Source organism: Drosophila persimilis, unplaced genomic scaffold, assembly GCF_003286085.1.
Source record: "Drosophila persimilis strain 14011-0111.01,24,50 unplaced genomic scaffold, DperRS2 tig00000606-arrow-arrow-pilon, whole genome shotgun sequence".
NCBI lineage: Eukaryota > Metazoa > Arthropoda > Insecta > Diptera > Drosophilidae > Drosophila > Drosophila persimilis.
In genome coordinates this window covers 517,418-574,738 of record NW_020825324.1, presented here as the reverse complement: position 1 = coordinate 574,738, position 57,321 = coordinate 517,418, and the positions used below count along the sequence as shown (strand labels likewise).

Sequence of the window (57,321 nt, the reverse complement as noted above, 5' to 3'; positions counted from 1 at the left end):
TACCCTCTATTCCCATCTCATACCATCCATTTTCCGTTCTTGTTCATTCGATATTCCTTCCACGTCCTGCTCGTGCTCCTTCTATGACCTTTCAGTGTCCGTTTCCTGCTCCTGTTCCCGAATGCTTTTTATTATTTGCTGACATGCTACTTCATAGTCCCAACAATGATTCAGGGATTCATCGAATTAAAGTATCGATTTGGGCTGGCTCCAAACGCAATCCTTAAAGTACGCAAAATACATCATTTGATGTCTCGTGTTGGCTCCTATCGAATCCTGGTATCATTCTAAGATTCTATATTGTTTTTGGATATATGTATGTACATATATTTATACACCTTTCGTTGGACACAATCCTACAAGCGACAGGGAGTTGGTGAAAACATTTATTCAACAAAAATAATTATTCAATTCAGACTCAGGAAAAATGCTTTGAGTTCTCAGAACTTAATTCTCTTGGCTCAAGAGTTTCCACCACAGTTTCCCGCAATTCCCGAGTAGTGCTTTGAAGGACCCCAGCATCATGCAACAAGTCTGGGATTGGACGCTATACAGTCCGTACTGCTGAGATCACATCCAAAATCCGACACACGGATCATAGTGTGTTCTCCCAAGTGTTTTCTCTGCGGGTACAGGATATATGTAGCCTCTCCATTACAGCTAATATTCTCTGCAATAAACGGTACACGATTTACTAACGAGTTTGGATTTTGGGTCAATATATCTTCAGGAAAACCCCTTGTATCGGCACTTATAAAAAATCTTACGAAAAGGTCATATAATTCTCTTTTCAACCTATTAATTGTTTTGGATATCGACGGTGCAAAATGCGGAGCAAAAATTATGAAAGTGCGAAGAGTCACCAAATTGCGGTTTTTAATTAAAAAAAATGTTTCGGGGATATATTGGAAGTTCCAAGTATGAGGACGTGATCTACTCCTCCAGGAATACAACCTAATTTTTGTAGATCTTTGGGTAGTGAAAGAATTATGAAAGATCTCTGATAATTTTATTTGCATTTCCTTGGGGATTTCTTGGACTTTTCCCTCCCCTCTGTTCCCTGTTCCCCTCCGACGACTCCCTTCCAAACCATATCGAATACAAAGTGACAGTTGAGCGCAAGTTGCCATCGTTTTGTTTCGGTTAGGGCCCCCCGCCACCCCCTGCTGGCCACTCTGCAACTGCCACTTCCTCTCGCGCCGCACACCGATTTACTGCCTGCAAAGGAGAGGAGAGGAAAGGAAAGGAAAGGCGAAAGGTGTCAAAGTGACACGGGGCCTTAATACTTTTTCGTAACAATTTTCCAGCGTTCGGTTTTGGGTGTCATTTCAGTGTTCGTGGCCATCAGGGGTATGTGGGCTATGTGGGGTATGTGGGGATGTGGGGTGGGGGTCAGTGCGAGTGGGGTGCATGCCACACGCAAGCCAGCAAGCAAGCTCTGCTCCGCCCTCCCGATCCCCAGTTGCAGCGACCACATATTGAGCTTATCAAATATTAACACATTTTCAAGCGCTGACATATGCGGGTCCCCGTTGCTGCCCATGCCACATGCCCCATGCCAGCCACGCATGCGCTGGCTTCCGCTGTTACGTGGCATGTCCTTCCAATCCCCTTCGAATCCCAATTTTCCTCCTCCTCCTGCTCCCATCATCAGTCAGACGTGGACACATGTCCATGTCCATGTCCATGTCCATGTCCCTTCTGTGCGTCGCGGAGCTTAGCGTGAAATGACATTGCGTGCTTGAATCCAAATCGCGGCCAAAAGTAACACTGAGCACAAGAAAGAGATACCAATAGAGTGCAAGAAAGAGGCAGAGACTGGGACAGGAACAGGGGCAGGGAGATATGGCTAAGAAATACAGAACAGTAGCATTGCATGTGTGGATCTGTGTGGAGTGGCTGTGGATGCCAAACGGTGAACGGAATGGCTACGGGACATGCTCGCATACATCATTCCCAGAAGCTCTATGGGGTCTACGAGGTGTGCTACCAAAGAAATTGGAAATTCACTGGATCAAAATCGAGGAATCACTTGGTATAGGCATGGAATAAAGAGGATAGATGGGATTTCTGAATTGAAATTCAGAATAGAACTTGTGAATTATAGCCGAAGAAACCTTATGGAGCATATGGATTGTAGGGATTGTACGATAAATGGAAATGGCACTTTGTACAAAAGAGAAATGCATCATATTCTCAAGGCTCACCATTTTACAGACCTCTAATGGCATACTTTTGCAGTCCGGATATGTGCAAGACGCTTGCCATTTCGCTTTGTGCTTTATATATGACATATTCCCAAAGTTTACGGTCGAACCTGCTTGGGCAATCGACCACTTAACTGAACTAATAAGCCTCGAAACAATTGCTCTACTGATGTCTCCTGCTTTTGCTGGTCCCTGCCTTTGTTTGGCATTTGCAGTTGCATCGTTTTAATGACAAAACACGGAGCATGCCACAGACCAGACCCTAGACCTCAGAGCCTCTTTCCTCTGTTTTTCGTTTTCTGTTTTCTGTCCAGAGTAGTACCGGAACAAGGCACAGGCCCAGGCACAAGCACAGGGTCTCAGGTCTCAGGTCTCAGGTCTCGGGTCGCATTTTGCAGCCGGCAAAGTGTCAGCGCTGTGTCGAAGTGAAATCCTTTTCTGCCCGTCCTGACACTTGCCAGACAGACAGACAGACACACGGCGCCCTGGAAATTGGAGTAGGTTTGCGTGTCAGCAGCCACGGACACGGCACACGGACACGGGACACGGGACACGGCAGAGACGGTGGCAACAGTAGCACTCTCTGGCTCTGGCTCTCGACTCCCCTCCGGACATGGACATGGGACGATGGACAGACACTGGTCGATGTTACCCATTCGATGTTCCGTTACGCTACGTTCTTTGATCCTGGGCCAGGGTACGGTCCCTCGACTCCTGTCCTATCCTCTGTCTCCTGTCTACATTGCCTGTCTGTTTTCACAACTTGAACTTTTCACTTTGCCCCCCTGAGTTGCTTCATTCTTTCCGTTTTTGTTTGGGGTTTTTCGGGCTAGAATATACCCTGGAATATCTAATTGATTCCTACAGATATAGGTACATATCCGTGTAGTTTTCAAAGGGATATCCATCCAAGAAATGACCGTTTTTGTTGCTCCATCTTTCGACACTTTTTCAAAGTTATTCTTTAGGGTATTCGCACATCGATCATGCCCCGAGGTGCACCTTTTTATAAATTCAATTTCTAACTCGTTTTTGTTGCTGTTGAGCTGCTTTTCGACAGCTTCAAATCAAACATCGTTGCTTTGGCTGTCATTGCGTGGCACGCACATGCCCGCCCACGGCACAGGTGCCCACCATTCCCCTCCACTCTCCTCAGTCGATGTGACTCACATGTTGATAATTGTGGACTGGTAATTGTCTCGGTTTTTGAGTCAAAATTGAGTCATTAGCCATCGAGCAAACAGAGACTGCTCGGAGGCGGAGGTTCCCATTAAGCGATCAAGAGCCTCTTTAAGATATCTCTCTTGAAGGTAATTTTGTGGTTTCAATATTTCCTAGTATCTGTTTTATGTTTGCCTCTTTTATAAATGATCTTCTGCCGTCCGCCTGTACGTTTCTGGATGCCCCTCAGGAGTGGATGGTTGCTGGGATGCTGCTGATGATGGTAGCCGTAGCCGTAGCCGTAGCCGTAGCGCGTGTCTAAGCCAAAGCCCAGAAGCATTTATCACAACTACAGTTACAATTACAGTTACTGCTGCCATTGCCACTGCCACTGCTGCCTGCCCCTTCTTCTTGTGCAACCTACTGGACAGGCGGCCAACATGAGTGATGATGAATGAAGGCCTGCCCTGTCCCTGTCCCTGTCCCTGTCCCTGCCAGCAGCCATGAATGAGGTGTGAGTGGAGGAGGGGCAGAAGGCCGGGGGGAAGGGGGAATGACTCTGGGATTGCCATTTCGAACCGATTCCGTTCCCATCCCAGAGCCATGCTCTCCCTGTCTCTCTCTCTCACCGGTCTAAATGCCATTTAATGTTAACAAATTCATTTTTGGCGACAAACGGAAACGGAAGCAACGCAAAGAGCAAATTCTCACACACATCCTGGGCACAGTGGAGCAGACTAAATATTTTTGATCATCCCTTCTTTGTTTCCGAAATTCCAAGAGTAAGTATACGACGACTTTCATTCCCCCAAAAGTGGATGGGAAAAGTAGTGTTTTCCCCTTGCTCATTCCACAGTGCGAGTGAATGGATAGATGGATGGATGCATATGGTCTCTGGTCTCTGGTCTCTCTGGTCTCCGGTCTCCTCACGTACCGTCCATCATTCGGACGGTGTCCTCCCTTTGGCCGTGCGGCGGCTGCCAACTGATAAACGAACGTCACACGTCAGGACTTTGGGCCGAGAGTCCACTGGCCAGTGTCCAGTGTCCAGGGCCAGCAGAGTCAACTCTCGTCCTGGGTCGACGCTTTTGTGGATTGATGGCCCTGGATAGATTGAACGTTGCAGACACACACACACACACGCACACGCATGGAGGCACGGAGGCCTGGCTACTGCTGGCTGATGGACATTTAATATGCGTTTTAGATTGCAGCTGTGGATGTTACGTGTGTGTGTGTGTGTGTGTGTGTGTGTGGATCTGTGTGAAGTGCAACACACATACATACACACAAAGGCGGGGGGCATCCATGTTCATGTTGCAGTGAGTGCGTGCCGCCTCGTTTTGCAACGCCTGCAAATGTACGAGTATGCGTTTGCGTTCGTCATGGCTACAGTTGTTGCTGTTCCTCCCCCCATCCCTGTTGTGTGTGGCATGCCTCTCCTTGCAGCAGCATTGTTTTGCATTAAATGCTATCTACAGTGCCGTGTCCACTCCCCTCTCAGCCACAGCCACAGCCACAGCCACAGCCTGAGTATGGGTCCACTGTCCACTGTCCACTGTAGTCGGTCCTCGGTCCACGTCCATTCCGTTCATTGTTCGCTGTCGTGTTTTGGGTCGTAGGTGTGAATGCGCGCACATGTGTCGAACAAAAGGCACTGACTTCCTCCCCCTTCCAGCCGCCGCCCCCATGCACAACACCCCACCTTGTAACACCCTCTCCTGTGCACCTTCCCCCCGCGCCGCCGCCGTCTGTCCTGGTTTACAGACACGCATGTGCATGTCCTCCACATTAATAATGTGTTGTCCCGATATTAGCCACGCATATTAACTTGCCCCCCCCCCCCCCCTCCCCCACTGTGTGTGTGTGTGTGTGTGTGTGTGTGTGCGTGCGAGAACGATTAAAGACGCTGCCGCAACACACAGATGATGTTGTTGCACCGCTACAAGAACGCTTAGATACTCGGTTCATCGGTCATCTATGGTCAGAGCTTAGGGTCGTAATTCTGCCTTGGCTTCAACTTTAAGCATTCCAGATACTTGACTACTTCTCCTGAGATCCATTTGTATCTTGGATGCTCTCTTTCTGGATGAGAAGAAACCATTACTTATAGATTAATGTTGTTTATAGAAGGCCCTCGATTAAATATATATTTCTGTTGGCGTAAGATACATTTGTATCTGTACTCTACTTCTACTCCAGAATCCCCTGGCACTTTTAGGTCTTTGATCGATTTACCACTGGAGATCTGGAGATATACCCACCGATTCCCACTGGACTCTGCCGAAAATCCACTCCGTCCCATCATTACAAATGACAAACACAAAGTTTGTTAATTTTTTTTTATTTTATATATATTTTTTCTCATCAAATTTTTCGTTCATTTCCATTTTTGTTTGTTGCTCTTCTCTGCCGTTTTTTTGTTTGTTTGTTTGATTTAGTTTTTTTGTTTTTGTTTTTGTTTTTTTTTTTTTTGTTAACAATTTGTGTTTATTCATTATTGATTCGCTTTGCCCCCCTCCATCGATCTTCGTTTTTCGTCCTTTTCCCAAGAGGATCTACCAAGAGAATCGTATCTTTGCAGAGCTACATACGTATCGCACGAGTAAGTATCTTTTCTTTCACACTCCACTACGCGTATTTATCGCTTGATGAATATAGGGATATAGTCTGTGTGTGTGTGTGTGTGTGTTGGGTTTTTTTTGGGGGCTTCTTGTGTCTTGTGGGGTGTTGGGGGTCGGGCTGTTCTTTGACTTACGCATTATGCTAACACTAAGTACTTTTTACAATAATAATAATCATATAATAATTCCCAATCATAGTAATCATATATCAATTGAAAACGCAAATTGTTAGCTGGGTTCCTTCCGGTCTCCTTCTTTCCTCCTCTCGATTTTTAGCTTGCTATATCTTTATAATTGGAAATTCATATATTTATTAATATATATTTGCATATACATATATATACTATATATATTTCGTTTAGTTTTTCTTTTGCTCCTTTTCTAGGTTTTACATTTAGGTTTTTAGCATTTCTTGCCAGAGATTTCCTTTATAATAAATTACGTTTTTCCTTACATCCTAAGACCACAAAAAAAAAAAAAAAATAGGTTTAGTTGCGCTATATGTCCGTCTGTCTGTCGTTCCGTCCTTCCGTCTATCTGTCTGTTGGGCTGTCGCTTAAACTTCCTGTCAAACGGTGTGGTGTGTGGTGTGTGGTGTGTGTCCAAGTGTCTAAGTGGTGCCTGTCGTTTATAGATCCGGTTGTATGTATATATATTCGTGTATATAGACTTAGATCTAGGGTGAACTACACAAGTACATGCCTAGTTACGTTTATGTTGTTAGACAACGATTATAATATATTGTATTTATATATATATATATATATGTATATATATATTATATTCATATAATAATATTCAAAAAAAGGTTCGTTTAAAAAAAAATGCAGCAAGAACTAAACGGTTTGTAGTAGTTTATGAATAAAATGTGCTAATTTACAAAAACATCTTTCATTTTCCTTTCATTATTTTTGCCTCGCTTTCTTTCGTTTTCCTTTCTGTTTTTCCTTTTTTAAACTACATATTTGCATTTTTTTTGTTTTGTTTTTACACAGATACACATAAATAGTTTTTTTGTATTTTGTTTATAAATTACAGACAAGACGTTTAGTGGTTGTATTTTTTGTGTGTTTTTTTTTTAATTTTTTGTTTTTTCTTTAATATTTTTTAGCGTTTTGGGATTTGTTGTTCTTTGTTAAAAAAATTTCCTTTCTATGTGCAGCGCCCATTTTTTTTTTTTTTTTTTACATTTAGAGAGATTTTTCTTTGTCAATTTTTATAATTATCTTTAATTCATTAATTTATTTATTTCTTAGTTGTGTTTTTGTTTTTTTCCTTTTTTGCGTTTTGCTTTTAATAATTTACAAATATTTTGGCGCAGAAATACACGAAAAAAAATACATATTGGAATAATAATAAAAATAATAATAATAAAATATAACAAAAACAAAACCAAAAGCAGCTGAATGGCAGAGTGCGCGGGTGGGGGAGAGTAGAGGTGCTTTTTATTTTTGGGCAGAATTTCGACTCCAAATATTCGACTGAGAGCAAGAGAGCGCGAATGGCACGACGACGAGCTCTCTCTTCTCAATAGTGTCTTCTCTTTCACCCTCCCTCTCTTTCTCTCTCTCTCTCTCGGCTGCTGCTCGTTCGTTCGTGTTTCTGGCCAGAGGTCCATGCGCCAGAGCGAGATGTCAATAGTGTGTGCCTCGGCTGTGGGCGGCGGCTGTTGTTGCTGCTGCTGACTGCTGGCTGCTATTCCTCTCACTGCTCTTCGCGCTCTCGCTGTCGCTGTCGCTGTCGCTGCCGCAGCCGCTCCACCTCCCTCTCCCTCTCGCGCTCCCGCTCCCGGTCCCTCTCCTGCGTGTAGGTCTGGAGGAACAGCAGGCGCGTTGCCAACTGTTTCGTATATTACCAAACGAGCCCTTCATTTTGCATATTCTGCGGTTCGCTGAAGTTCGCGGAGCTCAAGAACTCGGGCGATGCGGTGCGGGGGCCATTTTGTTGCTGCTGCTGCTGCTGCTGCTGCGTTTGGCTTGCTTGTTGCGCATTCTGTGCCGCCTGCTGCTGCGCCTGCTGCTGCGCTGCCGCCTGTTGCTGCGCGGCGGCCATCAAGTGCTCGGCGCTCGGTGGCGGCGGCGGCGGCGGTGGCCCCACGGCCGTCTGCAGCTGCATCGGCGGTGCTCCCGCCTGACTCAGAAAGGTCGACTCCGGCGTCAGTCCGAACTCGTTCACCATCGGAATGGGTCCGCTGTGGTCCATGGGTCCGCCTGTGGAGGACGAGACGAAGAGAGACGGACGACAGTTTTAGTTGGGGATTACTCTTGCGGGGACTATATCTATGGGGTGTACAGATCCTTGATCTGGGAATAATACTACTGAGGGAAGTATTTGGTGGCGAGAGTTCTATGATTGCTTGATCTATCAACTTTGGGTTATCCTGAGAGCACGATTTGAGATTTATATATGTATAACCCATAAAACACAAGGAATTTGTGTTTCATAATAGACCTCTATCATCCAAATCTTTCTACCTACCTATCTTTTATCATTTGATACATTTGATACAAATCCTCTAGTTCCAAGGCTTTATTTTCACCAACTCTTTCCCCCTAGTACGAGTATCCAAATATTACCTAGAATGAACCTCATTTACACATTATACCAAATGATTCCAAGATTTAGGCACTGCTGAGCAATAGGAACACTTCCTATTGTAGAATTTTCCAAATATTTCATCTTCTCAAAAAATACCCATAATCTTCCTAAATAGTCCTATATTTCAAGCTAAAGCCATGGAAATCGGTTCAAAGGGACCTTCTTGCAATGTTTTAGGTTATTTGATTCCTCTTTGGGCATTACTTTAGGGGGGTATAGGGGATATCCTCACCTGGCGCATTGAACGGCATCGGCCCGCCGGGATGTCCTGGGAAATAGGGTCCGTCGTGCGGATGGAACGGACCGCCGTAGCCAAACTCGAACTTAGCGTCTGCTGCAAAATAGGGAAATCCGGGCCCGTCGTCTAGGCCGCCCGGCGAGAGATTCATGGGAAAGCCGCGCATTTTGCGTGCACCGCCAAAGAACGGGGGACGACCCATGCTGGTGATCTGCTTCATGCGTCTCTCCTTCGAGCGCTTGTTCTGGAACCAGACCTGCAAAAACACACACAAAGAGAGGAGAGCATTTAGTAACCGATCTCTGGGTACATATATATATCGTATATTGTATATTGTATCTTCCTATACTGTCTATACTGTCTACTGGTATCGCGGTTTATGGATTTCGCTGCTGCTGCTGCTGCTGCTGCTGCTGTGGCGGCGCATGTCTAATTGTTGTTCTTGTGGCTTTTGCTTTTGCTTTTGGCTTTGGCTTTGCCTTTGCGTTTGCATTGATGCTACCGCCGCACCGGGCGGCCGTTGCAAAATTAGCCCCCATTCCCCATTCCACCAGCAGCCAAAGGAGAAGAAGGCCCAGAAGAAACCAGAAAGCGAGTGCAGTACCCAACCGATCCCCATTCCCCATTCCCCATTCCCCCATTCACCGTTCAACGTTCACCATCTCCAGTGCCCATTTCTGGGCAGTTTCTGTTTCAGTTTTCATTTTTACGACGTTCTGCATCGGATCGGGAGATCCGCCGATCAGGGCACTGGGCATCGTATCTCGGATCCGAGAGTGCGTCCGTCGGGTGCTCCAGAAGCACCGTGCCCAGCATGCAAAGTTATAAAATAAAAACATATTTCAAAAGTTTTTAGTGGCACCTTCTTTCCCTGGGTTGGGGTTGGGGTTCGGGTTCGGGCTCGTTCTCTGGGGTCCTCCAACGTACATACGTTGTGTCCTTCTTCTTGTTTTTTTTTTCCTGCTCTTTTGCTTTTTTAATATTCATATATTTTGGGATGCGCGCTTTTTTAATGATCTCTTCTGCTGCGCTGCTCTGCGGTCAACGAAACATTTTGATTTTCTTTATTTTTCGGTGCTTTTTCGATTTCTCAAAGTTTTCTCAATGAAATTTTTGTGATTTATGTCTTTGCCCGTTCCGTTCCACACGGCCGCCCCCGGAACGGACAGACTGGCTCGCTGGCTCGCTGGCTCGTTTGTTTTTTTGGCAAATAGTTTCCAATGAATTTTGCTTAGATTTTGGGCATTCAGACTGATTTTGCTGCAGCTGTTGTTGCCCCCCTGCACCGGCTATCCCGTACCCTCTTAGGAGGCAATTTAAGCGTGAATTTTAATGACGAGCGCCGTTCTGCAGTTCATTTGAATTCGGTTGGACAGGATAGCAGAGCAGAGCAGAGCGTTTTATGAACTTGAACTGAGGCCAGAGCCAAAGGGATTGCTGTGGGTCGTCTGCCTAAAACTCTGGCGGCTAGACATGCATATAGGATCCAATCCGATCCAATCCAATCGCTGGGGCTGCGGCTGGGGCCCTTCACATTTATAAACTGACACATTTTGTGGCGCAGCGAATTTCGCTAGAAAACCTCTTTTTTTCGGGGGGGCCTGAGAACGGAGCGCGTCGTCGGCACACAGGATGCACACAAAAGGAAGTAACATGCTGTGTGCTCCAAGCTCCAAGCTCCAAGCTCCACGCTCCATGCCCCCATGCGCGAGTCCATCCCCAATCCAAATGGATGGACAAACGGTTAATGCTTAATACGGCTCCACGGCTGCTGTACCCTCCCCACCGTTCCGTTCCGTTCCGTTCCGTTCCACGCTGCAGGTTCCAGATGAAGCGTGTGACTTTATGACAGGCCCCACCAGCGACTTGGCTGGGCATTTGCAAGCTGTTTCCTAGACAGAGAGAGAGAGACAGAGAGAGAGAGAGAGACAGAGGAGACATGTGATCCCGTGGGGGATCTAATGAGCATTATCGCTTTCTGGCTATTCCCTTCGAAGATCTCCTCTATAAAATGTCGAGTATCCCTCGATATAGCCGTAGGTTTTTTTTCTTTCGATTTTCAGTCCCCTTCGCAGATATGGGAGTCCAACGGGGAGTGGAAAACCCCGCCCCCACATGCAATTGGTATTTTTGTTCCTGTTGTTTGCTTTTTCTTGCAACTTTTTGTTGCACTCCATTTGCCATTCGGCCATTTGTTGCTGTTTTTCTTTGTCGATACAACAAAACAATGGGGGGCAAAAACCGCTCTGCACCGAACAAAAGCACAAAGAAATAGTGGAAAACACAAGCAAAAAGCAAAACAAATGCAAAACTATTGTAAATGCATATTCTAGTTGCAGTTTTTCGCCTCGCCTCCTACTCTCAGGTGTGGTGTACCCTTTCCAGAGGGTATTACCCCCACAGGATGACTGCCTCTCCGTGGCTCCAGACACTCCTTCACTCCACATCTATGGCGAAATTTGAGGCTATTCTCGAGCCAGCGATGGATAGAGCAGGGCATCCAATGCTTCGGCTGGGACCTTCTTCCGTGTTTTATTGTGGTTTCTTTTGTTTGGTTTTGCGCATAGGAAAATGAAAAATTATGTGACCGCAGGGCCCTCTATGGCATACGGAAAAATATTGCCAACAATTTTTGTATCGCGAACGAGCATCGACGGCCGGAGGTGCAGGTGGGTGGTGGCAGGGTGGACACCCTTTATTTATTACGTTGCAACGTTACGTGTAATTGAAATGCGGTGGCAGCTAAGCCGCGCCTCCTGCCTCGTGCCACCTGCCACCAGCCACCTCCTGTGGGTGGGCATGGATGGTGGGCCGTCAGACTGGGGTCTCTTCTGTTCGCGACATTATCGGCTGTGGTTAACGTCAAACGTAACAGAATTCAAGTGTTCCGGATTTTCAGCTTTATTTTACAATTCCTCAGATACTTTTCCCCTTTTTCTCTACAATTTTCCATCGCCAAATCCCATGTTTCTCCAATATTTGGGATTCCCTATTTTGTATGCAATTTCGGGAGGTTACCCAATCAGAAATATTTGTACATTTCAATCTAGATAGGTATATAGAATATTTCCCTTCGTTTTCCCCTCTCCTCGCCAGTTTTTTCGCCGTGTCGATGTTCCTTGGGGGCTTATTATAAGGATATACGATATTATGATATATCAAAATCGCATCATTTATTGTACGGTTATCATCATAACATCTTCCTCTGGTGATTCTCTGGCCCTTGCTGGCTCTTTCTGGGCTTTAAATTGTCTGGCAATTTTGAAAAATGTGAGGCTAATATTTTATTTCCGCACTTGAGCCGAAATTTGTTTCCAATTTTCGAGCTTTCAACAGCAGCAAGAGCCAGAGCCGGTGAGGGGCAACTAAGTTGAACACGCGGCAAGGCAGAACATCCAAACATCCGAACATCTGAACATTTGAACATTTAGTTAAATTATAGGTTAGAGCTCTGACATAAAAGGGCAAACAACGTAGCATAATGGGGCATTGGGCATGGGGCATGGGGCATGGGGCATGGTAGCAATCAGAGGGCTCCCCCATCTCCCGTGCCGTTCATTCGACAAAATGATTATTGCGCGAACCTCTGGGTGGGAGGGGGGTATGTGGACGCGGAGGAGCCACCGGGAGCCCCAAGGGTTACCCAATCCCGACTCTCGGCTTTAAAGGCCTCTGGGGTCTCTCCATCCCCATCCCCATCCCCATCCCCATACCCGTGCCCATCTCCACTCCATCCATCCATCCATTGTGTTGAAAATTATAGCAAATTATGTTAAACGGCAGCGCGTTTGGCCTCCTACTTGCCCCTCCCTCATTGCCCACCTTCGACTCCTCCTGACATCAGAGGGCGGGGGCGGGGGCGGGGGCGGGGGCGGGGGCGACTGCAAGCTGCCGGCTGGCTGCTCATTTTGGTTGCTTGCCACAAAGAGGTCGTTCGTTCGTTCTTTCGTTCGTTCGACCAAGGGGCTCCACCAAATGTGTGTCACGTTCTGCTTCACCCCCTTGATTGATATGATTTGATGTGGTTCGATTTCGGGGGATTCGAATCGAGATCTGGGATATGGTTCCATTCGGAATGCTAGTCGTACGCGTACGCGTACGCGTATTTCTGTTATGTGCCCCATTGTTGTGGCACGATTGCTTTGGCTACCATTTGTTAAATTAGTTTGCTATGATGCGGCAAGATTTGTTTGTTAGTTTGCTTCGAATTGTTGCCTTTTCACGTTGCCTTTATTGTTTGTTGCTACTCGCCGCTTAATTGCCAAAAAACCGAGAGAGCAACAACAACAAAAACAAAAAAAGCAAAAGCAACAAAGTTTACTTCATTTTTTTTGTCTTTGGACCCCACCACAATGGTGCCCCAAACGAGTTGTGTGTTGTGGCAATAACAATTTTTAAAAGGCTAATCAACGACGGCATTCATACAGCAACCGAAACCGAAACCGACACCGAAACCCCCCCCATAACACCCAAAAATAGTTGGTAGAGAATTTCCAAGAAACGGTTGGAGCTCAGTATTTTTGTATCAATGGAGTTTACACATCAATAAGGCTTATCCTTATAAAAGCCCATGGACAGACCTTCGAAAACCCAAAAAATACTGCAAAAAATACTGACAAATATCTATGAATATCCGCCCAAGAAAGGATTTTAGAAAAGCCAAAAGAACAACAGAAGACACCAACAAAAAAATACTGAAATATACCGAAACACACAAATCAATATACATATACCAAGAGGAAAAGCTTGGTCAAACCAAAAAAAAAAAATACTGAAAAACACACAGAAATAAAGACATACCACATATACAACTTTAATACAACAAAATACTGCTACCGATTAGATACCAAAAATTAGGATATGGTATTTAACCATGGATCGGCCACCTCTCAAGGAAATACCTGCTGGATACCAAGCTTTCAATAAGAAGGGGTTTTGATATAAGAAACTACATCTATGGGATACATACATACATATGTATGTATCCTCATGAGTATCTGCCCAAACTACGAATGTACTACATATCATTCCGAACACACACAACTATCATTAGTATTGCCCCAAACAAATTAGTCCATTCATCACTCTGTCCCAGGCCCAAAGAGGAAGAAGAATAATGATGTATGGCTTATTAACAATTCAAGTACCATGTAATGGAGAAGCTAAGATACTCGAGAAGAAAGGTGCGGACAATCCTTTTGTTGCAAAGACCAAGAAGAGCGGAGAGCGGAGAACGGAGACCTCCGATGAGAGGATGACCTCAAGCGGCGTATTCGGTAGATGATTTGCATTTATCGAATGAAAAAAAAAAAAAAAAAAAAATACTGCTGTCACGCCCTATCGTACATCGATGACTACCGCATCTCTATCCCTGGGCCCTGTGCCTTCTTTTTCATTCCTTCTTTTGAGGCGTGAATTGGCCTCAAGTAAGAGTTAACAGATAATTAACTTCTGCTCTGTTCGGGCCACAAAGTGTATGTTTGTATCTGTATCTCAGGCGGCTGCTGCTGCTGCTGCTGCTGCTGCTGCTGCTGCTGCTGCTGCTGCTGCTGCTGCTGCTGGTGCCCATAGTTTAGTGGGTGTTACTCTCCCGAAGAGAGCTCCTTGCATGAGGCGGCACAAAAATGCTGCGGGTTTCGATTCCGAATTACTTTCTGTTTTTTGTTTTTGTTTTTGGTTTTGTTTGGTTTTTTTTTTTTTTTCTCTGTATTTGGTAGCTGGCGCCTCAAACTGAAATTAATAGCGAGTTGATGAGTTGTTGAAATTATAATGTTCCAGCCGCCATCCATCCATCCATCCATCCTCTCGCGGGGCATTTGCCATGTCATGTTGTACGGACAGGCGCCGCAACCACTATATACATACATTTATCCCCTGCCTCCCCTTGGGCTCTAACAATCTACCAATCCGAAGTAAATGCGTTAAATTAGCGGCTTTTGTGGCCCTTTTGTGAATGGTTCAATCGGCAACAACCTGAGGAAAGAGGTACGCATACTCGGACATTTGTGGGCTCCTTTCAAGTTTTGCGGTCACCATTTCGTTGGGCAGTTGCGGTCTTTTGTGTGGTGCCCCCCCAAATGTCAATGCAATCAAAACAGTTTCCGCTCAATTAATGGGGGGACTACCATCGTCTGAAGATACATATTCTGTTGACTAATTAGTTCGGCTATCAAAGAGCCATAAAACAGAAACAGAGACTGAAAGCTGAAAGCTGAAACGAAAACTCTACACGAAAATAAAGTTGAACAAATTTGTCAACTTCCGACCCGAAAAGAAAAAAAAGCCGAGTCCAAATAAAAATTATTATAAATCTTGGCTCTGATAAAAAAAAGGGGGAAAACGACGACCGACTGTATGTAAATCATGGGCTGGAAATGCTCTCGAATATGTGTTTTTATTCGGTTGACAAATAAACGCCTCTGCATTGTCTGCGGCACTTGACAAATGTCCGACGACTCGCATCCGCATCGCATGTGTATCTGTGTATCTGTGTATCTTTGTATCTTTGTATCTGCGGCTCAAACGCTGCTACGCTTTGGGGGCTGGCTTTGTCTCTGAATCTCGAATCTGGCTCTAAATCTGAGACTGTGGCGCCAGGCATCGCGCATGCCACATTAAAAATTTGTTGAGCCGCTTCGTCGACTGTGTGATTTCCCCCGCCCCCCCCCCAGCGGACGGAGGAGCCCCGATCTCCCATATTCCATTTGTTTTTATTTGTTTATAATTTTTCAAAGCTTAAATGGAGCGTAAGCACCGCACAAAAAAGAAACCACGGCAGTGCTATAGTGGGGGACAACAGGTTGGTTGTCTTTCTTGAATCTTGAGAACGTTCATCATTTGAATGGATTGAATGGATCGATTCGAGAGCAGCAGCAGCATATCTATATGGCAGTGGCACTATCTATCTATCAATTATCCAAATGGGGTACCCGCTCTTTGTTCTCTTTGTTTTATTTGGGCCCCAAAGCAATGAATGACAACGAAGCGGCCCCATGGCTGAGCGTCTGCGACAGTGCGTGGCAGTCATATAAGGCGCAATTCATTCGCATTTACAACTCCTTTTCCGTCTATGAATAATCACAAAATATTCGCGCGTTATGCAGCAGCGCCCTTCGGTCGGACTAGAACTATGACATTCTGAAAATATTGAAAAAATACCTTAAAAAATACTGAAATTAATGAGAAACTTGTCTAAAGAAAGACTTTAGAAAACATAAAATATATTCAGAGAACTACTTATAAAAAATACTGAAAAAATACCTAAGTAAACCATTTGGCCAATGAATAGAAAATCTTGATTGGCTTGAATTCGTATTCAGTCTGTTGGATCTGTTCTACAGCACTACCCCGCACTGTAGCCCACCACATTGTTGTTGCGGGTCGTTGGAGTCTGGTCAAGTTTTTTGATCTATGACTACCTTTGAAGTGCCACAGACCGTTCAACCTCTTCCATGTCAAAGTTCGAGGCAAGGCGAACGAAATCGAAGTAAAGAAAAGACCGAAAGGTGGAGCAGGAGCAAGAGGATGGGTTGGAGGAGGGGGAGGAATATTGTTTGTGTTGGCGCCCAACGTGGGGCCCCCGTGCAACTAAACTTCTGTCCCGTGGCGCGGGACGTCGGCAAAAGTTCTTAAGAAGTTCTTTTTTTTGTTTTTTCTGTGTCATGCCCCCTCGTGGCTGCTGTTGCTGCTTCTGCCCCCCTGCCCTGCCCTTCCCCGCTCTTCTGTGGCTCTTCTGTTGTTGTAAAATTTATTATAAAACTCACAGCAGGCGGGCACTCGACTTGACTCGACTCGAATGGGGGATCGGGGGACTGGTGGACTGGGGGTATGGGGGTATGGGGGCTGTTGAGCTGTACAAATTTCCCTGTTGACATCTTTGGGACCTCTCTCTCGCTCGGTCCATCCCCTGCTGCTCACTTGATGAGCTGCTGACGAACTCCTCAGAAACCTCTTTGATGCCACCACGGGATCGGGTTACTCAAAGACAAGTAGAGAGTTTTCGGCCGCCGAAAGTGGGTGCTACTTTCCGTGGAAATCAGCTGGAAGCTCCCTATTCGAGTGCACATATATTGGGGGGGACATTCGATATGCTTGAAATATGCAGTGTGCAGCAACACATCTTTAATGAAGATGCAAATGTTTTCTCCCCTGCCGCTGACAGCTCACAGATGTCCCCCTCTCTCGCTCTGCACCGATCATCGTCTGGTGAGACGATTACGATCTGATGCTGTTTGGTGTTGCCTGTTGCCTGTTGCCTGTTGCCTCCTCTTCAACTTGTTGGCATTTGTCACTTTCGTTTAGATCTGAAGAGGGACACCACACAGCACACCGCACACCGCACACAGCACAGGCCCCCGTTCCACGAGAGAGAGAGAGAGAGAGAGAGATGCTGTAAAGAGGTGTTGATTGTGTCACACTTGTCGCCTTTTCGAGAAGAACAGAACCCAAAGAATCGGACACACGGCAGAAGAAACGACTGCCGCCTAAATATCCTTTAACTGTAACCAATGACACATCAAAGGGCCAGACACCGAACACCGAAGCCAAGAGACTTACGGGGCAGACAGCATACCAATGGCTCGTTGCACATGCGTAATCTCCGTTAAGCACTAGAATTCGAATTCGAATCGGTTTCTTTTTTGTGTTTTTTTTTTTTTTTTGGTTGAAACAGCTGTGTGGCAAGCAGAGGGGGATAACCTGTTGCACGGCTATGGCTATGGTTATGGTTGTGGTGTAAGGTGCAAGGTGCATTCCTACATTCCAACCACTGTTCCCATTGTTCTGGCAAACACGATCCTAATGATGTTGTTGAGGGATCCAGAACATATGCTGCGGATATCCTTGACAGCCCAGCCCAGCAGCACACCATCTGGGGGGGTGGGGGCAAGGACTTGATTAGGATTCAGGCCGTGTAGGAGGTGCTCGCTAGTTTGCTAGCTGTCGATGGTTCCCACCTCCGACCAGATGATGGATAGATCCAGAGATCCAGAGTTTTGTCTGGGAATCGCTGTCTTTTGCCCCCAATTAAAAACACTTCCGCAATTAGTCGACTGCCTTGGATAATGATTATGATATCCACTTTGGATTTTGCTCAATTTGTTAGCTTCTCCGCGAGGCTTAGCCTGCCTTAATCACATACATTCGCCTAAGCCGCCGACGACGAAAGACTCATTTCCATGCGAGTAATCGCCTCGGACATGCACTTAACATTGCATGTTAGCTAACAGTTACCTAACATTGCATGTTAGCTAACATTTTGCCGCCCCTCTTTGCGCTTCTCACTGCTACGCGGGAGGGTACTCCTTCTCCTTCTGCATGCCTGATTTCTTTTTATGGAATTTCAATCTTTTTGGCAAAAATAAAGAAAAGAAAAAGGTTTCACTCTCCGCGACTCTCCGAGCATTGAACTTCCGTTTTTAATGCCCTGCCACGCCCACGCTGCCGCAACTGCCACCGCCCCACTCGTTCCGTTCGCTTTTCGCTTTTCGCTCTGTTTTCGGACAGACATTAATTTTATTTTTATTGTATTTGGTTTTGGTTTTGGTTTTGGTTTTGGTCGCCCATCGAAAAGGCCAAAGCAATGAAGCGTTGCAAGGCGGCACAACGTCGACTATTTTTTATGATTTTTTTTCTTGTTGTTGTTGTTGTTGTTGGTTTTTTTGATTTTTGTTTGTTTTACTTGGTGTAGCGGTAACCGCGTTTGCTTTAGTTTAAACATTTGCCAGTCAAAGCGCGTTTAATTTATGCTTTTTTTATGCTGATGAAACCCCGACTCAGACCGACCGGGTACACCACTTAGGAGCCGCGTAGTGGACTAAAACATAGTCGTCGTCGTCGTCGTCGTCGTCGTTAAAGCAATGTCTAACCCATTTCTGTGTCTTCCTGTCTCCAAAAAAGGGTTTATCTTGTGGTATTCCGAATTCCGATAGATTTCAATGGTATCACAGCCCAAAATATATCACAAATATCGTTTGTAAACGGGAAACTTTCTCAAACTGAAAGCGAAAATTGTTTACCAACAAAAACAGAAAAGATAGATCTTTATTCGGACACTTAGAGGAGGTTCAATGCTTTGAAATGTGAGTTAACCCTAGATTCTCCATTCCAGGCATCCCTTTGTTGGATGGACTCCTGATTCCATTTGATTTTCGGTTGATGGACGGCTGAGGCCTCACTCCTTCTCGGGCAGAACAAATCGCTTTGAACTGCAGCTGACAGGCCCTGCCCTGTTAACACCAGCGAAGGGGATTTCGCTGGACTCCGCTCTACTCCGCCGTACTGGCTGTACTGTTGGACTGCTCACCTGTATGACGCGCATGGGCAGTCCCGTTTCCTTGGCCAGTTGCTCCCTAATGTGGCGTGTCGGTTTCGGTGTCTGATTGAATGCCGTTTTCAGTACCTCCAGCTGTTTGGCCTTGATGGTGGTGCGGGGACCGCGACGCTTCGAGCCATTGGCATCGTCGGGACTTTTGTTCTCCGCCTGTGAATCGCCGCGTCCATCCGGATCCCCATCCAAGGAGCCCTACGAGAGAGAGAGAGAGTAAAGCTCATAATCATTTGGCAATCATTAATCAAGAGAGCGAGAGCCCCAAGAGGCCAGATCCGAGAGCCGAGAGCCCATAGCCCATAGCCCATAGCCCATAGCCCATTCAGCAACAAGTTAATGATCGACTGATCAGATCTGCTCTGATCCGTTCTCTTACCTGATCGGAGTCGTCATGGGTATTTTTGCTATCGGTGCTCATGCTTTGTACTGATATATCCGATGTGCCCAGCGGTCCACCCGCTGAGTCTGGGCCATTCGGTCCGAGTACGCCCAATCCCAGTGCCGTGGCCCGCAAATGCGGCGGATCATCATCGTCATCGTCTTCGCTCGCCGAGCCCATTAATGAATCTGTAAGAAGCGAGCACAGAGAGAGAAGAGAGGATGAGTACAAATTGGCTTAGCAAATGGCAGATGGAGGACTATGTAGGTCGTCCTCCTAGTTCTGGTTCTTGTTCCATGTTCCACCCATTGAGAGGCACTTAAAATACAATTGCAATAAATAATATTTGTGCGGGTATAAGCCGTAAACGACGCTCTGATTCTTCTCTTTTTTTGGTCACGTGTCGCCATTTCATGGTCTAAGTAGCTGACTGCCACACAGCCATTCCTGCCACTGCTACCACTGCTGCCACTGGGGCACGTGTCAACTGCTGATGCCTATATAAGTTGATTAGGGACTCGTCTCGACTGGGCCTGGTCTCTGATCTGTGGGCCATGCAAAATGCTGACACGCGTCTCCGTCCTGCTCCGTCCTGCTCCGTCCTGCTCCGTCCGGCTCCGGCCTGCTGCATTCTCTGCTCCAGATAAGCGCCACGAGACCTGCCACCAGCCAGAAGATACGCGTTGCGTTGTGTGTTGAAACGTGTCACTCATAGAAATCGCTCGATTCGATTGTCTTTATCTTGCGTCACAGACATCGGCGCACACAACCCTCGAATCTCAGCCACACGCAACTGGTCCCCGGGGGGACACCTGACAGACAGCCCCAGAGACCGAGAGACCGATAGACCGAGAGACCGAGAGACCCCTTGGGACAGTTCTCTGGCAGGCACTTGCCAAAAATAAATTACACTTTATTATGCATAATCTAATCCGCACCAGACGCGACCAAGCGACAGACCGATGTGCATCCCATCCATCCATCCATCCATCCATCCATCCATCCACCAGGGGGTTGCTTGCTCTGAAGGGGCATATGCCGCGAATTAGGTTGCAAGCGACAGAAACAGATACAGAAACCCATTAAACTGAGACCCAGGTGCCTCTCTCCATTCCGATTCCAGTTCCTATTCCTATTCCAGCCACCTGTCAAACTAGCGCCAGGAGATCCAAAGCTTAACGCATTCTGAGCTTCACAGATGAGAGGATGAGGATGAGGATGAGGATGATGCTGATGTGAGACGAGACGAGTCGAGTCGAGTCGAGTCGAGAGCTATGATGACCATGGCCATAATCGTAATGATGATGAGGCACAGTCATCATCCTGCCTGGCAGTCACCATCACCATCATCATCCGTTGAGGCTGGCAGCTGGGGCATCGTCTCCAGAGTCTCCAGAAGAGGCTTGGCGAGCTTTAACGTTCCAAAATTTCCCCAAGAAAACCTTGGATCAATCCCAGATTCATTCCTTAACCCCTTTTGGGTGCCCCATCAGTGCCCTGTCTTGTGGCAAATCATTTGCCTGAGTTGTGCATCAGATGGCGGCTCAGTGGCTGTGCCTGTGCCACTTGCCACAAGTCCCTTAGTCCTCTCTTTTTGTGTTGGGACAATTGACCCGCAGAGAGACCAGAAGAGACCAGACGACCGACAACCACCGATGGAACAAACGAAACGGAAATTTCAAGTGTTTACCAGCATCGCTTTAGCTTTGCTCGCGTGTGCCACATGCCGCACAACCCACCCAACCCCAAATGGTGCGTCTGCCACTGCCACTGCCACGATTCCATATGGGAGGGGGCAGGACGCTTCAAGTTGTGTTGTAAACACATGTTAATAAACACGCGGACCAGCGACCCAGAGACCAGAGCGGGGGGTGGCGGGGGGCGGTGGAGGGTTGTCACTACCAGCAGCAACAACAACAGCTTGCAACAAGCAGCAGCAGCAGCAGCAGCAGCAGCAGCAGCAGCAGCGGCTCGTCGCTCTCGAGAGCATCACTCAAATTAACTTTGAAAACCATTCAGGAACACTTCATTTGATTGCCACAAAAACCGTTCCTGCCACAGGAACGGCGCGGCAAGAGAGACCTTCCTGCCTTCGTGCCCCTCCTGTGCCATGTGCCACAAGCAGTTGTTGTTTGTAATTGTTGTTGTAGCAATAGCAATTATGCCATTCGAAGCAGCAACCCTCGCCGAAAAGGGGGTGGCAGTGGCAGGCAGGCGCCCCCCCCCTGCAGCCATACAAAAGTTCAAACACTCATTTTTCCGCTTAGAAAAATATTTCAGTAACCTCTGCGGGGGCGCCCCGCTCTGTGCTGTTGTCCTGTTTGTCCTAGACAAACATCCCAGCCAGCGACAGGAAGACGAACAAGTGCAGCGGCAGCAGCAGCATCCTCAGCCTCAGCGTCAGTCCCAGCCTCATTTCTGACTGACAGTTGAGCAAACAGACAGGCAGTTAAGTAAACAAAGGCGCCTGCCAGGGCCTGGTGGCATGAATCCATCACTTTGACCCATGGAATCCCCCGCGGAAGCCCTGGGAATCCTTTGGTTGGCATCCTCGCTGTTTGCATAGCCGCAAGTGCGACACAACAGTTTTCGGCGGCAATGCCTCTCTCTTTGTGGAGGGGAGGTCTAAGCTTCGATGGGAGCCTCTAGAAGAGGACTTGCTTTGACTCCCTTTTGTGTCCCATGGGGTATTCCTGGGGCTCGTATCCAATTGGCTTCCGAGGATAGCACCCGCTTTTCCATCCACGTGGAAATAGTTGTGTCACGTGAATCGAATCTACCTGTCATTGCGGCAGGAACAGCTTCCTCTGGGTGGGGCAGTGAGGTTGAAGAGGGTGCCACTGCCACTGGCACTGGCACTGGCACTGGCACAGCCACCCTGCTTTCCACCCCCCAATCGACAGAGACAAAGCGCACACACATTAATTTCGAATTAGTTTTGCATCATGTGGTTCACGATGCAGAAAAATCGACTCCACTGCGAACGTTCCTTCTCCCCCAAACAGAAAAGAAAAGAAAACTCTGGCGACTGCTCCACAGAGTAGCATGCCACAAGGAGGCAGGCAGGCAGGCAGGCAGGCAGGCAGGCAGGCAGGCAATGGGATTCCTTCGTGTTTATGGGCAACTATTAAGTGCACAACGTAGTGCGGCATGAAAAATGCGGCATGGGACGTGGAACAGATCGCTGGATTTTCTACATGAGCGCATTCTGAAAGTCGTTTGCCGTCGCATCGTTCCTGCCTCTTCCATTCATGCAACGCGTGGAGTGGAGTGGAAGCCGGAGAGGAGTTCTTCGAATTTGTTGGCTGTAAAATTAGGTTAATTCCTGTCAGTGCGTTGCTGATTTGAATTGTCACACACACGGGACAGACGCGATGCATGAGAGCCAGTGAGAGGGGGAGAGCGAGGAGGAGGAGGAGAGCCACAGATACAGATGCAGATACAGATACAGATACTCTTGGTCTCCGTCTTGGCTGTGGGATTTACATTGAATGCCATCCGCATTGACGTTCGCTGACGTTTCTGCCGCTGCCCCAAGTCTCCCATCCACCATCTCCGCGTAGCGTCTCCCAGATGCAGGCTGCCGCACCCCGATCTCGCGGCTTAGTGGTCGACGACTCTAATCCCCTGACTGCCTGTCTCTCATCCCACATTCGTGTGCGAGTATTCGTGAATATCTGTGCGTTGTCTGCAGCTTTTCTCCCGCCTGCTTTTTGCCACACATGACAGTTACGCAAGCAAAAAGTGTCATCGGCTGCAAAAATGTTATGCAATTCCATCTCTGGACATCCCATAACCGATTGACAAGTGTTTCTGTGGCTAAAGGAAGTGGGGGAGTACTTAAATCCTCAGCGATTCCAACGATTCTATAGATCTATAGCCAAAGCCTCGTCTAAACCGCATTTTATGCTTTTTGGAACGATTATATCTCCATAGATTCTAGTGAAAATTTCTATAATCAAACATAAGGGTGTTATAATCCCATTTATAGGGTGTCAAATTTATGAAGCCGCCTAAAACAACAAAATATGGAATTTTGAAAACTGTACTTTAAGTATTCCGCAGCCAAAAGGTGTTGCATTCTTTCAACCGTACTCTTTTCTCTTTTATTTTCATGGTCTGACAAATATTCTCTTGATCATTTGTACTTGAAGCATTCTTAAACTCATTTGACAATTGTTTAAATGGTTCAACGACTATAGATCTAAACGAAAAAGGCCACGAATAAAAGTGGATTTGATAAAAACCATATCCAAATAGAGTTCAACTCTTTAAGGGGTCCAGTACTGGAGATATAGGGCACTTATCTGTATGTATCTTTAGTATTCGGATATCAAAAGTTTATCCCTTTTCGCTTTACCTCTTGTGTTGCCCAAGGATTTGCCTTCTTTAAACTGCAGGAACTTCACGAAGTTTATTGTTTAGTTCAAAAGTGCCAAACAATAAGAAGTTCCAGACCCTGCTCCGGCCCCTGCCACTCCTTCCATCCACTGAAAACATCATCAAAAGTCAAAGTCACAAAAACTCAACTCAAAAACTGTTTCTGACACTTTGAGCGGCGGCGGCGTCGGCGGCGGCGGACCCCGACGGAATCCCCTGAGACAGATATCCCGTGAGGAGAGGTTCTGGAAACTTTTGGGAGCCCAAAGCCAAGGCAACGACAAATGAATTAAACAAATGTTTTGCCTGTGCGGGTGTGTGTGTGTGTGACAGTGTGTGTGTGTGCAACTATTTGCGAGGGTGCAACAACAGCAAATGCCACAACAATTTGTAATGCCGCATCAAAGCATGAAGAGCGAGTCGTCCCACCCTCTGTCCTCGTTCAGCTCCAGCTTGAGGCAGTGGCAGGAACCGAGCCCCATTTTTGGGGGGAAGGAGGGCGGGGGGTGGTCTGTGGCTTGAGGCAGCCAGGGGGTTGTGTGTTTCCACTTGACTGAGCAGCATGCCAAGTGGCCAGGGAGTCTCAAGCCGAAGGGGCAAGAGTTCCACTGAATGAAGCAGCACGAAATCAGGGCACGGGGAGCAGAAGGAGTTGCGGCAAGAATGAAGGTAGGGGGGGAGGGGTTTCCGGGTGGGAGGGTGTGTTTGTCTATAAATTTTAAATGTCTGTGCACGCAACACACACAAATAGAAATTAAGTGCAAACTGCCACAAAAGACGACGACGATGAGGCAGAAACTTGAACACAGCAACTTTTGGACAGCTTTCGGACACTCATTACCAATGACCCGAGGGGCGTCTCCTACTCCTACTCCTACTCCCGCTCCGTCTCCCTCTCCCTCTCCCTGTGACCTTGACATGCGGTGCCACTAAATGCCACAGACATACGACGCTCCAAAGCATTGATGGACTTTGAAATGTACAAAAAACAACGAGTAGAGGCACACGTACCTCGACCTCAAGATACCCGGTACAGGGCCTCAATTGCTCAGCCACACTGGGAGAGAGGGAAAGACGCTTTATGGAGTCGGCAAGGATTTACTTTCCCTCCACAAGCGTTGGCTAACTTTTTCAGACACTTTTGCTTTGGGTTTTCCCTTCAGCTTTTATGCCACGTAATTTTCATTTATTTGACCATCGTTTTCATGGTCCTTTACATAAAGCTTCCGCCGCCAAAAGTATCGAATGCAAGACATTGCCCGTGCCCCTGCCCCTGCCCCCGCCCCTGCCCCTACCATAATGCCACAGAAACTCTTTGTTTTGATTGGCATTACGGAAGACAACGGCTACAAAAACATTCCAACCATCGCAAAAATATCAACAACAACAACAACCAAAAAAAAAAACTGAATATCTTATGAATGGCCCAGCCTCAGCCTCGGCCTCAAACGAGCGAATGGGCAGCCAAGGGGTTGGTTGGCTGGTTTTCTGTTGTTGGATAAACGGAGAGTACGCTCTGTTACCTCGCCGCCTGTGTTGTGTGGATGTTGCATGCCACAAGCGGCGGGCAAGGGCCATTGCCACAAGCGACAAGTAAAACCGGCCGCATTTTGTGGGCATTTGTAAAGTGATCCTTTTTTTTGTTGGTTTTACAGGAACACAGGAATCCAGAACCCACGGCAAGGACCCTTTCTCTTGTTCCTTGCTCCTTTTGGTGTTGTTGTTGTTGTTGTTGTTGTTGTTTTATCTCCTGCCTAAAGCAACAGGATTGCCAGGCGGAGAGGCGGCCGCACACCACCGTCGAACGCGTTGAGCTGTGCCAAAAAGGATTTCGCCTCCTGGATCCTGGGATCACTGTTTTCCATTTCCATTGCCATTGCCCGACTCCTGCTCCTGTTTTATATTTAAAACTGTGTTCCCTGCTGCTGTTGTTGTTGCTTCTTATATATAAAAATACACACAAAATATCCTTTTTCCTTTGCGCCTGAAATTGATACCAAAGTTGCGCCTTTTCCCTTTTCCCGAAAGGCCTACACCCTGCCTCCCTTTCAGGGGCTCCTTTTCGAAAAGCGTTTTGTTATTTTTATTTTTATTGTGTGTTTGTAGCTCTCTTTCTCTCTCTCTCTCTCTGGCTCTCTCTCTCTGGCTCTCTGTGTTGTTGTGTTATTCTTTCATTTCAACGCGCCTGCCACACAAAAAGCAGCAACAACAACCAGGACCCCGTGCAACACAGGAGCCAAAAGGTGGAACTCCTTTGCTGAGCAACGACGACCAACTGACAGGAGGACAGGAGGACAGGATAAGGAACAACAACAGCAGAGAGTAGAGGAGGAGGAGCAGCAGGAGGAGGCAGGGCATCAACAAAATGGCGTCGTTAAAGAAGGAACGAAGAAATGAATAGAAAGAGAAAGAGAAGCAGAAGCAGAAGCAGAAGGAAGTAGAAATGATAAGAAAAAGAACGAATGGAAAGGCCACAATTGAATGGAAAAAGACGGACAGGCAAAGGGCAACAAATGAAACAAGAAGGCCGCTGGTTTTACCTCATTTTGGTTTATTTCCTCAATGGCAGGAGTTTGCAGGAAGGATTAGACTTCAGAGTGGACTTCACTTATACAAATTTCAACTAAAGAACCACAAAGACCACAATTTATACACAAATTTAAGGGATATTTTATTAAACATCAACATTTTTCACACTTTAACCTTAAGAATCGAGTCCAAAAGAGCCATTGGCTTCATTTATGCGTTTCTGCAATGGCAAACTTTCACACAGTTTAAATTTAAAGTCTTCAGAAATCTATTCCTTAAAGGACCTACAAGTTTCGTTGCTTCTATTGCGGAAAAGTAGGAGGCATGCCGCACCTTAAGAATGCACCATAAAAGAGCAGTTTGCTTCATCTTTGAGTTTCTTCAATGGTAACCTCTCGTGGAATTTTGATGCATTTTTGCCAGAATCAAGTTGAGCGCCTTGAAAATACTTTTCATTAGCCACGAAGATATTTCGGCCTCATCTTAATGGTCAATTTATAGTTAAATGACCAAAATCAGAGCCCAAGGCCGCAAGAAGAAGTCCCAGCAATCCCTCCAATATAGGACATGTCATATCCCTGACAAATATGTTGACACCGCGACGACCACACACACACACACACACACACACAGCCAGGCCCAGCGACGCACAGTGTGGCATCTGCATGAATTGCAAATGAATTGATGCGCTTTGTTGACTTTTGTCAATTGGGATTATAGCCCCTGCCCCTGTCACTGCCCCTGGATCTGAATGCTGAATTGTGAATCTGAAACCGGGCTGCTCTGCTCTTTCCAGCCATTGGCAATGCCATTGCCATTCCGCGATTAACAATTGGCTTAAACCGTGCCAAACAAAGTGTCGAAAAGCGAGCCTAAGCCGAACATCGAACCCAAAAAAAGAAAACAAGAAAACCAGAAAACCCGCAAGACCCACAAGACCCACAAGACCCAAGGCGAACGACACAATTTTCGTTGTCTACCTGCCCACGCGATCGGAGGGAGATCAGAGATCAGCGCGCCTAGATTATGCATCCATCCAGCCATCCAGCCATCCAGCCATCCATCCATCCATCCATCCATCCAGCGAGGCAGCCATACCGTCAGGGGATTTGTAAAACAGATCTTTTTACGGATTATAAACAGAAACCGAACGAGCGGCAGCAGCCACTCTTGAGGTTGTGGTCATGACAAAGGGCCCTGATTATTGAGAGCCGAGCCAGAAGACCAAACCCAGTGACGGGATCGGGAACGGGATCGGGCTCGGGATCTGTCTGTCACTGATCTTCCGCAAAAGCGGGGCCTAGGGATTATCCAAATATGTAGTATCCGCCACGCGTTTGCCTTTGCAATGTGCGGTGCGGTGTGTGGGTGAAAAGTGAAAGTAAATTAGTTGTTAGAGTGAGGCATAGCCACAACGATACTTAGTATTAGAGAATAAATAGATCTTCAGCGAATGCTCCCCCATGAAAATGATCTTTTGAATGAACTCCCTTTATAATATTCGCTAAAACATAAGAGTAAATAGATTTCCTTCCCTAATACTAGCTTTGCGCGTCATGCAGCAGTGCTCCTCGGTTGCCGTTCCCATTCCCCTTTTCTTTTTTCTATTGATTTTTCTTTGCCTTTTTGTGTTCTTTTTGTGATATTTTGGGTTTGCTGTCAAAAAAATATCAATTTCAAAGCGAATTTTCCGACCTTTTCCCACTGCCGTGGTGTCCCTCTCTTTGTATGCCCCATAAATTGTGTGTCTGTCAGCCTGTTTTGTGTTTTCTTTTGCTAGATTTCTGACATATTTTTGTTCTTTTTTTTTTTTTTTTTGGTGATGGATTGCATGCAAAAAATTCCAAAAAAGAACGAGAGGCAAAGTTCAAAATTATAAATCACAGTCCAAATTTGTTAGCGGAAGAAAACGCACAAAGGGGCTACAAACAATTTATTGTTGGGGCCATAAACAACGGGGTAACAACAACTTGACCAGCAGCAACAAATAACAGCCACAATAACCGGCACACCAACAACAGCGACAACAAAATCGATTAACACATAAGACTCGTGCAGAGCCACACGGAGAGGAACATAAATGAGGAGTGCATTTACCTTTCACGGAATGAGGGGACACGGATACCCTCGCCAAAGCCACTGGGGACCGATGGATATTCCAAATGGCATCTCTTCAAAGATGCGCGATATTTTCTACGACTATTCTGAGCAAACTGGTGGCCCCTGAGACCACAGCTCATTGGGGTTCCCTTCATTTATACGTCTCGCTTGTCATGCAGCAGCACTCCTCGGCTCAGACTCTTTTTGTAGGGCAAAAACTGCCTGCAAAAAGGGTAGAGTCAGTGGAGCCTCCTCCAGAGATGAAAGGGAAAGGGCTGGCGACTGGGGACTGGGGACTGGGGAAGGGGCATTAACTCCAACGATTTGTGACACTAATAAATAAGGCAGCAACAAAAGGCTGTTCCTCCTCATAATTCCCCGACTTCAACTTCATCTTCCTCCGAGCACTTTATGGCCGGTGCGGTGCGGCTCCCTCTTTTCGTTTTTCTTCTCCTGAAGCTTTTATTTATTTATGTTTATTGCGTTTATCATTTGTGACATTTGCATAGCGCCGGCCCGTGGGCACCGAATGGAAACGAAACGCTTTGGCATTGGAACGGGGAACGCTTGGACCCGGACTGCGACTGCGACTGCGACTGGGACTGGGACTGGGACAGGGAATGGCGCACTGAAACGCCCGTGAAATTGTCACAGCTTCGTGATTTTTACGACTGCAGCTGTAAAAATCTCTGCGCAAATTTATGCGCGAATGAATTGTGCATTTGATGGGGAGTTGTGGCTGTGCCCCAACGGCAGAGAGGGGATGCAGTAGCAGCAACAGCACGGCAAGTGGCTGCCACTTGCCAAAGGAGTGGGCAATGGAGTGGAGCCAGAGACTTTTGGACTTGCCGGAACACAGAAAGAGAAGACAGAATGGTGTTTCCGGAGTTTTCCCCATGATTTTCTTGATTTTTCCCATACAACACATCTTCGTAATTTATATTCATATTTCTGCATACTGCATTTCAATTGAAAATATTACAAATTGACTCAATCCCAATCGAAAGTGCAGTGGAACAGCATTTCAAGTATTTACTGCATCGGGGTCACCACTCCGAGAGGATGCCCTGCCTCTGGATAACCTTTTCATTAGTTTATTCATCCTCTAATATCAGAAAACATCTGATGATTCACGCAGTTCCCAGCAACCGACTGCGACCGCAGTAATCATCATTCGATCTCTCCTCAGAACAGAACTCTGTCGCAGTTTTGTGTTTCGTGTTTCGTTGTGGCATGAAAATTCATTTGAGGCCTGACCCAGTTTTCATTTTCGCCATTTGGCCCACTGCCCTGCCCCGCCCAGATCGTTTCAGAGGTTTTCAGAGAGACGAGACCTTATCGTGGAGACCATGGAGTCGTCTGGCTCTGGCTATGGCTCTGGCTCTGAGTCTGTGTCTGAGTCAGCGATGCAATGGATCTTTGAGTCACATTTCAGCTACGGCTTCGGTTTCCAATGTGATTCATGCGTGGAAAAGTTCTCTCTCGCCGTTCTCGCATCTCGGGTCCTGAAGGTGTTTGTTGCTTGCGTTGTTATGTCATTTATAGCCGCCTGTTTAACGTATTTTTCAAGCGAAAAAAACTTTATTTTCACGCGCATTACGCAAACCGTTTGAGAGAGGTGCCACGACAACCAAAGTCAGGCCTGAACAAAAAGAAGAAAAAAAGTGTGTGTGTTTCGTCTTGGCCTCGTCCCCGGTCCCCGCTCCCCGCTCCCCCGACCCCCGTCCGAAACCCCATCAGCCATCCTCCATTCCGTTCCAAAAACCCAACTGCAGTCGTCGTTGCCGTCGCTGGTCGGCGGTTGTTGGGTAAAAGCCCATTAAAAATAGCTTTGAAGTGGCTGTAAAAAAATAAAGCCAAACTAAAAATAAAATAAACATTAAATGCTCGACCAAGTGCGGGCTTTCAAGACAACAACAGACGACAGCAAAACCCCTCGAATTTGGAGTACTACGAGTGTACGCCGCGATAGTCGTAAACTTCGCGAGTGGAACAGGTTAAGAGACGCGCCGCTGGTGGGGGCGGGGGTGCCAGTGTCAGTGCCACATATTTGCTGCACCATTTGGTGACCCCACCCTCCCCACCCCCCCCCCCAGCCAACCAACAAGTGCGCTTCGGTGTTGCGCTTGAGTGCTGGCTGTGGCAGGTGATACGAACAGATACTCAGATATTCGATGGGTTCAATTCGCTTTTGGCTAAAGAAAGTTTCCATCGTGTCTCTGAAGTGGTGACCCCGACATCCGCAAATCTCTAGATCCTCTATTTGCGTTGAAGTTCACGTACCTCAGCATTAGGATACCTATTCGTGGAGTAAAACACCGTCCAATACAAGCACCGAAACCAAAAGCCACTGCAATCCTCAACGAAATCATCAACAAATCCCAAGTTTTCCAAGGGATTGAGTCCTTCCATCCATCTCCTCAGCCCCTTTCTCCCCAGTGCCAGTATACATCCTATTTATATATGAATTATGTGTCTGTGAGCCAATGGCAAAGATCTCCACGCAGGCGATAAGAAAAAACAGAAAAGGGAACGAGCAGGAGCAGGAGGCGGAATCCACCCCAAAAGCGAAACTTAAAGTTGCCACAGAATATACAAAAAAAAACCAAAAAAAAACTTAAAGAGCGAGCAGGAGAGAGATTCCATTTTTCGCCATTTTCCCCACTGTTTGTTGTGTTATTTATGGCAGAGAGTGGGGCAGAGGGGGGGGGGGGGCCAAAAGGAAAGCCAGAAGAAAAGCCAAAGAGTGGGGGTTGGGGCAACAATAAGAGAATCGAAATCGATTTCAGTATTTCTAAGCTTTTTGAGGCCGAGAGAGAGACAGAGAGACATAGAGAGAGAGAGCGAGAGAGAGAGAGCCTTAGCCAGTCCCTCGGCAGTCAGGAAAATCATGCTTCCTACACTCCTCTCCCTCTCCCTCCGCCGCCGCCAACCCCCCCACCCCCCGTCTGCTTTACACCCCCTGCCATCCCCTGGCATCCATACTTGTGCCTTCTGGCATTTTCGCAGACATCATTTTGCACACACACAGACACACAAAGCCCTCCACACTCTCTGCCACATTTCCGTTTCCGTTTTGTATACATAACCTCAATTCACAGCCGACGTCGCACCCTTAAGAGTCACAGAGCCAACCCCCGAAAAATGTGGCATGCCCCCCCCCCACACACCCTTTGGGGCAAATGCCACCTGCAGCAGCAGCAGTTTTTGCGTGCTTTTGGTTTCGACAGTTGGATTTGTGCCTTCCCCCCAAAACCCGCCGCTCCACCTCCCTCCCCCTGCCCCTGCCCCAGCCGGCAACCACAACCCTCTGACATCCCCCCGCTCTACTTCAGCATCCACTTCTTTTCTTTTGTTTCGTTTTTCGCTTCTTCTGCTTTTCTGGTTTTTCTTCTGTTTGCTTTTCTTCGTTTTTTTTTTGTTTTTTTTTTTCTGTGGGGCTTTTGTTTTCTCAGTGAGCCGCCAACGCCAGCAAATCCTTCGCCAAAAAAGGAAGCCATCCCCCAGAATGATGGTTCCCCCTCTCACGCTCGCTCTCTCTTCCTCTCACACGCTCTCTCTTTCGCTCTCTGCTTGTCTCGCTTTTGGCTTCGACTGTTGCCATCTCGCTTGCTTTTTTGCCTCTGGCCCGCCTTTTTTTTCGAGTGCCTGCTGCTGCTGTCGCTGTCTCTCTGCTTATCTCTCGATGGAGCCCTCGAGGAGGGGTTGTTCTGCCCCCACCGTTTCTGTGTTTTGGGGCGCCATGTTTGTCAGCGACATCTCTGAAGGTGGCATCCACGCCTCGCGGTGGGGCTTTTCTTTTCGCTTTTCATTCTGTCTGTCGTTCGATACGCTTTTTGGATACCCTGGATACGTGGAGGATGTTCCTCTTGGAAAGGCTTCAAATTCGTTTCCATTCCTTCGACCGAGGGGCACTGCTGCAGGACGCGGAGTAGGAAAAGTAGCCATAGATCGCATCCAAGAAGGGTATCCAAAGGCTGCTACTTTGCTCCTGCTCCTCTATCCCGCTGGCATCGCTTTTTCTTTCGCTTTCTTTGGGGTTTTCCCTCGCTCTTGTTTTATTGGTGAAAAATGTTTGACCAAGCTTGAAATATGACACGATTTTCTTTCTCTGTCTCCCGAAAACTCCTTAAAGTGGCGGCACTTAAAGGTTATTTTTATGAGGATATCAAAGACTTCTTCGGCGTGTTTTGTTTGCTCATCAAAAAGTTGTCTTGCCTGCCCCTGTCGCATGCCCCATGCCCACCACCCCGTTTGCCATTGTAACAGTTTACGGGGCACTCAATTTTTGATTGGAGATTTATGGCGGGAGTTACGAGAGTTCATTCCGAGAGTCAAGAGTCACTCAAGAGTTGGTCTTTGCTCTAGTTTTAACGCCTCTCGTCGCTCGTCGTAATTTGTGCCCCAACACATCATCAAAACACACGTTGGCCTCCCCCCCCCTCCACACACCCGCCTCCTCGGTCCCTCGTTTTAGTTAGACATTAAAATGTTTTTGGGGAGAGACCCTTTTTTTGTTGTTGTTTGTTTTGTGTTTTGGTTACGAGTTTTGTCATTAAGACCCGCCAGTCGTTCGCTTCGGCAAATGCCCCATAAACCATATCCCAGCGACAAGTGTGGCAGTGGCAGTGGCAGTGGCAGGGATAGGGGACAGGGGACAGGGGGCAGGGGCAGGGGCACGAGACAGGTTGTTGTCGACTGTGATGATTGGAATTTATTTTTTTCTTCAAAGTGTTCTTGGAATGCGCAAAATGAATCGAAAAGAATGAATGCCAAAAGCAAAGGTATTTAAGCCAATCGATCTTGGAGGCAAAAAAATATATTTCAGCTCTGAGGAATCGTTGGAAACACCTTTCTTTGGACTCGCCTTTTCTTGGCTGGGCATTCATTTGGTATTTGGTATTCAGCACACACTCACTCGTACGCATTCGATTATTCACTTGATTTATGGGCATCCTTCCTGCTCCTCCTTGCCCTTTACTTCCGGCAGCCGAAAATGGCGACACTTCCGCCGGTCTCGAAAGGTCTCCCACAGCCTCTGCCACACACACACACACACTCACAGCCGAGAGTCTCTGCCACACTCATAGCCAAAAGTTCGGCGCCCTGTCCACCTCTACAAATCATGGAAAATAGTTGACCGAATGATTTACGAATGCGTTGAAAAGGCGTTAGAAGCCGAAAAGCTCTCCGTGAGGCATGCACCTTGCCCCCTCCTCCCCCCCGTGCCCCAGCCAACGGTTGGTAGGGTATTAAATTCGTGGCCCCAAAATAGCCGCAAATTTATGATCCAAAGAGAGAGAAATCATAAAAAATGAGGCTGCAGAGAAGCGGGGGGAGGCGGTACATGTGGCAGCGAGGTGCAGGGGGCATGTGTGGCATTGTGGTCAGTCAATGTGCGTCTCGGGGAAAAAGAGCGAGACCCAAAGAGTCATAAAAATAAAAAATAGCCCAAGTAAATGTCAAATAAACTTTAACGGTTTTCGCTTTTTTTCTCCTGTTTTTTTTTTTTTTTTTTTGATTTTGTTTTGGCCTGGTCAACACACACACACACCCAGGGGCGTGGAGAGAGACAGAGGGAGGGTCAGATTGGAGCACAGCCACCAGCCCCCACCCCAGAGGCCCCACAAGCCAGCAGCCAGTTGCCATAAACTTTTCTGACAAAAGAAAACAAGAAAAACAGGAAAATAGAACAAAATAAAAATATATATACACGGATCTGGTATACATATATACATATATATATATATATATATATATAAATATGTATATAATCATAGACACAACGAAAAACTCGACCAGAAAACAGAGGAAAAACAGAAGGGAAAAACTGCTATCGCTGCAGAAAAGAAAGAAAAAAATACACACAGAAACTGCACATAAAAATAAAAACACAAAAAATAAAAAATAATAAAAACTCCTAGAAGGGAAGAAGAAATGGGCAACCGCAAGGCAGCAGCGCCGGCAGCAGCAGCCGCAGCGGTAGGAGGAGGAGGTTTCATGTGGCATGTGGCATGTGGCATGAGGCATGAGGAATGACCGTGTGGCCAAGGGCGTAGCAGCAAAACCACACCGATTTACGGTGTAGGGCATTGAAGAGGAGAGTACTATATTACGTGACCAGCCGACAAAATGACAACCGTAAATCTGTGCCATATATGCTACATGTGGCAGCCACAAACAGTGCCTCGGGAGCGGGGCGAAGGGGTAGTGTAGTTCAAACAGATAGTACTTTTGATGAAAGAGGTCTGGAAATCGATTAAAAATCGATTAATAAAGCCATTTTCGATCAAAAAATCAAAAATGCGCACGAGAGGCCTGCCTCTGAAAGCCGTCTTTAATGTCGGAATGGAACATCTGTTTATCTTTTTGCCACTCGAAGGAAGTAAACTTTTGCCAGAGAGAGAGAGAGCCACAAAACTGAAACACAGGACTACGCACGATAAAAGAGCAATAAAGCAACAGAAAGAACAGGACAGAGAAAATGAATATGGAGCAGGAGCAGGAGCAGGAGAAAGGGAAAGAGCACCCCTTGTGGTTCATAAAAATTTTGGGCATCATAAAAAGAACAACAGAAAATGAGTATTCCGTCCAAAATAAAGGAAACTCGAAGAGTTAAGGTCGTTTAAGGGTCATTATGTGCCCCCCCCCCCAATTGTAGGGAAGAGAAACAGAGAACACTCGCACGATTATAATAAGTGTTTATCCCTCGAACGGAGAAGGAGAGGCCAGAGGCTGTAAGCCGTTTCCAGTGTTGATGATAACTCAAGAAAGTTTAGGACCCAAAGAGAGCGACAGCCGAAGCAAGGAAGGATACATTCGAATGACGGATAAGGAAATGGATGTCAGAGCGTAGACGGAGGTCTCTTCCCTCCAGTAATCAGTCTTTTCCTTGTGGTCAAAACCCTCTACGTTCCTATGAATCATTGGTATTCGTTTGTGTTCCTCCCTGTAGACAGAAAAACAGCTGTTTGCCATTCACATGTAAGCGTGGAAGGGAAGGGGATATATATTATGTCAATTGCATTGCTTCTGTGAAAACATTGATTCTCTTCCAGTGTGACTTAGCAATGAAAAAGTAAATTACATATGATTTCAATGGTACGGCTCTCGAGAGTCCAAAGAACAAGCGTCTTTAAGAGATTTTCACACTCTCCGTACTGTCGCTCTGTCTGTCTACTCTCCCTCCCTGTCTCTCTCTCTCTCTCTCTGCTCACTCTCTCTCTATCTCTCTATCTCTCCCTCTCTCACTATTTACTCCTCTATTTGCTGGCTTCCTTCATTTATCGGAAATGTTGTACTTCATTGCACTTTTTGCGATGGCCTCCGGTATGATTTATGTCGCATTTTGTAAGCTCCATTTCTGCCCTGGAACCCGTTGCCCCCACGCTCCGCCACTTCATTGTTGCGTCTTTTTATCGCACGGCAAACAGTTTAATTTATTTGACAAGCCATAAATTGAAGCCTCGCCACACAACAGCAAAACAGCAACAGAACAACAACAAAATGCCAAAGAAAATTGTGTGTGTTTTCTTATGGAAAATTCTCGTTGCGTTGAGTTATTTTCCATCATAATTTGTAGGGTTTCTGTTCTTTTTTTCCCCTCCCCGCCCCGCCGATGCCGTGGGGCCCACTAACACTTTTGCCGACGCGTTTTTCCTGGGGGATTTTCACTTTTTTTCCGAGCGGTGTCTTTGTGGGGCACGAGTGAAAAATCCGTTGCACGTAATTAACGCAATTAAAATCAAAACATTAATGACCTGCGCTGCTCGGCTGCGTCGCCAGTCGTCGTCGTCGTCGACAGCAACAGCGACCGAGACGCTGCTGTGCTGCCGTGCCGCCGTGCCGCTGTGGCAGAAGCAGCAGCAGCGACAGCGGCAGCAGACCCGGCCATAGATTTTTCTTTTGGTTTCTCCTTCTTTGTGTGTGAAAAATGATGTTAAGTAAATGGTAATAATAATTATTATTAATAATTATTGGTGGAAAAGCCCGAAGAGGCGCAAAAGCTAGCTGGCAAAAGTATTGCCTACTTTTTTGGGCAGGGGAAGGGCCTGACTGGCTGCTCTCTTCGGCTGCCATTTTGTTCTGCCGCTGCCGCTGTCGCTGTCTCTGTCGCTGCCGCTGTCTCAGTCGGCAATCTGCGCAGCTGCAGAGAGTCTCTCTCTCTCTCTCTCTCTCAGTCGCTTGCTCGCTCTCTGTCTCCCTGTCTCTCTTGTTCTTTCTCTCTCGCTCTCTCTGTCTTCGTATGGGAGGAAGGAGCAGGAAAAAAAATGGCAGCGTTGAAATATTTAACGCCGCTAAGTATGCTACGACAATATTTTGCCGCATTTCGGTATCTTTTGGTCCCCAAAACTGAGAAAACTGAGAAAACTGAGGAAGCTGAAGGGAAATGGCATCCCAAAAAGTGGAAATAGAAGCCACACAACAAGCGGCGTGGCGAGACGAGGCGTTGCTGCGTATGACAGCCACCATACGACGACAGGAATGTCATGCACATGGTACACCCATCATGCATGCCGCCATTTAAAGCTCTTTAATTGCTTGAAAACTTGAAATAATTATGCGCCACACAGCGCCAACTTTAAAGCTTAATCCACATCCCACACACAGACCCAGACACAGACACAGACACCGACACAGGCACAGGCACAGATACAGGCAGACTGGCATCCACTGGCACATCCTTTGGCCTCTGGTACGCGCGTACGTGGTATATCCTTTAAAACTTTTTGCCCGTCGAGTGCAACAAAAACAAAAAATGGAAAAAGGGTAAACAAAAGCCGTCAAGCGGTGGATGGAGGGAATGTGCTTTAGGGTTTTTGCATTTTGCAGCTGCTTTTGGCTTTAATGCGTTTTTCCATCAGTCGGCCTCCTCCGACTGCTCCTGCTCCTGCCCCGACTCCTATTGCTCCTCTTCCTTCTCATTCTTTCATTTCATTTGTGTGCTGAATTTTTCGGGAGGAATGTTTGTGGAAAAGGGAAATGGACGCCATTAAAGCTTTAACTGTGGGGCACAATAACCAAAAAGGGGGAACATTGTGTATGCATTTTCAATGTTTATTAGAGACCACTAAGAAAAACTTCTCCCAGTGTTGGTTAACCACTTAATGACTTGAACCAGTGTTGGTTAATGACTCAAATGTCCAGTGTTGGTAAAATGTAATGTTTGAACGGGCAAGTCGCCTCTATGTCGCCTCAGTTTCCACAATTTGTGTGGAGCTTAGATCAATTCTTGAACTTCTTAGCGATTCTACAACTTGAGCTCAAGATTACCGTTTCACTCCCTCTCCCCCTTTCACTCTCTCTGCCTGTGTGTGTGTGTTCTATTTTCTTATGCATGAGACTCGTGCTTTATTTATGCGTTTTGAGTAAATATTTGCCAAGCATTTAGACTTTTGTCTTTAAATTGTGCGTGTGCGTGTGTGTGTGTGTGTGTGTGGGTTTGTAAAAGCGACTTCTCGCTTGCCGGAAACCCAAAAATGTAGCAAATATTTTTTAGGATTACAAAGGAAAACAGCGAAAGAGAGGCAGCGGCCAGAGAGACAGAGAATGATAGGAAAAACTTTGCCAAAAATCAACAATGGGCATATTATCAGCAACAACAAATAAAGAGAGAATCCACAGGGAGATAGAGAGGGAGAGGGATAGAGAGAGAGAGAGAGAAAGCGAGAAAGGGAAGCGAGTGGCTGGCAAGAATGGCCGGTCCGGTGCTTCTTTTATTCCCACGGTAATTTGAATGGCAAATATTTCTATCGCAAACGATAAACAATTAGTGCAAACAACTGCGTTAGAAATTAAAATATTTGTAGAAAAAATGCCATGTTATTGTTATTCTTCTGGCTGCGTGCGTGATGTGTGGGTATGGTCGGGTCTGGCCTGGCCTAGTGCTGGTTCGGGTGGTGTGACCAGGGCAACCGGGCACAAATTTGTGCCTAAATATACCCAAAAGCATGTGCGTAATTGTGTATTTATTGCCGATGGAAATTGCAGATACCACAGCCAGCAGACCAGCAGTCTCCTCTTCTGAGTGCTCTCCTCTAATGAGCAAAGATGAGCCCCAGAGCTGTGCCGCCCAGAATTTATGACCTGCCCAGCCCCGGCCCCACCCCGATTAGTGTCGTGTGAATGGATTGTTTAGGATGGTACTTACCGCTCAGTGAATTGTGGCCGCAGGATGGCGCCTTGCCCAGGAGATAATCGTCCTTGCAGATAAACTTATTGTCATCCAAAACGTACAGCTGCTCCCCGGTGCTCAACTGTTTGCGGCATATGCAACATGTGAAGCAATTTAGGTGGAAAACCTTGTCCCGCGGCTTACGCACCAGATCCGATGGCGCAATACCCTGGCCACAGCCACTGCACTTGGTTCCATAGCGTCTGCAACACAAAAAAAGAAACGAGAATCATTTTTATGACCTATCCACAGTTATTCCAACACTCAAACTTCAAGAGTTGTATGTTGGAAAGCTCTCATGGAAAATATAGTTTTTAATAAGTGTTGGAAACACTCAGAACTACTATTCCGATACTTAAATCACTCCATGGTATTATTCAAGCACTGTTCCACCAAAGAAAACACTCAAAATTGCCATTACAACACTGCAACTTCAAGGGAACTTTGTTGGAATGCACTCTTTCATACCATTACTTTACTATTAGTGATGAACAGCTCTTGAAACTTATAGCAACGTGAAAAATACTCGAAACCGATATTCCAACACTGAAATTGCAAGAGAAATTATGTTGGGAAGATCTCAAAAGCACTGCCGAGGAAATAAAATCCCGTTCTAAATACAGTTTCTATTCCTGGAACGTTTTTTATTAGAAAATTGCAAACAAAAGATCAATCTATGGAAGCCTCCCATTGAAATCCTCTACCACTCGTATTCTAAGTAGTTCCTTCTATTGATTGCCAATGGCACAGGGACTGGCAGTGACTACCACAAGTATGCGCACACACACATACATCAGTGGAAGCCTCCGTTTTCCGTTTATGGAATGCCTTTGTTGGCCCCACACTCCCATCATCCTGTCGCTGATTGATAGGACACCCATCCATCCGCTCTGGCACTCTTCAGAATCGAAGGAACCGCAGGACAGGGAGAATCTTGTGTGCAGGAATTGATTTCATTTTGATTTGCTCAGGTATTTTGCATGTTAATTGCTTTCGTCCTGGCATTTTTTCCTCCTCTACTCCTTTGATTCCCTCAGGTTTCTGTTTTTTTTTTTTTTTTTTTTTTTCAATTAATAGAACTGAATGCGGAATCCAAAGTGAAATCAAATGAAAAACACGCGCGCGGACAGCAGCAAAACAAAAGCCAAAGAGTCAAAGCTCCGATTGAAAACTTGGCTCTTAATTGCTTTGGTTTCTTTTTTTTCTTCTTCTTCTTTTTTCAGTTCGCTCTTCGGTCAGCGACTTTTGATTGAAAGTTCCTTCTCTTCTCTCTGAATGGGGAATGGAAGACAGATTGGGAATGGATATTGGACCCACTGCCGTTGCATTCTATTCCTTGACGAATGTATCCGCTCACTTATGGGAACATTATGAATGCTAAAACGTGCGTTTTCTCACCTGAAGAAATCGTTGCGACAGTAGAGCTTCGATTCGCGGCTGAAGCATTTGTCGGTGAGCGGTTGGAGGCATTCACAGCATCGCACGCAGGAGGCGTGCCAGGCGCGTTCGAGGACATTCAGCAGGAACTTGTCCAGGATCGGTTTATTGCACCCAGCACAGGGATCGCCCACGCCGACAGGCGGTTCACTGCGACCTGCAAAACAGAGATATTCAGAGATTAAAGAGAGTTCAAGGGTAAAAGATTCGCCTGTTTTCCCAGGAGTGGGGGGAGCAGCAGGGAGAGAAGGGGACTCGTGTGTGTCTGTGTGTGTGTGTGTGTGTGTGTGTGATGTGTGCCCGTCGAAAATCCTTCGAGGCGCAAATTAGCACCTCGCTTTTGGTTGCCTCATTAAGTTTGCACATGTGTGTGTGTGTGTGTGTGTGTGTGGCAGAGTGGCAGAGTGGCAGGTGGTGTGGCAGGATGGCAGGATGTCTGGGTGGCGCTTTTGCTGGGGCAGATAAATGAGCAATGAGCAATGCGTGGCCTTGGGACCGGACTGGACCGAACTGGACGGATGGTAAACATTTGAGAATTACAATTTGCACGTTGCACGTTTTGCACTACGCATACGCCCTGTGGGGGCATGCCACCCTGCCCCACCGCAGCTCACTTTCTTGCCGTATGCCACATGTGGTAGCCACCTTTTTCAATGATTACTGGAAAGCGCTCTCCTTTCCATCTCTCCACCTTTCCTTCCACCTTGTTAGTAGTTCTTCTCTACTGCCACAAGACGAAGAAGGCGTTGCAAGAAGGCGTGGCATATCTATATATATATATATATATATATGGATATATAGAGGGGTTTTTTTCATGTTAGAGGATATGTGTGAGCAGGCAAAGGCAGATGGGGCAACTGCAACCGAATAATGATAGAGGCCACAACCCAAAATGGAGAGCCCTCGGGGCCTGAGACTGAAACTTGAGAAGCAGCAACCACCGCCACCAGAAGGAGGAGGGGGAAGGGCCCCAAAAGGGAGGAGAAAGAGGAGCAAGAAGCGACAGGGGGCAGTAGGAAGAAGGTTCCTCCTTTCGCAGTCAATCAGTCAATGGAGTTGTGGCATGAAACCACACAGGGAAAAAAAAACAAGAACCAAACTTTTGTCTTCGCCTCCGCCTTCGCCTCTTTTGTGCTTCGTTCTTTTGGGGCAGGTGCAGGGGGGGGGGGGGGGGGGAGGGGGCAGGGGCAGGGGTCGGTTGCATGGTTGTTTTTGGGGGCGTGTCTCAGGTACAAAATATAAATACCATAAAAAGAAGGAGAAGCCACAGAAAACAGAACACAAAAGGAGGCGGAGGCGGAGGTGGAGGTGGAGGATTTTCGAAATAAAAAGTAAACTTTTGTGTGTGAAAATTTATTTTCATTCAAAAAGTTTCTGTGCACATTTTTGTGGCATGTGGAAGAGCCAGCGGGGAAGGGGGGGCGAGGATGAAGGTGAGAAGGAGGCACAAGGGGGAGGAGTGGAAGCAGTAGAGGAGGATTAATGGAAAGAAGGAGCAGCGGTAGGAGGCAGGAGGATTGTATGATTTTAGATCGAGAGAAAAAAGGTGTGGGAGAATAATGAGAGAGAAGAGCAGAGCAGAGCGGAAAGCGGGGATAGAAGAGCAGAAAGAGGATCATATATGTTGGGTCTCAACCCCCTGTCATACATCCTTCCTGCTCCTCCACAGTGACCCACATTAATAATTCTCCCCCCAATTCCTCCCCTATCTACCGATGGCTCCCGATGGACAGTAGCCGCAGCCCCAAGCGAATCCCCCGACGAACGAGCGAACGAATGAACGAGTGAATGAATGAATGAACCGCCCCTCGAAAGAGTGCGGGCGGCAGAGTGGGGCCGTGCTTCTTGGCCATTATAAATGAGCAACTGACACACTGATTGATTGACGAATTGACTCATTTTCGCTAACAGAAAACACAAAGAAAAAAAACCAGGCCCAAGACTGCAAGGAATTATAACGAACGAACATCCTCCACAGAGAGAGAGGTACAGGAACCAGCAACAGCAGACACCCAACAACAGGCAGGGCAGGGGCAACATCATCGCAAGTGGCAAAGTTGCAAGTCTCAAGTCCAGACCCTGCCTCTGCCCCTGCCCCTGCCTCTGCCTCTGCCTGTGCCTGTGCCTCTGCCGCATATGTCAAAATTGACGGATGTTATCAATCATTTCATGCCGCTGCAGACAATTTTTAATGAAGGTTATAGACGTTTATAGACGGAACGGAACGGAACCGAATCGCAGGGAGTGCTGCCAGTGGAAGGAGACTGCGACGACTCCTCTCTGCCTCAGAGTCTGCCTTTGGTTTGGGGCCTGGCTCTGGCTCTGGCTCTGGCTCTGAAACAGAGGCTCAATGAACTACACAACAAAAGCAACAGCAACAGCAAAAGCAAAAGCATTTTCAAGTCGGGTTAAACGCTGTTCGTGTTGCTGTTTTGCTCCTTGTGATGTGGCTGCTGCCGTTGGTGTACATATTCATGATTGATTGTTGTAATTGTTCATGTTTTTCGAGTAGTTGATGATGTCGTTGCTGAATTTGTTGGTTATTTCGTTGGTGTGGCATTTGATGTGGTTGTTGAAACTGTTTGCTTCGCTATTTATAGTTATGGTGAAATATGTTTCCTTTTTTTTGGTAGTTTTTCATACGGTTGGTGAAATTGTTGAAACTATTGGTGAAGTTTTTATACAGCTGGAGTTGGACTATATACTGTTGGTGTAATTTTGAAAGGTGTAGCAGCTTTATACACTTTTGGTGTTGTTTAATTTACTGTTGGTGTTGTTTGATTTACTGTTGGTGTTGTTTAAGTTACTGTTGGTGCAGTTTTTTACTATTGGTGTAACTTTCAATCGCGTTGGTGAAGTATTTTTACACTGATGGCTGATTTGTTGTAAACTCTTGGTGTAGTTTTTCGTATTTTTGTTGAAATTTCCTACTGTTGATGTGTTTTTCCTCAAAATGTCTACGAAATGCAGTTGTTGAAGTCGCGAAGAAGATGTTGTGGCACTGTTTGCAAGAGCAAGAGCATCTCTCATTCGGTGTCGCCACCGCAGCTTTGCCCGCTGGGCCCATCAGCGATTACTGCTGGCTCCGGTGGCTCCTGTGTCTTCTCCGTTTCCTTGACTGTTTTTCGGGGCTTTACTGGCGAGCTCTTCTGCCTCGCGCGCCTCTTCTTTTTGGGCTGTCAGTCAGGCACCTTCGCTTCGCGGTGGGACCTTCGTGGACTTTATTTTTGTGCCTTCTGGCGCGTTTTTAAAAAGCGACAAATTGTTGTTTGCAGACGCCGACAACGTTGTTGCTGATGCTGATGTGGCCGTTTGTTGTTGCTGCCGCTTAAGTGTCGCAATTTAAATATTGTTGAGTGCACTTTTGGCTACCGTTGGCCATTTATTTTGCGCTGAAATTTATGTAACGATGTGAAAAATTGCCCGGCTACTGGAACGAACTGAAGCTGAAGCTGAAGCCAAAGCCAAAGAGCCAAGAGCCAGGCCAGGCCAAGCCAAGGCTCTGGGCAAGCTCTCTCTGCCCCTCTTTGGGCCCCCATCTGTGCCCCTTTCTGTGTCGCTGTTGCAGTTTTTCCGCTGTATCTGTGGCAGCCATTGACCGCGCGAATGGAAGCTGCGAGTCCGGAGAAAAGTGCAAAGTTGCAACCGAGGCACGTACAAAGCATTTTGCACAACATTTTCCGCGCTCTCAGTCTCTCAGCCTCTCTCTCTCTCTCTCTCGGACAAAGCATTATAATTGTGTTCCACAGAGCACAGAGAGCTCCTCTGGACAATCCATGGACTAACTGCATTTATAATGCAACCAGCAACCAGCAACCAGCAGCCACCAGCAAGCAGCAGCTTCTTCATGGCTCGATGGGCTGGTCCCCGGGCAACACCCCAAAGACCAGACCCACAAAAAGTAGAGAGGAAAAAAAAATATAACAAATGAACTGAAACTCTGTTCTGCAAGCAGCCCGGCCGACAGTCCCCACAGCAGTACAGTGAGGCCAGCCAGTTGGTGGACACCCCAGACACTGGGGCACCACTCGGTAAATCTCATAGATGATTTAGTTGCAGCATGAATGGGGGGGCAACACTGGCATCCTTCATCGTGAGTCCTGTCTGTGCAACAGAAGCAAGCAGCTATGGGGCAGTGGCAGGGGCAGGGGCAAACTTCTGACCATTGTCGTTCCGTCTGTGGCAGAAACTGTGAAAAATTCGTTCGACATCGTACACGCCACAAAAAATACTACAACAACAACAAACAAAAAAAAAACGAGAAGCAAAGCGAACAAAAAATGGGAAATAATAAAAACTGAGCTTCGAACCAAAGCACTTGCTGCTGCCTGCTGCTGCGCCATGTTGGTTACGCCTCCCCTTGCCCCACACCCCAGCCCGCCTCTCGGGGCACGCCCCTGAACTGAAAACGTGACTAAAATGTTAAAGCCACAAAGCAAAAGAAAAGCACCAGCACAACCGCCGCGAAATCATTTTTTCTTTTCTTTCTTTCTTTTTTTGCAGCTGCTTCTTCCTTTTCTTTTTCCAGGCTTTTCCTCTATTTTGCTGCTTCTTGTGGGGTTTTTTTTTGTTGCAAATCTTATGCAAAAATCCAGATGGAAATGCAGTAGGAAAAAGCCAAACAAATGGCTACAAAAAAAAAAAAAAAACAGAAAAACAGAAAAACTTATGGCCCACAGAAGGAAAACTTTCTGCCAGGCAGACCGAAAAGGGATTAAAGAGGAAAATGTTGAGAAAATCTTTAGATCCCAAAGAAATCTCTGGGCGGGTTTTCCCTATATATTTCAGTTAATTTTCTCTGTACTTATCAAGTGTTTTTTTTTTCATCCTTCCACCAAATATTTCTGTTCTTTCATAATTTTTTTCTTCTGTGTCGACATCTCATTAATATTCCATTTTTTGTTGCCTTTTTTTTGTGTTTCATTTTATTTAAATTTTGTTTCGTTTTTTTTTTCTCCTTTTTTCTTCTTTTTTCTTATGTTTTTTTCTTCTTTTTTTTCTTTTTTTCTTCTTTTTTTATTTTATTTTTTTTTTTTGCTAATTTGTGTAATTAAAATGTTAACAAGTTTTGAGCGCGAGCAAAACCAGAAATAGGTGTTAAAGTTTATATTAAATATTTCAGGCAGATCGACGACAGCGACAGAGCTGAACTTTGGCCCCAAGCATTTCCCATTCTTTCGGGGAAGGGGCAGACTCCGGCTTCTGGCTTCTGCCTTCTGGTTGGGGAAATACAATCAAAATTGTCAAATCAGGCGCAACGAATTGCATTAAAAATTGTAACCAACTATTTCTGAAGTGAAGCATCCACAAAAATCAAGGGGAGAGTGGTGGAGAGAGGTCGCAGAGGGCGAAAAGAGTGGAGGAGAGTCGCCGGCATGGAGAGGAGAGAGTGGAGGAAAACAGCAACCATTCAAAAGCTCCATAAAATATTTTTCTTAACCAACACTGTGGCCCACAAACAGTGTTGAATAATGCGTTTGGTATCAACAAGAGGTCTCCGCTTCTCCCTTCTTACGTCTGGCATATCCCATTGCCATTCGTTACACCATTTCTTGCTCTTCCGCTTTGCCCCTCTTTTCACCGTTCCCTGGGCCCAAGGAGCTACATTGGAAACAAGAAACAAAGTCCCGATGGACACAGGCAGATATGAAAGAGGCCAACCATAAAATACAACACAAAAAAAAATACCAAAATGAAGATGAGAAGAGGCTCCTCTGATAGGCAAAAAGCGATATTGGCCAGGATTCGATGATGATGAGGGATTGAGGGGCTGGCAGCGGTTGGCAGGGGCAGAGAGAGAGAGAGAGAGAGGAGGTTCTGGCAGCCGCCTCTGGTTTTTGCCTTTTATTTTCTTGTATTTTTTTTGGGAAAAGAATATAATGGCAAAGTAAACAACAATTTCATGATGCGAGACGATGGCAACGGATCGGCGTCGATGGCTTCTGGGCTGCCGCCTATCTGCCATCCGTATCCAGTCCATGCCACTGCCACTGCCACTGCCGCTGCCACTGCTGTGTATCTGTGTATCTACCAGATACTTTATATGCATGAGGTTACAGCAAAAAGGAGGCGTATCTCTCTTTTTTTTGCCTCCCTTTCTGTTGCAAAAATATAAATAAAATAAAAACGAAAAATTTACATGACAAAAATGGCTGAGAAAACGATGCAACACACACGAATGGCGGGGCCATGGATTAAACATGCAACAGACAACAATCGCTTTGAAGACGTAGCCCCCAAACGAGAGGTCCTTCTAAGGTCTGCTCTTCCCCATCGAGACCCGTTTCGGTAATGGTTCCGGCTCTGGAGATTCCCTCAATCTCAATTTCAATCTCATCAACCATTTTCATAGTCATCTCCATCTCCATCTCCATCCCCATCTTCCATGTTCCATGTTCCGTCCTGCCTGTGACATTCCCCATGCCTCTTCATTTCTCATCTCCATTTTCCATAGTCGTCATCATCAACATTGTCGTCAGTTGCAGAGATTTTTATGGAGCCCCGTCCGCAGTACTTCGGCGATGGCGAGGGCGAGGGCTAGGGCTAGGGCCAGGGCACAGCGAAGCTCTCGCTCACTCGCTTGCTCGCTTTCGCCTCGTTTCGGGTGGATGGAAATGTCTCTCGACTCTCGAGTGGCTCTTCCTTCGTCGTTTTCGTGGTCGTCGTCATGGGGGTTGGGGCGCCACCATCTCCACTGCCACTGCCTCGGTCTCTGGGTTGCGCCGCTTGTCAGCAGACAGATAGCCAATGATAAGCCTTAGCGTATGAGTGATGTGGCATGTGGCATGGACACACAAACACGAGAGCCAACAACAGGACAACAACCTCCCCCTGGGCTATGGCTACGGCTACGGCTACGGCCCACCCGCCCACGCAACCCCAGAGCCCAGAACCACCCTCCCAGGAGGCGCACCGCACCCACCTTCCCCACTCTGCATTTTCTTGGCTTTTCTTTTGCATATTTTTTTTTTGTTTTTCTGTGGCAAGCTTCCCATTCGATGTGCGGCCACGGCCAACCCGGTTCCAACCCCCCACAGGACCTCTCAAGGGGTCTGTTTGAATTCTGATTTCCTTTGCAGACGGAAAGAGTCATCGAAAAAGGATGGCGAGGAATGGAACAAGCGTCCCATTCCCATTTGTCTCAATCAAATGATGAAAATATGCAAAAATATTCGAAATTCTCGTATTAGATGATCAAAGGCAAAGAATTGCTACAGAACACGAGGGAAACGGTTTTAATTGGTGCTTTGTATCGATTATTTTCATATTAAATATCGATTTGATCGATAAATCTCATAATAGACAGTCGATAGTAGGGGAAAAAACGAACACCTCCCAAAAAAACACATTTCCCCACAGAAGGGGCTCCTCCTCGATCGATTGAAGGACATTATGCATCCCTGTGCTCCCTCGTTTCATGTTTTGGTCGGAGGTTTCGGGGGTCTCGGGTCTCTGTTTATTTTGTTAATATTGCGACACTCCCCCTACGCTCCCGCTCTTGGCCTCATTTGATGTGGTCTCCCCTCCCTCTCTCCACCACTTGTGTGTGCGTCTGATGGCAGCCCTGGCTTTGAGCCATTGATTGATTTTAAATGCTTTTGGTGTTGGCGATTCATTCAAAATGTATGTGTATTTGTAAATTTTGCATTTTTCAATATTTGATGAAGCGAGAGATGGTTCGGCTTCTCCCCTGCGATAGTTAATCGCCGCGAGAGAGAGTGGGCTAAAAGGTGCGTGTCATATATGTACAGCTATTTACTTAATAGCTTTCTTAATCTCCAATTTGGATGTCGCCCAGGCCAAAAACCGACGCGGTGTTTTATTTATATATCCTATTATATTTATAATTTGTATTATGATTTGGGTATTTTATTTTAGTGGCTTAGTGGCAAGTTTTAATGGTATTCAATTTTTAATATTTTTGTTTTTCATTTGCTGTCTAGTGGTTTTTTATGTAATTATTATTTTGGTAAACATATTTGGTATTTCAAGTACAGTATATATTTTAGTATTTTTAGTATATTGGTTTAGTTGTAATTAATTAATTATTTTTTGGTATTATAAGTATATTTGGTATTTTTAGTATGATTTTTGTTTTCTGTAGTATTTCTAGTATCAGTACTATTTCTAGTATCTTCAGTATTTATAGTAGCTTTAGTATTTCTTTTATCTTCAGTGTTTCTAGTATGTGTACTATTTCTAGTATCTTCAGTATTTCTAGTATCTATAGCAGCTATAGTATTTTTAATATCTTTAGTATTTCGAGTCTCTTTAGTATTTCTAGTCTCTTTTGTATTTCTAGTATCTTAAGTATTTTTAGTCTATTTAGTATTTTTAAGTATTTTTAGTATTTTTTTACAGATATCCTCGCTCTTTTCTCTATCTACATTAGCCTTCCCCTCTTATGCATGCCCTTCCCCTGTTCTCACTCGCTTCCCTCCATCTATTAAAATAGCGCCCTCCCCTTTGTCCCCTTTCTCTCCGTCTATCTCTGACCATCTGAATGACTCTTCGGTCAGCGTTTAATGCGATTAAAGGTTTAAAGATGTGTGGCAAATAAAGCGTACGGCGTAGAGCGTGCAGCAACCCTGAAACTACTTGGGAAAACCCCAAAACCGAGGCGGTTTCATCCTGCGTGTCCCCTTCATTCTTCGTATCCCTCGTGTCCTCTTCCTCGTTTGCCACTAAATATTCTGCTTTGATTGGCAAATTTAGCTCCAAGCCGAAGCCGAAGCCGAAGATGGGAAACTTTTGATGCATTTACGAGACGGGACAAGAGTTTTGGGTCCAAGACAAGCATAATATTATGCATATTATAATGATCAGCAGCAGCAGCCGAAGGAGCAGCAGCAGCAGCAGCAGCAGAAGGGACCCTTTGCCTATCGAAGGCGAAATTGTCCTTTAATTGGTTTTGCGCATTAATTTTGCACAATTTATTGCGCTTTGTGTGTTGTGCTGTGCAACTGCAAGTTGCAACTTGCACATTTGTGTGGCAGTGGCAGCATTCAGAAAATGCAATTAATAATAAACAATCTCTTGGCACTCGGATTGCCAGAGTTGCCAGCTGCTGCTGCTGCTGCTGCTGCTGCTGCTGCTGTTTGCGGTTAGGGTTTTAGGGCTTACACACCTCCTCCTGCCACTGCCGTGCCCCTTGCCACTGGCTCATGCGATAAGCTGGAATTTATGCCCCGTTTCCCCCGCCCCCCCTCTGATGGCAACATAAACATAAAATTTCGCTTTTATCGGGAAAATCTCTGTTTTTCTCCCGTTTAACCTTGAATGCGAATGCACGTAGTCCTGGCGGCAACCCTCGTCGCCCTTTCGAATGGGAGGAAGTCAACTCTGACACAAGGACTCTTATCAGTGGACCAGCATCAGGCAGGAGCAGGGGATGCAGCAGCCAGCAGCCAGCAGCCAGCGTCTGTTTCTGCGATAAGAAAAACCGAGCAAACGGAAGTACCCTCCCTCCGCCCACCACCCCCTTCTCGAGGGCAGGATATGTTTTCCTTTTTTCTTTTTTCTTCTGTTGCTTTTGCGACTTTTCCTCCGTGGAGTTTTATGACTTTTATGCTTTCGAAATGGTTGACATTTTTGGGGTAAAACTTTGAGCATTTTGAATGGTATTTCATAGCTGGCAGAAGATTTTCCCATGAAAACGATTTCCCCAGAGGGACTCTCGTAGACTTTCAGCGAATTTCCAATCATTATAGCCCTTTATAATGAGGCAAAAAGCGCTTAAAGAGGTCCAAAATGTATCTCCAAATGGCTTCAATAGGCTTTTGAAACAAGTATGTAACCATTACCATTTTCAATCGTTTACAGAACTCAAGGCTCCTGCAAACTCCCCACCGAAAGCAAACCAGGGTAGACTCTGAGAGTATCCGTTGAAGCTCTGAAGGATTGCAAGCTCCGAATCGTTTAAGTGTTGAAGGAGCTCCCCTTTTATAAAGGAAGGACTCAATCTGTAGATTGTGGGGGCTTTCAAGATACATGCAGATGCATCGATTTAAGTCGATTTAAGTTTCTCAGCCCCTTCTTGGCCGCTTCCTTGGCCTTAGTTTCGATTGGTCATGGTTCGACGACGGCGGCTGAGCGCCAATTCCAGAGATCGTTACACGCAGCCCCCACCGATGCTTGGCTCCCGCAGCGTTTTGATGTTTGCCGCAAATGATTTGCCAAACACCGCGCCACAAAAGCCATCATCAAGTGGCGAAGTGGAGACGTGGAGACGTGGAGAAGTGGAGATGTGGAGACGTGGAAGAGTAAATGCTGAAGAGTTTGATTAATTAATTTGCATACGGGTATAAAAAGTAAAAGCTGCGTTAATTTCTTGGCGCCCTCGAAAGAGAGTAGCAGAAGAGCCCCCCCCACCCGCCTCCCCTCCTAAATGCAGCAGAACAATAAAAATGCATAACAAATTGGTGGCACAAAAGGGAGATGAGAGCCCGGGAATGGGGCATGAAAAGAGAGCGAATAGAAGGCCAACGAAGAATGAGATGTCATGGACTTGTTCTACAAAATTTGCCATAAACGAAAGGCCACGTTCGTTGCGTGAGAGGCACAGCCTAGGCTCGAGTTATTAAAGGGTTTTCTCATAGATAGAACCGATAGATTCCCATTACTCTGTTACTTTTACTCCATTGAATCTTTGCGCGAATCAAAACAGCTCAAAATTACTGGGAAATGTCTATGAAAAGTGTCCTTCTTCAATCAAGGCCTTCGAAGAGGCTTTCCTTTCGGAAAACGAATTCATTTCTCTCCCAAAGCTCTCATTTACTCTTCTACATTTTCCCGAAGTTTTATTCTATTTTCAGAGTGTAAGAAATTGTTGAAGCAGCAGCCGACAGCAGCCACATTACACGCATCATTATGTTGAAACGACGTTTCTCTGTTCTTTCTCCGATCTCTCTCTCTCTCTCTCTCTCTTCGTATCTTTTTGCTGTCTCTCTCTCCGCTTCGGTTATTGATGATATGGAGACATGGACCCTAACCTCCACGTGAACCGTGGCCACAGATCGCCGCCGCTGCCGCTGCCGCCGACGGTGGAGCGGAGGTGCAACCACCGTCTGGGGGTAACGCTTCACTTGACACAGCGACGATGCAGTCGCTGCCTCTGCCTCTGCTGCTGCTGGAGCACTCGGAACGAATCGACGTTTGGCTGCGGTCATCTGCTCCGCGATCGGGGCCTTTGGTTCCAGGCGAACGGGCACCAGAGTCTCTCCAGCTCCCTCTCCTCCTCCCTCTCTCTCTGTCTCTCTCGCGTGCGAGTTCATGCTTTGACTTTGAGATTTTGGGTTAAAGGTCAGCCGCAGCATCAGACATCAGCGTCCGTCCGTCCGTCTGTGCCCCACCTACTTCTTCCACTGCGCGTGAGAGAGCATCAAGTGGCTGCTGCTGCTGCTGCTGCTCAAAGGAGGAGGAGGATGGATTCCCACTCATTACAGCACCCATCAATGGGGCATATACATTTCTGAATAATTTTGTGGGTTTTGTCTGTGGGAAGGCTGGAATTTTCGGGGATATATTTGGTCTCTAGCGAATGATCTTTGGTTGAAGTCGAGATAATGGCAGGGTCTACGTAAAAAAAAAATGAGGGGGAGGAACATATTCCACTGAAATTCAATGAAGGCCCCAAGATCATTGCAATTTCAGATATTTTACCGTTAGAATATGGTGTAAAAATAAAGAAAAATATCCAAATATTGTTCGAAAATTCTCTCAGAATAGAAAATGTTTTAGAGTCAGAAAACCCCTAAAAAGTGGCATATCAAATGCTGACAATCGACTAATGGGTATGCCTGGGTTCTATCCATTCCCATTCGAGCTAGAAGTGCTAGCCGCTTCAGTCGGGGCTTCCAGCTCAGCTCTCATCTTTTCCTCCGCTCTTCAACGTTTTGGAAGCGCTTTTTGCCAATCTTTCGGTTATAAATCAATCCCCGAGGCTTTGGCTACCGTTTTTCTTGGGTTTCTGTTTCGGGATGAAAAGCAGAGGCACACACAGACAGCGAGAGGGAGGAGAATGTGTGTAAAAGAGAAGAGAATTTCGGTGTAATAGTAAATTATAATTAGAAATGAGCAAAGAGAGGAGAGGGAGGGGGAGTGGGGGAGTGCAGGAGTGCAGGAGTGGGGACTAGGTTAGGGTTAAGGCTTTCGAGTCTTTAACCTGTTGAGTGCCTCGGCAGTAAATCAAAAGCCCAAAGAAGGCGATAAGCCACCGAAAAATACTAGACACAAACGAACAGAGAGAATTCTCTGGGGAAACTACTGCAGGATTGGAAGGAGAGGCGGAGGCGGAGGCAGAGGCAGGGTTCCCCCGCCACTCGAGAGTTTTTGCCAAATGAAATTTATGGCATATAAATTATCTCACACGTTCGCCGGACTATTGACAGCTTTAAAATAATCGTAAAAATGGCCAAGAAATCATAAAAAACGACAGCAAAAAGCAGCAGAAGAAAAAGAAGAAAAAACAACAACTGAAACTGAAACTAAGGGAAAAAGTAAACCGAAGCGAGAACCAGAACCAGACGCGAGAGACACCAGAGACAGAGGCCATGAATGTGAATTACTATTTCAGTTTTCGACCTAAAAGCGGCTACAAAATGAGCAGGAGAGAGAGAGGGGGGAGACCCAGAGGTATAGGTAGAGGCAGAGGCAGAGGCAGAGGCAGTAGGGAGAGGTCGGCTCCACTGTCAGACAGGCGACGACGTTGCCCCCAAACCCAAACCCAAACCCGAAGCAGAAAGCCAAAAGCCAAGCCCCAGAATTTTGCAACAGAAATTGAAAAGTTCCCAACAGTTGGGGGGCCACTGGAGCCGCCATGAGAGAGCCAGAGACAGCAAGACTGCGGCAGAGGGAGGGGGACAGGGACAGGGACAGGGACAAACGTCACGTCACGTCTACTTGTTGTGCAAATGTTCCCATAAGCGAAATGGTACACTAAAGAGATCAAGGAATCAATAACTCTATTCCCAAACGAAAATGTTCCCATCGGCGAAAGGACAATCCGAAATGTTTTGCTTTCAAAAACTCCCACAATTCTTGAAACTTTAAAGATTTGTGAGAGGAACACTCAAATTCTACTGCCATTCACATTCAGTTTTCCCTTCAGGAGATTTTTGTGGTCCTCCTCCTGGAACGAACCTCTAAGACCTATCTATGTATGTATCTTCCCTTCTGATCCGAGTGATTTTTTAGGGCATCTTTTGTTGCTTTGGTTTCAAAGATGTCCCCCGTCCGATCTTTCTGTGGGCCACCGGAGAGGGCCCCGCGACAACTCAACGCCTCATTATGCATGGCAATTTATAGGGCAGGAACCGCCCTCCCTACCCACCCCTCCCCCCCTTCGCAGAGAGCCTAGACAAAGCCCCCAACGCAGAATTTTGTGGATGGGGCAGCAGCAGTGCTAAATGCGGCAGCAGCTGCCGTGTGTCTACGCTTTTTGCTCCATAAATCAATGAAAGGATCCTCCAAAAACGAACCAGCGAGAGACGACGCGGACGACGACTGATGATGATGAAGGAGGCATGCACCTTCTATGCTTCTTGTGGCAGGCAGATCATAAAAACCTTGAAAGAAAATGCTTAAAAAATGGCAAGAAAATCACATTTCATGTTCAAAGGAACAGAAGAGGGAGGAGGCAGGAGCAGAAGCAGCACCAGCAGCAGCAGCAGCAGAAGGAGGCAGTTGCAACGGAAATATTGTTGCACAGTCGATGATCATGCCTCCTCCACTGCTCCTGCTGTTGCATGCCGCTTGCTGCTGCTGCTGCTGCTGCTGCTGTTTGTGGCAGTCATAAATGTTGATGAACAGCAGCGTGAACTTTTGTTAAAGGCGTTGCCTCTGAGAGCTTTTGTTGCATGTGGCATCCATCCCGAAGGTTCATAAAAATTGAAAAGATGCTTGCCACAAGATATGTGCCACAGAGACAGAGAGACAGAAACATGAGCAAATGGTCAGCGAAAAACTCTAGAAAGATGTTCGAACAGAGGCTACCCTTTGAAAATTAAGGAAAACCGAACGAAATTTGAATAAAAATCAAAACAAAAATTATTCATATTTTTTTCTAATAAAATAGGACATTTCTCAAAGAACAAACAAGAAATTCCCCCCAAAAAACCATACAAAATACACGAATATCCGATGCCACTTGCCACTCTATAAGGCATAATATTGAATGATCCTTCCAAAAAGTATCTTTACTCGAAGAGCATATTGTCGGAGATTTTCATGGGTTTTCCACGGGAGGGGAAAGACAAGAGGAGGAGGCCTTATGGCTTCCTGAACATCCATTTCTGCGGCCAAATGTTGACAGCCACCGACTCCGCCTTTTGTTCCTGGTCTTTGGGTTGGCAATTTATGGAGGAAAAGACGTGGGAGAATGAGGAGAAAAACGAGGCGGAGGAGTACGCAGAGCCTCCTGCCCTGGTGTCTCCCACTTCTCTGGGACAAGTGGTGCTTGTAGAGCCGCTTCTTCGGAAGACAAGAGACACTTATTTTCCAGGAGAGAATCTCTTCATATTTCGATTCAAATTTCTAACTAAATTTGTCCTATTTCTCCCCCAACACATCATATATTTGAAAGGAGAAGTATTCTAGATATAAACAAGCAGAAAACTGATGGATCAAACAGCTATACACTTGGAGAAATACAGGAAAACAGGAACAAATGGAGAATCCATTTATTCATCTAAAACCTGACAAAATTTAACTGAAAAGCCGAATTTTTTCTACTTCAAAAATCCTTAACAAATTTATATTTTTACATGATTCTCTTTCTTAATCCTCGAGTTTTCAAGGGTATTCGGCGGTTCGAGCTTATAAATACCCCTTCTTTTGCTGATTCTTTCTTTTTCTTTTTTTTTGTTAGAAATTAAAGTTTTCTTTTATTTTGATCAAGTTTTTCGTCAGCAAAAGTGAAAATTTGACATGAGAGCAAACGAAAATAAAACAAAAGCCAAAAGGAAAAACACGAAACAGAAAAAGAAGCAGAAAGAGGGGAAGCAAGAACAGGGACAGAAAGAAGAGGAAGGAGGAGAAGCAGAAGGAGCGGAAGAAAAACTTTGACAACTGCGCAAAACTTTCTGTCGACCAAAAAAAAAAAAAAAAAACAGAAGAGAAAAAAATAAATAACAGATAAAGAAGCAGTAAAGAAGAAAAAGAACAAAAACAAAGGGAAAAATTGAGAGAAAAAGAGAGAAAAACAAGTGCAAAAAAGGAACTTTCAAAAAGCATACAAAATGGTCTCGGGCGGAAAAGAGACAGGATCCAGGCCATACAGACAGAGAGAGGGAGAGAGAGAGAGATAGACCCCTCGCACGCCCCACGCCATTGGAACGATAGAGGGAACCCCCCTTTTAAAAGGAAAACTAAAGTTCATAAAGTGCAGAACAAACTTTTTCTGTTGGTGTTGCTGCCCCAAAAACGTAGACCGTTCCCATTAACCCGCTACTGTCACACAGCCGCTTAACCCATGAGAGCCTTTCAACCCAAAGGCGAGTGTCATTAGCCCATGGATGAAGATCTATGGAAAATCCATAGAAAACGTCCAAAGACATTTGTAGAGCCTCTTTGAACTCAAACGAAAGACATTTGATCGAATGCTCCAATTGGGGCGCCCCAAACAGGTGGCAGTTTTTTCAAAACTCATGGGAAACCTTAACAGAGCCCCAAGAATGAAAGAGCACCTCAACAGACGCCTCATAGAACCCTCATATTATTAGAGAACCCTGTGGGACCCATCAAGGAACAGAAAATATGCGTCTATTTACAGAGAAGCTAACAAAAATCGAGAAAATATGTAAGGATGAATGAAGAAGAATGACAGTTGAACGCAGGAGTAGCACTATCTCCGAAACACTTCCTCAACACCTAAAAAAAACCCCTTCGAACTCATAGGAAACTTTGGGTACACTAGGAATCCCTAAAAAAACCATTCCTATCATATGATTGCCTTTCAAACATCTCCGTAGATATCTATATAGACATTCTTCAATGAGAAAATATGATATTGTCCCCAAAGAACCAATGAGGAAGAGCCGAGAACCAACCAAGGAAGGCAAAAAACCCAATGAAGTTGGCGGTGTTCCCGGAGATCTCAGTAGGTGTCCTGAGGCTGTAAGAACTCATTATTGCCTTGAAATAGCAAGATCCCAAGTATTATGGTGAAAGAATGTGGTTTTTCCAGGGGATAGGATACCGCTCCATAGACGAGATGAAAGATCTCCCCCTATACGATCTATAGATGGTAGGACACTTACCGATACTGTGCTGATTTGTGTGTAGTACCGCACCGAATGCCATTAGATCCTTGACCGGCGGTGCTCGGCTACTACCGAGGGCGGCAAAACCGTCGCCCAGAAATGACGCCAGCGCGACAGCCCTGAGGGGCGCTTTGGAGGCTTCGGTGAGAATTTTGTTGTTGAATATCTTGTCCGTGTGGGAGGAGGATGAGGTGGTGTTGGTGGTGGTGGGGGGTGTTTCTGGTGGTTGGGAGGAGCCTCCTGCTTGGCCCCTTTCTATCGGCGAGGAACGATATTCCGCGGACAACGATTAACGGTACACGCACACACACACACACAAACACACACACACACAGCAACGAGAGAGAGAGAGAGAGAGACAGAGAGAGAGAACAAGAGAGAGCACGTGTATGGAGGGGCTGTGCGGTGCCGGCGGCAAAAAACAAAAACAAAAACAAAAATTTAGCGGCCGCCGATTGCCTTTTTTGCTTTTGCGTTATTTTGTTTTGTTTTTTGTTTGTTTCATTAACTTTTTGTATTTCTTTTTGTTGCTCTCTTTTGGTATTCGTATTCGTATTTGTTGTTGTTGGTGTTATCCACTTGACACTTCTTCGGCCTTCTCCTTCCTTTCTTTATTCCTTTTTCATTCGCTTCACACTTGAAAAAAACTATTTGGATTCTCTCTGGCGCGTCGATCAAAAAAAAGAAGAGAAGAACCAACGGTAAACGGTACACGGTGATCCGATCGCGACGAAAACAGAAAACAGCTGACGCGAGAAATCTCTGGGAGCTAACGGACTTGGCGACTCTGTTTCTCGCTTTTTGGTGGCGGCTGCTGCGGCGGCGGCTGCTAACTGCTGCTGCTGCTGCTGCGTTTCAATGTGCGGCGGTTCGTGCGCTTCACGCGAACTCCAAACAAAAACTGTAAA

General features: G+C 46.3%; 1 protein-coding gene across 2 annotated transcripts; it reads right to left on the bottom strand.

The window, feature by feature from the left end:
- Positions 1-7,344: 7,344 nt before the first annotated feature.
- Positions 7,345-56,883, bottom strand: LOC6597303 (LIM/homeobox protein Lhx1). 2 transcript variants are annotated; one of them, XM_026990645.1, is made up of 7 exons: positions 56,411-56,883; positions 40,116-40,311; positions 38,694-38,920; positions 19,532-19,722; positions 19,132-19,350; positions 8,823-9,084; positions 7,345-8,202 (listed from the first exon to the last, which is right to left on the bottom strand). In XM_026990645.1, exons 1-7 carry the CDS (start codon positions 56,451-56,453, stop codon positions 7,844-7,846), a joined length of 1,497 nt encoding a protein of 498 aa, XP_026846446.1. In that variant the 5' UTR covers positions 56,454-56,883; the 3' UTR covers positions 7,345-7,843. The 2 variants fall into 2 exon arrangements, with proteins under 2 accessions (XP_026846446.1, XP_026846447.1); XM_026990646.1 differs by lacking the exons at positions 38,694-38,920; positions 40,116-40,311; positions 56,411-56,883 and adding an exon at positions 36,182-36,240.
- Positions 56,884-57,321: the final 438 nt, after the last annotated feature.

Bases quoted from the DNA above. Each gene is read 5' to 3' on its own strand.
- LOC6597303 (XM_026990645.1), bottom strand. From the start codon at position 56,453: ATGGCATTCGGTGCGGTACTACACACAAATCAGCACAGTATCG. The intron at 19,351-19,531 runs GTAAGAGAACGG...TCTCTCTCGTAG, and splicing joins CCCATGACGACTCCGATCAG to GGCTCCTTGGATGGGGATCC. The intron at 8,203-8,822 runs GTGAGGATATCC...CGTCCTCCACAG, and splicing joins GATGCCGTTCAATGCGCCAG to GCGGACCCATGGACCACAGC.